Here is a 72,089-nt window from a genome sequence, read left to right as displayed (position 1 = left end):
AGTGCAAAGAAATAGAGGAAAAGAATAGAATGGGAAAGACTAGAGAGCTCTTCAAGAAAATTAGAGATACCAAGGGAAATTTTCATGCAAAGATGGGTACAATAAAGGACCGAAATGGTATGGACCTAAAGAAGCAGAAGATATTAAGAAGAGGTGGCAAGAGTACACAGAAGAATTGTACAAAAAAGATCTTCATGATCCAGATATTCATGATGGTGTCATCACTCAACTAGAATCAGACATCCTGAAATGTGAAGTCAAGTGGGCCTTAGGAAGCATCACTATGAACAAAGCTAGTGGAGGTGATGGAATTCCAGTTGAGCTATTTCAAATCCTGAAAGATGATGCTGTGAAAGTGCTGCACTCAATATGCCAGCAAGTTTGGAAAACTCAGCAGTGGCCACAGGACTGGAAAAGGTCAGTTTTCATTCCAATCCCAAAGAAAGGCAATGCCAAAGAATGCTCAAACTACCGCACAATTGCACTCATCTCACAGGCTAGTAAAGTAATGCTCAAAATTCTCCAAGCCAGGCTTCAGCAATACATGAACCGTGAACTTCCTGATGTTCAAACTGGGTTTAGAAAAGGCAGAGGAACTAGAGATCAAATTGCCAACATCTGTTGGATCATCGAAAAAGGAAGAGAGTTCCAGAAAAACATCTACTTCTGCTTTATTGATTATGCCAAAGGTTTTGACTGTGTGAATCACAACAAACTGTGGAAAATTCTTCAAGAGATGGGAAGACCAGAGCACCTGACCTGCCTCCTGAGAAATCTGTATGCAGGTCAGGAAGCAACAGTTAGAAGTGGACATGGAACAACAGGCTGGTACCAAACTGGGAGAGGAGTACATCAAGGCTGTATATTGTCACTCTGTTTATTGAACTTATATGCAGAGTACATCATGAGAAATGCTGGGCTGGAAGAAGCACAAGCTGGAATCAAGATTGCCAGAAGAAATATCAATAATTTCAGATATTCAAATGACACCACCCTTATGGCAGAAAGTGGAGAAGAACTAAAGAGCCTCTTGATGAAAATGAAACAGGAGAGTGAAAATGTTGGCTTAAAAGTCAATATTCAGAAAACTAAGATTGTGGCATCTGGTCCTATCACTTCATGGCAAATAGATGGGGAAACAGTGTCAGACTTTATTTTTGGGGGCTCCAAAATCACTGCAGATGGTAACTGCAGCCATGAAATTAAAAGACGTTTGCTCCTTGGAAGAAAAGTTATGACCAACCTAGACTGCTTTTTAAAAAGCAGAAACATTACTTTGCCAACAAAGGTTCATCTAGTCAAAGCTATGGCTTTTCCAGTAGTCATGATGGATGTGAGAGTTGGGCTATAAATAAAGCTGAACACCAAAGAATTGATGCTTTAGAACTGTGGTTTTGGAGAAGACTCTTGAGAGTCCCTTGGACTGCAAGGAGATCCAAACTGTCCATCCTAAAGAAGATTAGTCCTGAATATCTTTTGGAAGGTCTGATGTTGAAGCTGAAACTCCAATATTTTGGCCACCTGATGCAAAGAGCTGACTCATTTGAAAAGACCCTGATGATGGGAAAGATTGAAAGTAGAAGGAGAAGGGGACAACAGAGGATGAGATGGTTGAATGGCACACTGACTCAATGCGCATGAGTTTGAGTAAACTCCGGGAGTTGGTGATGGACAGAGAGGCCTGGCGTGCTTCAGTCCATTGGGTCACAAAGAGTAGAACACATCGGAGTGACTACACTGAACTGAAACTATGTGTGAGACCAAGGCTTTGAAGCGAGGGAATAAATAGAAAAATGTGATTTTAAATACTGAATAAGAACTTGATAGGATCTTATCCTTTTTAGTATTAACAGACTGAATAAAAAAGAACTTGATAGGATCTTATCCTTTTTAGTATTAACAGACTGAATAAAAAATAAAGTTTTTATTTTTCCTCCTTTACCGCATAAGAAGGGAATACGTGTGCTAGCAAGGATGTTGTCTTCTTTATCCCATGATTTCCTCATGCCTGTGGGTTCTCAGGCAACTAAAATTAGCTCAACTGTGAAAGGAAAGTGAAAAGCTTTATGACTAGCATTGTAGATTACATGTATATGTTTCACTACCTGCCAATAGTGTGATTGTTTTTGTGGTGCCGTGTTGTGCTGTGCTGTGTTGCTTCAGTCGTGTCAACTCTGTGACCCTATGGACTGCATCCCGCCAGGGTCCTCTGTCCATAGGATTCTCCAGGCAAGAAGACTGGAGTGGGTTGCCGTTTCCTCCTCTAGGGGATCTTCCCAACCCTGGGATCGAACCCACATCTCTATGTCTCCGACAATGGCAGGCCAGTTCTTCACCACTAGCAGCACCTGGGAAGCCTATTAATGTGATAAAACAGTCACTTTATCAGGTCATGTTATTAGACTGAGCCAGTGGTTTTCCAAGCATGATTGATTCCAGGGGTCCTGAGACTCTAGTGAATTTATTCTAAGGCTTTGTATTAAGTATAATGAAAACTTCCCTTTTGTCTACTTTATATATTGTATTTCTGAGAAAATTCCATTGGGAAAAGTTTGAAAGCCTCTGGAATATAGAACATTCATGGTACCTTCCAGAACTAAGCACCATGGTGTACAGAATATTCTTCTACCATAACTTTAAAGGTATAATTGTCTTTTTTCCAGCACCCAAATGTTGACCTTACCTCTTCGACCTTTTCTTGAGCTTGTACTAGTTAAAGTCCCAGAGTTCACTTAAATACCTGCCAGACAATTCTCTTTTTCCAATATATTATTATATACTTGGTCTCATGTAACCTCTTTACTATTTGATCTATATCAGCGATATCTACTTTTGTCCACAAATGACTACACAGAAGTTTTCAGAAGGCACTGATTAGATATGAAATGCTATAGACGGGAAGGGTGGGTTTCATGGAATCTATCATACTCAGTGCCTGGATTACTCATAATTTTATCTTAATCCTTTGTACCTCTCGCTTAAGCACCATACTCTTAAAATTCCAATTAGAATATCTCCTGATTCAGTCTGATAGAAAATAAGTTCAGCTTCATAAAATGCCCTCCTGAGAATTCTTAGAAGTGACTCCTAATGGGAAAGTCTCCTCCCCAAACTTTCTGAAACCATAGAAATATCATGTACATATATTCTTTAACTTAAGATTACATTCTAATGAGCTTATATGTTGAAAATTTAAGTAAAAAATGCATTTAGTACACCTAACCTACCAAAAATCATACCTTAGCCTAGTATATTTCAAACATGCTCAGAAAACTTATAGTAGCCTACAGTTGGGCAAAATCATCTAATATAAAACTTACTTTTAAATAGTGTTGAATAGGTCAAGTAATTTACAGAATACTGTATTGCAGGTGAGAAACAAGAATGGTTGTTTGTGTGCAGAATGGTCGTAGGTGTATCAGCTGTTTATCTTCATGATCCTATGGTTGACTGTGAGCTTAGGCTCATGGCTGCTGTCTAGCATCATGAGAGAATATCCTACCACACATAGTGAATCCAGGGAAAGATCAAAATTCAAAATTAGAAATAACGTTTGTACTGAATGCATATGGCTTTTGCATCACCAGAAAGTAAAAAAAAAAGTCCAACAGTTGTAAGTTGGGGACTATCTGTATATAATTGTTTTCAATAGTCTCTTCACTCATTTGTGCCTCACATTCCTGTCTTTGGTTCAGTAGTATGAAGATCATTATTTATAGAGCCCTTACTGTTTGTCAGATAATATGCAAAATGCTATACAAAACGACCTCATTTATTCCTCACAACAATCTTGTGACAGTTGTATTATTATCTCAATTGTATTAATGAATTTCCAGGGCTTGATAAAAAATAAATTTCTTGCTCAAGATCACATAGCTAGAATATAATAGGACTAGGTTATGAAGCTGAGGCTTTTTCCTCTTAATGAGAAAATCTTTACCAAATACTTAGGGATCTTTCCTGTTGAGAATAGGTAAGGCACTAAATAGGATTGCTTATCTTTATCTATGCAAACACAAGAAGATAAAGAACCTAGATAAGGACATTTTTTTTTTCAACCCTTATGAAGGAAATGGTAACCCAAGTGGTCAGTGGTGTGTTTACCTCACTCTGGCCCTATAGTGAGATATGAAGGGGCACACCAATTAGGATCCAACACAGCAACAGAAAAGCAAGGAGGGCCACCCAGCAATAAGAAGTGTTACATCTTTCTCTGTGTCTTTTTCCAAAATAAAAGGAGGGCAGGCGCTATAAATGAAGGCACTGGAAACTTTGATTATATCTAATCTGAGGAAACTTGCAAAGAGGAGAGAAGACCAAGGATATAAAAAAATGAGCAAGAGCTGGAGACAAAGCTGTCTCCAAGCAAACATCGACCCCATGCCACCTCTGTCGCCTGTGGTCTCCATCCCCTTCATGAGGAAATTCCCTGGACCATGAAAGAGATGGATGCTACTTTCCCAGTGTTTATTCCTCACCTGATCTGGACTACAACCTTTATTCTAGAAGCTCACAGCCTTTTTCTCAGCTACACTATTGTTTGCATTGAGCCTGGCGAATTCACCTTCTGCTGAATTTCAGAAACATCCCAAAGGCTCTGTTAATGGGGAGGGGATATCCTACAAAAAATATCCAAGAGTACCTTGGTGGTTTCCAACTTCACCCAAGGGCCTAGAGAAATGATACTAATGGGACTGCACTTTTCCTGCTTCACTAATACATATTTTTGGTAATATTTTAAGACAAAATGAAAAATTGAAGACAAAATACTGACAGAGCAGGGACCTATGGTCCTACCCCCCATGTCCTCTGTCTGCCTTTTGCCTGTATAAAAACTATAATAGAAGAATAAATTTAATCAGAGAAGTGAGGAATGCAGAAGCAAAGGAAAATAAACAAGACCAAATAATAGTTTAGTCATTAAGCAGAGTCAGAGATGTTTAATTTCCCTTCAAGGGCTATAGATAATATTCTGATCCATATCTTATAAGCTGTTTTTTAGATACTGAAAAAAGATGAAAATAAAATTTATTCTAGTTCTGTAAAAGTATACAATCCAGGAAAACAGAGACATATACATATGCATCTCTCTTTATATATATGTAACTTCAGTACCAAATTAACAGGTGCTACAGGTGGTGGTCATAGAAGTTCTCTTGACTGTTTTCAATTTCTCCTCATATTTCTCAAGTAGAAAGCTCTGGGAAGGGTGGTACCAAAGCCAGTCTCTGTTTATGGTGGAAAGTGAAAGTGAAAGTCGCTCAGTCATGTCCGACCCTTTGTGACTCTGTATAGTCCATGGAATTCTCCAGGCCAGAATGCTGGAGTGGGTAGTCATTCCCTCCTCCAGGGGATCTTCCCAGCCCAGGGATAGAACCCAGGTCTCCCGCATTGCAGGTGGATTCTCTACCAGCTGAGCCAGCAGGGAAACCCGGCGTAAGGTCCTTTTCTCCCTGTGTTGGTGATACTCCTCATGTCTTCTTTTCCTATATCAATAGACTGTCCCCTGGCCATTGGCACAAAATCAGTTAATGTAGAAGACAATTAAAGGGCTTCAAAAGGATCATATGAACCAGGATAGAAGGACTTAGAAAGTAGAACTCAAATAATAACTGGAAGAGTATCAGATTTGGTCTAATAAGGTCCCTAATTTAAATCCAAGAGTTGCACATCACTGGTATCTCTGGCCTTCTTATAAATGATGATAATAAACCCAAATGTGTGCATAGTCATTTGTGGTTTGCAAAGTTACTCTACACAAATCATCTTTTATTCTCAAAATAGACCTATGAGGTTGGAAAAGTATAAGGTAGATATTCTTGGCTCTTAAACCAGGTGCCAAAGAAGGATGTTCACAAATAACTTGGGATTGTAAATAGATTACTCTGAGACATATTCTAAATTCAGTGAACACTATATCAGATAAACAAACTTTACCAAATGTAATGTATTCTGGTCCAGCCAGACTTGATTGTAATCTGAAATAATGTGTTTATCCAGAATATAATTTATTAGTGTCAACTTATACAGGTTCCTGGAACAACAATACCATAGGCTGGGTGGCTTAAACACTATCTCTCCACAATCTGGAGGCTGAAAAGTCCGGGATCAAGGCATCAGCAGATTTGGTGTCTGGTGAGAGCCTGCTTCCTGGTCCATAAATGGCCATTTTTGACTGTGTCCCCTATGGTGGAAAAAACAAAGGAACTCTCTAGAATCTCTTTCATAATGACACTAAAAATAGGATTTCCCTGGTGGCTCAGACAGTAAAGAATCTGCCTGCAATGCAGGAGACCTGGGTTCAATTCCTGGGTCAGGAATCGACCTCCATGGGCAGAGGAGCCTGGAGGGCTACAATCCATGGGGTCACAAACAGTCAGACATGACTGAGCAACTGACGCACAACAGCTTTTCCCTTATGACCTAATCATCTACCTAAGGCCCCACTAACTGATACCATCACTTTAGGAGTTAGGATTTCAGCACATGAATTTTAGAAGGATACGAATGTTCAACCATGGCAGTGGGACTGTGTTCAGGATAGGTAGGAATTGTTCAGATCCAGAACCACAAAAAAAGATACATTATTAAGATAAATATTTACAGCTAAAATAAACCCAAGAGATAGACTCCAAGTATTATGGTTTCAAAGTCAAGTCTACACTCATGTAGAAAGGAATTAAAGGAAGCTGTAGCCAATTGATTCTAAGTATTACCAGCCCATTGGAAACTTACTTATACTGAGTGATGAATGCAACAGCTATTTAAAATAGTTAATCTGGTGATTTATTACTTGTGGCCTATGGAATAGTATGAAACTGTGATAAAATTTTCACCAGTCAATGGCAAAACTAAAATTTTAATGTTGGCATTGCCTTTCCTTGGGAATAATGTTTTTTTTTTTTTTTTTTTCTGTGAAACTATATGTCTTCCCCCTCCTCTTTTTAAAAAGTAGTTTTTAGTGTTAATTACAGTTTTAATTAATATCTTGCCAAAATAAGAAGTAGGTAACTCCAAATGTAGTTTTAATTGAATTATTTTCTTTTTTAAATTACTGAATAATAAAATTCAAAGACTGAGAAAAACAGATTCTGTTCAATTTGATTCAATTCACCTATTTTACTTGTCATTTGACTTCTTAATAAGATCTCACTGGAGAGAAATTGCAGGGTGCAGATTTTGCTAGTTTGTGTGGCATTTATGATTCCAATTTTAAATTAAATTGAACTTTTGGTATTCAGACTTCCCATGGGTAACAATATTGCTCTTTACAATTATAAGTATCTTAGGTTCATGGAAAATTAATAAATTAGGATTCTGGCTTTATGCCTGTTTTATGTGCCTGGTTGATGTGAAATTGGTCCCCTGAGAGAACAATTTCCTTTCTGCATGTGGAGAAAATTAAGTTTCCAAAGGTACAAAACTGAAGGTCAGATGTCTAGACTGTGACAAATTTGCTAGTGTTATGAATCTCAGTCTATGGAGTCCTTTGGAACAACTGCTAAGCTTTTCCTGGTGATGGATGGATCAACACATATTGCTAATTTCTGCACTCTCCCTTATTGTACTGATAAAAAATAACTTGAAAATATCTAAGACACATACCTAAGGAAATAGAATAATTTGGGTAGAATTGGTTTTTAAACCCAAGTCTTCTGATTCTTAGTACTATTCCCATGCCTTTAGCCAGTGTTTTTAATATTCCACTGAAGTGACTCGAAAGGCTATGCAGAGAAAATTGTGTAGGATGGAATGAAGTTGAGAGGGAACAGGGGATAATGAGGAGAGAATAGATATCTGGATCTTCATCCATCTTAGAAATGGTCTAAGCTCTCTCTCTCTCTCTCTTTTAATTTAAAGGTTATTTGAAAATTTGCTTCATAAATACTTTATTTTCTATTCCATAATAGATTCATTTTTAATTTTTATAGGACTTTTTTCATCCTCAAAATTTCAAGTTTAAAAGTCTGAGGACTTTATAAAAGTAACTCTTATTTATTCTATTGCATCATGAATCTCAGGTCCAATTTTGATGGATCCTTGTCCAGACAACAAAGCTTAAAAAATGGGGCTCCACATTGTGTTGTTTTCTCCTCATTTGGTCATTAAAAGATATAATCTTTTTTGTTGTTGTTGTTGTTGTTATGGCAACGCATGCAGATTGTCATGGCAACACATTACAGGTTTTCACACACCAGTAAAACAGAAATGCTTGTGTGATTCAAAACGAGTGTGAGAGTCAGGCTCGTGCTCTCAGACTCTCTGCTCTCCTTCCCCTACTACGCCTCTGGCAACAACTCAGCTATCAATTTTTAAAGCAAAAATAGATTAATTTTAAAGACTTGTCTAATATTTTTGAGCTGCTAAATAAATTTGCTAACTTTCAGATCCCACAATTTGTGAATGAGCAGCTAAGGTGACATTTTCAGTGATCCACTCTGGGTGGATGTCGAGTTACATAGATTTAATTCTGTATTCCAGAAACCCTGCTTGGGTGGATTTATTGAACACTTCCAATAATCTTTGTTCAGCATTCCTATCCAGTAAAAATTGATTAATGGTGGAATTTGATAACTCAGCAGTGAAAAAATATGTCAATTGGTGTTGTAGACAGACTAATGCTCCCCAGAGATGCCCACATTCAAATCTTCAAAACCTATGAAAGTGTTAGGTTACTGACAAAAAGGAATTAAGAATGCAGATGAATTAAGGTTGCTAATCAGCTGACTTTGAAGTGAAATTATCCTAGATGATCTGGGTAAGCACAATATAATTACAAAGATTTTTCTAAGTGGAAGAGAAAGGCAGAAGAGAATCAGAGAAATGACAGCTGAGAAGGAACTCAGTCCTGCCAACTCTTTGATTTTAGTGGGGTTGAGTTGTTTTATTGCTAAGTCATGTCTGATTCTTTTGTGATCCCCATAGACTGTAGCCCACCGGGCTTCTGTGTCCATGGGATTTCCCAAGCAAGAATTCTGGAGTGGGTTGCCATTTCCTTCTTCAGGGGATGTTCCTGACATCCCCAACAGGGGGATGAACCTGGATCTCCTGCTTGGCAGGCAGATTTTTTACCAGTGAACCACCAGGGAAGCAGTGACACTCACTGTGGATTTCTGATCTCTAGAACTGTAGATGATAAATTGCATTGTTTTAAGCCACTACATGTGTGGTAATTTGACACAGCAGGAATAGGAATCTCATACACCTGGTGTGTCTCTGACCTTCACTGCTGATACAGAAGATGTCCTGGGTTCTCCCCTGCTCAGCTAGGGCAGAGATGACTCTGAGGGATGGGTGGTATGACAAACTCCTGAGAACCTGTTAGCCTCACTGAGAAGACAGGAATGCCAAACTAGAAGCACACAGGATGACAAAGACCCTAGATGCTCACTGGGACAGGTCCGAGGAAGACTTTGGGGTAAGCACTCAGTTCTCAACTGCCCTAGAAGTGCAACTGTGTATTTGTCTTAAGCAGAAGTCCCTTGGTACCACAGAACAAGCATACTTACAGAGCCAGACGTCCAGTCTCAGTAATTATGAAGAAAAAAAATTCAACAAATAATGATTACATCCCTGGGTTGCCAATATCCCCTGGAGTAGGAAATGGCAACCTGCTCCAGTATTCTTGAAAAATCCCATGGAAAGTGAAGCCTCTTGTGGGCTGTAGAGTCAGACACGACTGAGCGACTAAGCACATACACACACATATGGCTTTTGCACAAGCTAACCTAAACTAGTTTGTAATTCCCTGAAGTAATGTAACAAAATAGCCTAGATTTCCCAGTTCAGTCCTGACTGAAAAGATCCTGTTGCCATGTAAGCCATATTTTGTACACAACACCAGACCATGGAGCCTGAATTTTGGTGCATTCCTCATTCATGCCCTGTCTTTGTTGACCCTGGGTCTTGATCTTGGTCCCTCAGCCTGGCATATGAGTTTTATTTATATGTCCAAATAAATCATACTCATATTTCAAGACAATATCCAAGCACAGCCTCACCCCAGCCTCTCCAAAGACTTTGATGTTACATTTCTCTACTCTGAACCCTTTTGTTTGGATGTGTAGACTTAAAACAAAAGCCACACATCTGGAGAGCTGTGAAAATGAATTTTATTTGGGGATTTTGGGGGGGGACCATAGCCTGGATTACAGTCTTTTTAAAAAAAATTAATTTATTTATTATAATTGGAGGCTAATTACTTTACAATATTGTGGTAGTTTTTGCCACACATTGACATGAATCTGCCACGGTGTACGTGTCCCCCCCCAATCCCAACCCCCCCTCCCACATCCCTCTTCACTCCATCCCTCTGGGTTGTCCCAGTGCACTGGCTTTGAGTGTGCTGTTTCATGCACTGAACTTTGGTCATCTATTTCACACATGGTAATATACATGTTTCAATACTATTCTCTCAAGTCATCCCACCCTCACCTTCTCCCACAGAGTCCAAAAGTCTGTTCTTCATATGCATGTCTCATTTACTGTCTTGCATATAGGATCGTCATAATCATCTTTCTAAATTCCGTATATTTGCATTAATGTACTGTATTGCTGCTTTTCTTTCTGACTTACATTGCTGTGTATAATAGTCTCTGGTTTCATCCACCTCATTAGAACTGACTCAAATGCATTCTTTTTAAAAGCTGAGTAATACTCCATTGTGTATATGTACCACAGCTTTCTTATCCATTCTTCTGCTGATGGACTTCTAGGTTGCTTCTGTGTACTGGCTATTGTAAACGGTGCTGCGATGAACATTGTGATACATATGTCTCTTTCAGTTCTGATTTCCTCAGTGTGTATGCCCAGCAGTGGGATTGCTGGCTCATATGGCAGTTCTATTTCCAGTGTTTTAAGGAATCTCCACATTATTCTCCATAGTGGCTGTACTAGTTTGCATTCCCACCAACAGTGTAAGAGGCTTCCCTTTTCACCACACCCTTTCCAGCATTTATTACAGTCTTTTATGGAGCTCTGAACAACTACTCTGAAGAGGTAAGGGGAGAAGCCAGTATATATGTGATAGTGGTGAAAGAGTAAGAGCAATCCAGCAGCCATCTCAGTAGAAGGTTACTGCTAATCACAGAGAATGGATATCTCAGGGAAGATACAAGAATCTGGGTTCATTTCTCCTGAAATATATCCAACTATCTGAGGGCCTGTTTTCCCAATGCACAGAGTGCTTTATCTTGTTCTTTGTCCTTGATTAGCTTTCAGCCTTTACTCTAGGTAGGTTACCAGGATGGCTAATGATTCAATCCTACAGAATCCAATGGAGAGAAACATCCCTTTCCCTTACAGAGGTTCAGCTAACATTCTTAACAACTACTACCAAGCTGAGGAAAAAGTATGAGTGGAGGGAAATAAGATGACAAAAGCTTTTTATACTAAGCAAATACCTGATACATTGGCATCAAGCCCTACTGGGATCAATAAATTTATATGAAACAATAAGACCCAAATGGAATTTATAGCAGAATAACTAAGTTTCAGCAGGGAGTGTTTGCAGTACACTCAAAGACTTTGATAAGCAGTTATACCTAGGATACCATGAAAACTAAAGGCATTTATTAATAACTGACCCATAGTGGTTATGACAGTTGTGAAACCAATAGCCACCACTGGAATGTTTGTACTCAATACGGTCAAACTGAATGCCTCAGTTTAGAGAAAGACAGTCTCTCATTCATGTCTGACTCTTTGCAATCCCATGGACTGTAGCCTGTCAGGCTCCTCTGTCCATGAGATTCTCCAGGCAAGGATACTGGAGTGGATAGCTGTTTCCTTCTCCAAGAGGATCTTCCTGACCTAGGGATTGAACTCAAGTCTTCTGCATTGCAGGTGGATTCTTTAGCAATGAGCCACCAGGGAAGCCATAGACTTTGATAAGGAGTTGTATTTAGAATACCTTGAAAGCTAAAGGCTTTTATTAATAACTGACCCACAGTGGTTATGACAATTGTGGAGCCAACAACCGCCACTGGAATGTTTGTATTCAATACAGCTAAACTGAATGCTTCACTTTAGAGAATGAAGTGAAGTGAAGTTAAGTGAAGGTTGCTTAGTCATGTTCGACCCTTTGCGACCCCATGGACTATACAGTCCTTGGAATTCTCCAGGCCAGAATACAGGAGTGGATAGCTGGTCCCTTCTCTATGGGATCTTCCCAACCCAGGGATCGAACCCAGGTCTCCCACATTGCAGGCAGATTCTTTAGCAGCTGACCCACAGGGAAGCTCTTAGAGAATGATAATCCTTTATAAAATTTCCTCAATTTATGATTGTGTACTTAGGTAAAAACAGAAGTAACAAATATACAGGATATATTAATAGTACATTTTACATTTGTAATGGATCTGAGACACATTTATACTAATTTGCATGCCCTGGTCATAACAATGTTTTCATATTTTCTGCTTCTTAGCAACCCAAAGAGCTGGAGAACTTGGAGCTTCCCTTTGAACAGCTGTCAGTAACAGAATCCAATCTCTCCCTATTTTGAGTCTTGAGTTACTGTACTGTGAGCAAAGTGCAGGCTTCTTTAGTCTGTGTGACTCCAAGCTGTATTTAAATAGCCTGCTTTATCAATGGAATGCAAAATGCAAAGACAAGCAGGCGACACAGGAGACTCTGATTCAGTCCCTGGGGCTGGAAGATTCCCTGGAGGAGGAAATGGTAACCCATTCCAGTATTCTTGCCTGAAAAATTCTGTGGACAGAGGAGCCTGGTGGGCTGCATTCCGTGGAGTCACAAAGAGTCATCCGACTGGGAGACTGAACACACACACCACACCAGTTCAGTTCAGTTTAGTTGCTCAGTCGTGTCCGACTCTTTGCAACCCCATGAATCACAGCACGCCAGGCCTCCCTGTCCATCACCAACTCCTGAAGTTCACTCAGACTCACGTCCATCGAGTCAGTGATGCCATCCAGCCATCTCATCCTCTGTCGTCCCTTTCTCCTCCTGCTCCCAATCCCTCCCAGCATCAGAGTCTTTTCCAATGAGTCAACTCTTTGCATGAGGTGGCCAAAGTACTGGAGTTTCAGCTTTAGCATCATTCCTTCCAAAGAAATCCCAGGGCTGATCTCCCTCAGAATGGACTGGTTGGATCTCCTTGCAGTCCAAGGGACTCTCAAGAGTTTTCTCCAACACCACAGTTCAAAAGCATCAATTCTTCAGCTCTCAGCTTTGTTTATAGTCCAACTCTCACATCCATACAGGACCACTGGAAAAACCATAGCCTTGACTAGACGGACCTTTGTTGGCAAAGTAGTGTCTCTGCTTTTCAATATGCTATCTAGATTGGTCATAACTTTCCTTCCAAGGAGTAAGAGTCTTTTAATTTCATGGCTGCAGTCACCATCTGCAGTGATTTTGGAGCCCCCCAAAATAAAGTCTGACACTGTTTCCACTGTTTCCCCATCTATTTCCCATGAAGTGATGGGACCAGATGCCATGATCTTCGTTTTCTGAATGTTGAGCTTTAAGCCAACTTTTTCGCTCTCCACTTTCACTTTCATCAAGAGGCTTTTGAGTTCCTCTTCACTTTCTGCCATAAGGGTGGTATCATCTGCATATCTGAGGTGATTGATATTTCTCCCGGCAATCTTGATTCCAGCTTGTGCTTCATCCAGCCCAGCATTTCTCATGATGTACTCTGCATATAAGTTAAATAAGTAGGGTGACAATATACAGCCTTGACGTACTCCTTTTCCTATTTGGAACCAGTCTGTTGTTCCATGTCCAGTTCTAACTGTTGCTTCCTGACCTGCATACAGATTTCTCAAGAGGCAGGTCAGGTGGTCTGGTAATCCCATCTCTTTCAGAATTTTCCACAGTTTATTATGATCCACACAGTCAAAGGCTTTGGCATAGTCAATAAAGCAGAAATAGATGTTTTTCCGGAACTCTCTTGCTTTTTCGATGATCCAGCAGATCTTGGCAATTTGATCTCTGGTTCCTCTGCCTTTCCTAAAACCAGCTTGAACATCTGGAAGTTTACATTCACGTATTGCTGAAGCCTGGCTTGTAGAATTTTGAGCATTACTTTACTAGCATGTGAGATGCGTGCAGTTGTGTGGTAGTTTGAGCATTCTTTGGCATTGCCTTTCTTTGGGATTGGAATGAAAACTGACACACCACTGTAATGCAAATTGCAAAAAGATGGTGTGCAAAGTCACAAGGATCCCACTTGTGACCTATTTTACCAAACTGAGGGTAAATCAGTGGGGGTGGCATCTACTGCAAACCCAGAAGGATGAAAGAATTAGGAACTCACTTTGTCCTCTTTGACTTTGGCGCTTGTGATTGAAAATAATAAGGCTTGTAGGCTCTCTTTGAGCTCTTTAAATTATCCCTGATATTCTGATGTGTTTCCCATTATTTGTCCTTGCACAAGATAGTTGCCTTATCTTTTCCAATATATATTAGGTTTACAGATGAACAGGAATCCTTGCAGTATTTGGATCTATGATACAGTCTAAGTCAGTTAAATCTAGACATCAATTGATCCAAGGTGGACAAGGCCAGCTGTTTGTATTCTGCAAACTGTGCTCTGTCGGCCTCTGGTGGATGAAGTGCATCTCTAAACCTAGCACAGAATTAAGGGTTCTCCCTGGCTTTAGAAATCAACAATATGTTTGTGTTTGGAGGGACTCGGATAGAGGAGAAAATTTGTTTTATACGTGAGCCGATAATTTTGAAGAGATAAAAATTCTGAATAAATGTTATGTACAAAGATACTGTCTATAAAATATTTATAATATTTGAAAACACAGGAAACAACTGAAATATTAAAAAATGGTGTTAAGAAATGGAATATTTGCTGCCATATCAGTAAACAAAGGATGTCACTGTTATTGGAGAGTGCAGGCACCACCAAAGGTGAGCTGGTGAGCCCTGAGGCAACTCAGGAAGAATACCTGCCATCTCGCAGCCATCAGACTGTAGCCCCTACCTACGATGAGCCCTGAGGAAACTCAGGATATGAGAATGCAGGATCTTGGCCTCAGACAGTTGAGGTGTGTGTGAAAGGAATGATATCAGTGAGCCCAAACTCTTACATTTTCCCATACATAAAAACATGCTAAATTCCTTATCTTGAGATATCTGTTTTTTCTTTAATTTGCAATTATCTTTGGACATTCAGACTACTTTCTCTTAATCACAAAACTTCTATATAACATGGCTCCCCACCCTCTCCTCTTTGGAACAGTTCTCTGAGGATTACATAAGATGCTGTCTCCCAGACTTGACGTCCTGAAAATTCCTGCTGAATAAAAATGTAACTCTCAACTTTTAGGTTGCACCTATTTTTTCAGTAGAAGTGGTAAAAATAATTAAATCCAATTGAATTGTAGACATTTCTTCTGATATGACTTTTTAAAATTACAATGAATACTTGTGATTATTACTTGTGGTAAAATGTTTTCTTTAAATAATGACTGCTTGATAAAATAGGTATTTTTTGAAAATCAGTTTTACTGTCTATGTTGTCAAAAATCCAGAAATAGCAAAATTAAACTCACCAATCAAAGAACTGTACTTCTGAGAGTTTATTGTGTATATGAGAACAGTTTACAAAGTAGGAACTTTCAAATGCAAAGACTGATATGATCATGAATGTATAGGATTGTTGGCAAAGTGGAAATGAGGAAGCTGTGTAATCTCCACAATGATCAGTTATTACCATGCGGTTTCCAAATGGCAGTGTTAGTGCTACATGTATGTCAGTCATGTGAGACTCTTTGTGACCCCATGGACTGTAGCCCACCAGGCTTTTCTGTTCATGGGATTTCCCAGGCAAGAATACTGGAGTGGGTTGCCATTTCCTCCTACAGGTGATCTTCCTGACCCAGGGATTGAATTTGAGTCTTACACTGGCAGGTGGGTTCTTTACTGCTGGGGCACCTGGGAAGCCAAATGTCAGGGGACTAGTCACAAGGGACCATCTCAAGTTTTTGAGCAGGATCCTGTGGGGCGTTCCTGGAACAGCCCTTCCCCCAGACCCTCTGCCTTAGCTCCTTTCTGAAGTACCTAGGTAGCAGTATTTGATGCAGATTTCCTGAGTCGTTTTGCAGATGTGAACACCTACTCCATCCCAAACGGAAGATATTAACTACTTAATAACCAAGAGCGCACAGCCCCAGGCTTCCTGGAGCCTAAAGACTGATTTAAATTAAACTTTGTGACACCACGCTGTTTCCTGACCTTCAGCCAGAGAACTGTGCAGGAGCTGATCACATACCCTGTGCCCTGTTTCCCCCTTCTGCCTTTTAAAAGTGATTTGCTGAACTCTTTTGGGGAGCTAGGGGTTTTTAAGGTCATGAATCACCCATCTCCTTGCATGACCTTGCAATAAGCACTTCTGTGCTCCAAACTCCTGTGTTTCAGTTTACTTGGCCTAATTATGCACACAAACTTGCGTTAACACTCATACCATTTTTAGGAAGATGACTTAAGCTGCTTTCATGATTGTGTGTGTCCCTCAGTTATGTCTGACTCTTTGCTACCCCATGGACTCTTTGCTACCCCATAGTCCACCAGGCTCCTCTGCACATAGAATTTTCCAGGCAAGAAATTAGAGTGGGTTGCCATTTCCTACTCCAGGGGATCTTCCCAACCCAGGGATCCAACCTGAGTCTTTTGCATCTCTTGTACTGGCAGGCGGATTCTTTACTACCATGCCACCTAGAAGCCTTCTTTCATGATTATCAGAAGCATTTACAAGAAATAGCCTAAATTAAGTCTCACTTAAGTTCATGAAATAAGCTAGAATTAGTTTTACTTACTTATTTGGGTTAAATAGTTTTGGCTATTCAGAAAATTCTCAAGTCCAGTCTCCATTTTGTATTTAACAATGTAGAAGTCCATCTGATGACATTACTTTTGTGCTTTAAATTTTTTTGTGTCTATCCATGTACTTTAGAATAAAACTGTTAGGTTGTTAGAATAGGTAAAAGGAGTCCATGATGGCGGTGGCTAAAAGACAGAGAAAAGAAAAGGCCCGTGAAAATAGAACAAAGGAAGGTCCAAGGACTAGAGTTAGAATCTCAGATACAAATAAACAAACAAAAACAGCCTTCCTGGCTAGCCCAATTTACATAGGGCAGAGTCAGGGAGAGGAGAAAAAAACAGATGAAAAGAGAAACCAAATTTGAGCCCGGGTCTCTCTTCTCTTTGTGTCTTTTGGGTCGGCCTGCCCTCCTGCTTCAAGGATGTATTTTCGTTTGCTTGCCAAATAAAACTGAGCTGTAACACTCGTCCATCCGTCGTTTCAAATTTTTGCTGTGGCGAGGCAGAACCGAGGAAATTACAAACTTCCTCGACATCTATGGTGCCATGACTTGGATTTAACCTGGCTCGGATTTAACTTGGAAACAACCTTGGCTCGGCCCCCATGAGGCAGAGGCCAAGTACAGCAGAAGCCCAACTGAGCAAAAGCTCCCGTGGTAGAAGCTGAACGTGAAGAAAACCCAGCACATAGGAGGTGACAAGAAGCCCAGTGTGCTGGAAACCAGGACAGCAAAAACAAACTCCACAGAAAGCTCAGGCAGCTCAGGCTCAGATTCCAGAAGACCTCTGGTTGGGGTAGGAAGTCCTCACTCCTATGACTGGAAGGACATATGGCTAACAAAATCTTAAATCTTAATTCCTTTACAATCTCTTGTTTCTTGTTTCCTCAAACCCCCTGTGAACAGGCAAGCAGCCGTGGGTGTCCCAGGGTGTTCTGAAGGCTCTACTATCTGCTGTGCCTTAGTAAGTGTTGCCCAAGCAGGTGGGGGTTCTTCAGTCCTTAATATCCTTTGTGTCAAGGACCAGGCCAATGAAAACTGTGAGCACAGGTCAGGTATTTAGCAGATTTTTCAGCAGGTTATGATGGAGATTCCTTGGCACGTTTTTCCTCCTGTCTTTTAACTCCTTTCTCCATCTATGCCACTGCTTACAAAGTATTGGGCAGGTCATCATCTTTCCATTTTTGAAAGTTGTTCTTGAAACTGTTTACCCAAGATTAAGACTCAAACCCACACGGCAGGCACTCTGTGCTATGCTTAGTCTCTCAGTCATGTCTGACTGGGACTTGAGCCCAGCCAAAACCCATAATGCCTGGTTTTAGGACCTAATGAAGGTCAGGCTTTTGATGTCTCATTGCAAAAAAAATCATTGAGAGACACAGCGATAGATAAGTTTGTTTGGATTTGTTTGGATTTAGAGATAAGCACACTCCAAGAGTGTGGGCCATCACAGAGGGCCATTACAGAGGGGAGTGTGGCATCCATGGAATGCAGTGTGGTTAGTTTTTCCTTGCTGGCTGATTTCATATGCTAATGAGCAGGAGGATCATTCCAACAATTTGGGAACCCACTCCTCTGTCTTTTGACAGTGACTTAAAACTGTCCTCTTGCCTGGAAAATTCCATGGACTGAGAGGCTCCTCAGAGCCTGGTAGGCTACAGTCCATGGGGTCGCAAAGAGTCGGACATGACTGAGCGACTTCACTAAAACTGTCCTGGTACCTCTGGGTTGTGTCATTTAGCTTGTAGACTGAGGATCAAAGTTTAGTTGGATTTGACTTGTCATCTTGGACCCATTTGATTTTTTTCAATTTATGTTATTCCCTTGGGCTATGTCATTCTTTCAAAAGTTGGGCCTTCCCCCTTCCCTCCTGTTTCATGTTCTTTTCCTGAGCCCCGTCTGGGCCCACAATGTTGCCTCTACATTGTTCTGGAGTGACAACCAGAAATTAGCTGGCCCTTGGGAGGGAAATACTATATAATATCCAATACCTCTAGATATTAAGTCCTTCATCTTCTATGTTTCCTACTATATGTGTAACAACAGCCTATCTCAGTGAACACACTAGGGTGGGTGACAGACACACAGTGCCTGCTAGAAGTCCATCTGTTGGCCTCCCTTCAAGGGGAGTTGGGCTTCCAGGGATAATGTTTGACACTTTGGGAGTTAGCCTTGCAGTCGCTTGGGCCCAAACCCATACCACTCTTCTCTTAAATTTACAAGCATACCTCTGGATCAAATTTCCACTCCACTATTGTGGAACATCTGGTTTGTTGCCTCTTGTCAATTTGTTCTTAAGCCACTTACTAACTCCTACAACCAGGACCCTGGCCCCTTATAGGCAACACTGCTCTACCCCACTTATTATTAAAATACTCTTAATGTTCCTAACAGGACCAGATAACCCACCCTTTTGTCATTACTTCTGCTATTACCTAAAGTGGGTCTATGACAATGAAATATTTACCACTGGAAACACCCTAAACTGCTCTTATGGAGGACTAGAGGAGGAAATCAGTGACTTACATTCTCTCAGAGCAATAAGAGGATAAGGCTTATGGCTCTTTCACCAGGTTCCCAGTCTCAGGGCATAAGCTAGGATTGCTTTGCATCATGATATCTATGATGTAAACTTCCCTTGTGGCTGGAGAATTCCATGGACTGTATAGTCCATGGGGTCGCAAAGAGTCAGACAAGACTGAGTGACTTTCAGTTCACTTCACATCTATTCCCATCTGTGGTAGACAAACCAACAATGAGTTAAGATTACAACCCCTTCATCCTACCCAGCATTTATCACGCTGGAGACCTTGGGGACGCCCATCTTCAGTCTGGGAGTCCCAGGAGGTCAATCTGCCTTGACCTGCCTATGGATCTGGTCCTTGGAAGCTTGTTACGCCTCAACCTGCTAGGGGATCTGCCAGTCCAGGGATCCCAGGAGGCCAACCTGCCTCAACCTGCCTGGGGATTCAATCTTCAGAAGGCTGTCATGCCTCAGCTTGCCTGGGAATCTGCACCATGACCCTGGGACACTTGGCTCTCAGATTGCAACAGTACTGGGTAGGATAAGCTTCAAAAAGACTCACCCCTAAGGAAGTCCACCCATGGAAATAGAAGGAGGCCTATTAGTTTTTTTCTTTTTATTCCCTTCCTGTCATGACTGTCTTTCAGATGGGAGATAATCAATCCACTTCCCAAGAGATGCCCTTGAGATGCATCCTTGATAACCAGAAGCTGTTCAATCCTCTAACTCTAAGGAGAAGTTACTTAAAATCCTTTTGTGTACTACATGGCCATGGTATCCTCTGGGGGACAAGGAATGCTAGCCTGAGGATGGGAGTTTAAATTGCAGTACCATCCTGCAGCTAGACTTATTCTGCAAAAGACAAGGGAAATGGACAGAGCTCACCTATGTCCAAATCTTCTTCTGACCAAGAGATATGAAGGAACTCTGTTTTAAGTATGGGATTGTCATATGCCCTAAAAGTGAGCCTACTAGGCAAATGGTGTTAGGCACAGACAACATAGAGAAGGAAGCCCCCTGTGAAGGCTCACCTCCCATGGCTCCTGAGTTGCCTGGTACTCCTTCCTTGTATCCTAACGTGCCCCCATATCCAGGAGCACCTCTTCCACAAAAGCCAACTCAAGTATGTCCCTTAGTTGAAACTGGAGGAGAATTTGGACCAACTGGGTTCATAAGCCCTTCTCCCTTTCAGAACTAAGACAGATCAAACAAGACCTAGGAAGCTATACAGATGACCCAGGCAAATATATAGGTACATTCCAACACATTACCTTGGCCTTTGACTTGACATGGAAGGACATCATGGTCATATTTAGTCGAACTTTATCTGACCCTGAGCATGCTAGGGTCTTAAAGGAAACCCAAAGGGATGCTACTGGATTTCACATGTCAAGCAATAAATATGCAGTGGGGGAAACTGTGGTCCCCTCCTCTGATCCTAACTGAAATTATAATGACCCTGAGCACATCTGGGAAAGGGATCATTTTCTGATCTGTGTAAAGGCAAGACTAAAAGCAGCCCAGCAAAAAGTAATCAGCTACACCTGAGTCTCAGCAGTAATTCAGAGCCCAATAAGAGCCCCATTGCCTTTCTGGAAAGGCTAAAAGAGACCCTCCAAAAGTTTACCAATCTGGACTTAGACTCTTATGAGGGACAGATGATTTTAAAGGACAAATTCCTGTCCCAGTGTGCATCAGACATCAGGATAAAGTTACAACAGTTACAGCACCAGGATCCTGCTGCCTCTTTAGATGAGATGGCCCAGACAACAGCTCAGTTATACCTTTTATAACAGAGAACAGGAGAGGGAGGCCAAGGCCCAGGAAAGGGAGAAAAGAAAAGACAAGTCATGCCTAGATGCTGGCTGCCCTCCTGGGAATCCCTATGGCAAACCCTGAGTCCTTAAAGGACAAGGCATGAGGCAAATGACTAATCTGTAGAAAGGTGGGACATTGGGCCAAAGAGTGTCCAAACCAAGCCAATTCTCCTAAAATGGCTTGCTACAAATGCCGTCAACTGGGACATTGGGAGGCACTCTGCCCTGGGGACCCAAGAGCCTCAAGGTCAAGCGCCAAGCCTTCCCTCAGGATGGTTCAACAGGACTGAAGCAGCCTGCTCCAGCCAGCCAACCTGTCACAGATAACCATCACTGGGCTGGAGCCATGGGTACAACTGGATATGGCAGGTAGGTCTGAGAATTTCTTGGTTAACCGAGGGGCTATGTACTCTGTCCTGACCTCCTACTCCAGAGCTTTCTCCTCCCAAACCTTTACCATTTTGGGTGTTACAGGAAAAACAGTTACAAAAAGATTCACCTGAGCACTTTGCTACTGGGATGGGCAAATATTTGCCCACCAGTTTCTGATGGTCCCTGAGGGTCCTACTCCGTTATCGGGAAAAGATCTTTCCCTGCCTTCGAAATCTTGCAGCTATTGCGGTCCTGATAGAAGATGCTTTAAAACTCTCTTTTTGGGGCAAGCTAACTATTTTTACCAGCCACCAAGTGAAACAACTCCTGAATGGGAAAGGTTATTTATGAGTGTCTGATCAAAGAATCCTCAGATATCAAGTAGTGCTGATGAAAAGTCCAGGCCTCATTATATCCCCTTGTGAGGTTCTTAACCCAGCTATGCTCTTGCCTAGCCCTGAGGACTCTCTCCCCTTTCACTCTTGTTTAAAAACCTTGGACCACTGGACAAAACCCTGAGAGAGATTGTTGGAAGATCCTCTGACCAGTCCTGAGGAAATCTGGTACACTGATGGCTTTGTCATGGATGGAAAAAGAAGAGCTGGATATGTAGTAGTCTCATATTTTGAGACCATAGAGGCTAAACCTTTGCCACCAGGTACTTCAGCTCAATTAACTGAGCCCATAGCCCTGACTCAAGCTTTAGAACTGGGAAAAGGAAAAAGAGTAGCCATTTACATTAACTCCAAGTATGCCTTTCTGGTGCTACATGCACATGCTGCTATTTGGAAAGAAAGGGGCCACTTGACCACCCGAGGGTCCCCAATCAAATATGGTGATCAAATCCTTAGGCTCTTGGATGCAGTCCATCTGCCCACTGAGGTTTCAGTCTCCCACTGTAAAGGACACCAGAAAGGGAGCACGGAAGTGGCATGAGGGAACCAAGCAGCCAATCAGGCAGCTAAGAGAGCAGCATTACAGAACAATGACCTAATAGGGGTTGCCACCTTAGTTCCACAGACTAATTTGCCGAAACTCCTTCATATACTGAAAGTGAGACTCTTAAAGCTAAGAGTAAGGGCTTGCAAGAAGATCATATGGGGTGGTGCCAAAAGGAGGGACTCCTTTTTCTGCCTGGGAACCTCCGATGGAAGTTGGTGAACTCCTTACATGTCACCACTCATTTAAGGGAGAAGGCCCTCCAAAGATTACTAAAAAGGTCCCTCAGAGGAACAGGCCTCCAAACAACTATAAGGCAAGTGATCTCCTCTTGTCCCACTTGCCAATTAAACAACCCCCAAGAAGCTCAAAGACCCTAGCTGCCTCAGCCCATCCAATGACATGGGACCTACCCAGGAGAGGACTGGCAGATGGACTTCACCCAGATGCCAGTTTCTCAAGGGTATAAATACCTATTAGTCATAACAGATACATTCACAGGATGGATTGAAGGTTTTCCCACCCAGACTGAAAAGGAAGGAGTTGGTAAAAAAAACTGCTCCATGAAATCATTTGGAGATTTGGTCTGCCCAAGTCATTACAAAGTGACAATGGGACATCATTACTTCTAAGGTCACTCAAGGGGTCTTTAAAGCATTGGGCACTACTTATTATCTCCACTGCACCCGGAGGCCTCAGTCTTCAGGAAAAGTAGAAAAAGCCAACCACTTCTTAAAATCAGAGATAAAAAAGATAATCCAGGAGACCTCCATGTGATGGAAGAAAGCTTTAGTAATAGCTGTCCTCCATACCCATATTGCCCCTAAGGAACAGGTTGGTCTTAGTCCTTTGTTTATGTCAATGACCTCTTCCTAGATCCAGAGGCCCAGACCCTCTGGTGTTATACCATGCCCATTGGGCAATTCAAACAGCATATACACTGTGGGTATCAACCAGGACCCAGAAGATTCTAAAGAGCCACCATTATATGCTCCAGGGACTCAATTCCTAATTAAAGTCTGGAAAGATGGGTCCCTAAAGGCTCAACTCCAGCCCACATGGAAGGGCTGTATACTTTCTACCTCCACAGCACTCAAGGTACCAGGACATGACTCCTGGATTCACTACTCATGGGTCAAGTTGTAGAAGAAAACAGAAGAGGACTCTCAATACACCTGTGAGCCCTGGGAGATCTCAGATACATATTCAGGACTACAAATGAGTGGCATTCTAATGAACACCCCCAAAATTAAGTTTCTGAGGATACAATTTCTCAGGATAGCTCTAAAAAGCAAACACAGCTGGCTAGGGGTTGTACTCCAAAATAGACAGGAGATAGATCTCCTGATCCCTGAACAACGAGGGACTTGAGCCATCTTGAATGAGACTTGTTGTTTCTGGGTAAATACCTCCAGCCAAGTTAAAGAAAGTCTCACAGTCCTCGAGAAAAACATTCAGATTCTACTTGGTCTCAAAGAACAAGCTGGAGAGTTTTCAGGGTGGCTACAATCTCTTTTTGGGGGATCCTTTTCCTGGTGAGGAGGATTTGGGGTTGGCTGTTGTCCCTACTAATCCCTGTTATCACCATATTGATGCTGCTTATGATTGCTCTATGTATTGCAGTCCATGGGGTCGTGAAGAGTCAGACACGACTGAGGGACTTCACTTTCACTTTTCATTTCATGCATTGGAGAAGGAAATGGCAACCCACTCCAGTGTTCTTGCCTGGAGAATCCCAGGGATTGTGGAGCCTGGTGGGCTGCCGTCCATGGGGTCGCACAGAGTCAGACATGACTGAAGTGACTTAGCAGCAGCAGCAGCAGTAGCCAGAAGGGCTGTTTGTCTAACCCATTTTGTCTCTGCCCAGGTCAACAAGCTACAACATGCAGTGCCAGTTCAACAAGGATATATAAAACTACACCCAACCAAGGAAAATATCACTCACCCTTAGATGGACACCACTATAAGGACTCTGAGGCTTGAGATTAGCAAGAGGAGGAGGCCCAATGCCCCTCGCCATCCCAGTTCAGCAGGAAGTAGCCAGAGAGACCTCAACACCCCTATTCCCAAAGAATTGGGCCTCCCATCTCTTGAGGGGAGAATGTTAGGTAGTTAGAATAGGAAAAAAGAGTCCATAATGGTGGTGGCTAAAAGACAAAGAAAGGAAAAAGTCCACGAAAACAGAACAAAGGTAGGTCTGAAGACTGGAGTTAGAACCTCAGGTAAAACAAACAGCCCTTCTGGCTGCTGCTGCTGCTAAGTTGCTTCAGTTGTGTCTGACTCTGTGCGACCCCATAGATGGCAACCCACCAGGCTCATCCGTCCATAGGATTTTCCAGGCAAGAGTACTGGAGTTGGGTGCCATTGCCTTTAGGGCAGGCTCAGGAGGAGGAGAAAAAAACATATAAAAAGAGAAGACAAATTTGAGCCTGGGGCCTCTCTTCTCTTCGTATCTTTTGGGTCGGCCTGCCCTCATGCCTCTAGGATGTATTTTCCTTTCCTTGCCAAATAAAACTGAGCTGTAACACTGGTCCATCCGTCAGTTCAAATTTTTGCTGTGGTGAGACATAACCAAGGAAATTACAAACTTCTCTGACAAAACAAACTTTTTAATATATGTATAATAATTTGCATTGCCTGGCTGCTTCTAAATATCCAGCCTCTATTTTCCTCTTCAGTCCAAAATTACCAAGCTATTTGCCACTTCTCCAAAAGAAAATGCTATCAAAATTTAATGTCTTTGGAGATGTTGTTCCAAGTCTTTGAAATGCAATTCATTTCTATTTCATCTGCTAACGTTCCTCTGCAAAAAGTCTGACCTGATTCCCACAAGATGACTTGTTTCCTTTGTTCTCTAACTTTAGATTATATATACCCTAATGTTACACATGTTACATTACATTGTGTCCTCTAAGCTCCTTGGACACTGTGGCTATATTTCTGATTTCTGTGTATAATTAATATGTGCTGGGTTCACAGAAGGAATTCAACAATTGAGGGAAGAAGAATTGCACCCACATGATCAAATTCTATAGATGTTGACATGAAACAGTGTATTTCAAAATTTTCACATGGTTATATTAAAATTAAGTTCAGTTCAGTCACTCAGTTGGGTTCCACTATTGTGATGCCATGGATTGCAGCATGCCAGGCTTTCCTGTCCATCACCAACTCCCAGAGTTTACTCAAACTCATGTCCATTGAGCCAGTGATGCCATCCAACAATCTCATCCTCTGTCATCCCCTTCTCCTTTTGCCTTCAATCTTTCCCAGAATTAGGGTCTTTTCAAATGAGTCAGCTCTTCACATCCGGTGGCCAAAGTATTGGAGTTTCAGCTTCAACATCAGTCCTTCCAATGAACACTCAGGACTGATTTCCCTCAGGGTAGACTGGTTGGACCTCCTTGCAGTCAAAGGGACTCTCAAGAGTCTTCTCCAACACTACCATTCAAAACCATCAATTCTTCAGCTCTCAGCTTTGTTTATAGTCCAACTCTCACATCCATACATGACCACAGGAAAAACCATAGCCTTGACTAGACGGACCTTTGTTGGCAAAGTAATGTCTCTGCTTTTGAATATGCTATCTAGGTTGGTCATAACTTTCCTTCCAAGGAGTAAGCATCTTTTAATTTCATGGCTGCAGTCACCATCTGTAGTGATTTTGGAACCCAGAAAAATAAAGTCTGACACTGTTTCCACTGTTTCCCCATCTATTTCCCATGAAGTGGTGGGACCAGATGTCATGATCTTCGTTTTCTGAATGTTGAGCTTTAAGCGAACTTTTTCACTCTCCACTTTCAATTTCATCAAGAGGCGTTTTAGTTCCTCTACACTTTCTGCCATAAGGGTGGTGTCATCTGCATATCTGAGGTTATTGATATTTCTCCCGGCAATCTTGATTCCAGCTTGTGTTTCTTCCAGTCCAGCATTTCTCATGATGTACTCTGCATATAAGTTAAATAAACAGGGTGACAATATACAGCCTTGATGAACTCCTTTTCCTATTTGGAACCAGTCTGTTGTTCCATGTCCAGTTCTAACTGTTGCTTCCTGACCTGCATACAAATTTCTCAAGAGGCAGATCAGGTGGTCTGGTATTCCCATCTCTTTGAGAATTTTCCACAGTTTATTATGATCCACACAGTCAAAGGCTTTGGCATAGTCAATAAAGCAGAAATAGATGTTTTTCTGGAACTCTCTTGCTTTTTCGATGATCCAGCGGATGTTGGCAATTTGATCTCTGGTTCCTCTGCCTTTTCTAAAACCAGCTTGAACATCACGAAGTTCATGGTTCACATATTGCTGAAGCCTATTGTTCAGTTCAGTTCAGTTCAGTTCAGTCGCTTAGTCGTGTCCGACTCTTTGCGACCCCATGAATCGCAGCACACCAGGCCTCCCTGTCCATCACCAACTCCCGGAGTTTACATGTCCATCGAGTCAGTGATTTCATCCAGCCATCTCATCCTCTGTTGTCCCCTTCTCCTCCTGCCCCCAATCCCTCCCAGCATCAGAGTCTTTTCTAATGAGTCAACTCTTCGCATGAGGTGGCCAAAGTACTGGAGTTTCAGCTTTAGCATCATTCCTTCCAAAGAAATCCCAGGGCTGATCTCCTTCAGAATGGACTGGTTGGATCTCCTTGCAGTCCAAGGGACTCTCAAGAGTCTTCTCCAACACCACAGTTCAGAACCATCAATTCTTCGGCGCTCAGCTTTCTTCACAGTCCAACTCTCACATCCATACATGACCACTGGATAAACCATAGCCTTGACTAGACGGACCTTTGTTGGCAAAGTAATGTCTCTGCTTTTGAATATACTATCTAGGTTGGTCATAACTTTCCTTCCAAGGAGTAAGCGTCTTTTAATTTCATGGCTGCAGTCACCATCTGCAGTGATTTTGGAGCCCCCAAAAATAACGTCTGACACTGATTTCACTGTTTCCCCATCTATTGTAGACATATTTAAAAACATGCAGTTTGTATCTCTGAGTTTTTGTCCTAACACTTACTATGGTGTGTTGCATGTCTGCTGAATGAATAAATTATTGACTATTTTAAAATAAATGTAATATATCAAATACAATTATTTTATGAATGAACTGAACTACGACTTACTATCCTGATAAGCATTGGAAAATTAATATTTCTGTGTCTCAGCTTCTTAATTTTTTAAGTATTACATTTTTATTAGGTTTTATTATATCAAATTTCTACCTGATTCAACCTAATATTCAGGGTTTCCCTGGTGGCTCAAATGGTAAAGAATCTGTCTACACTGCAGGAGACCTGGGTTCAATCCCTGGGTCAGAAAGATCCCCTGGAGAAGGGAATGGCTATCCACTCCAGAATTCTTGCTTGGAGATTCCATGGACAGAGTCTGTCAGGCTATAGTCCATGGGGTCTCAAAGAATTGAAAATGACTGAACAACTAACACTTCACTTTTCAACCTAATATTATCTTCCACACTGAGCTATAATGAGAATTGAATGAGTTAGCAAATGTAACAAGATTAATATTAAATGTAATGCACAGTAAGTGCTTAGTAAATTCTGGCTATAAATAGTGGACTTCAGTTCAGTTCAGATCAGTCTCTTAGTCATTTACAAGTCTTTGCAACCCCATGGACTGCAGCATGTCAGGCTTCCCTGTCCACCACCAACTCCTGGCGTGTACTCAAACTCATGTCCATTGAGTCGGTGATGCCATCCAACCATCTCACCTATGTCGTCCCCTTCTCCTCCTGCCTTCAATCTTTCCCAGCGTCAGGGTCTAAGTATTGGAGTTTCAGCTTCAATATCAGTCCTTCTAATGAATATTCAGGACTGATTTCCTTTAGGATGGACTGGTTGGATCTCCTTGCAGTCCAAGGGACTCTCAAGAATCTTCTCCAACACCACAGTTCAAAAGTATCAATTCTTCGGCACTCAGCTTTCTTTATAGTTCAAATTTCACATTCCTTCATGACTACGGGAAAAACCATAGCCTTGACTAGATGGACCTCTGTTGGCAAAGTAATGTCTCTGCTTTTTAATATGCTGTCTAGGTTGGTCATAAATTTCCTTCCAAGGAGTAAGCGTCTTTTAATTTCATGGCTACAGTCACCATCTGCAGTGATTTTGGAGCCCACCCCAAATAAACTCTGTCACTGTTTCCACTGTTTCCCCATTTATTTGCCATGAAGTGATGGGATCAGATGCCATGATCTTAGTTTTCTGAATGTTGAGCTTTAAGTCAACTTTTTCACTCTCCTCTTTCACTTTCATCAAGACGTTCTTTAGTTCTTCTTCACTTTCTGCCATAAGAGTGGTGTCATCTGCGTATCTGAGGTTATTGTTATTTCTCTCACCAATCTTGATTCTAGCTTGTGCTTCATCCAGCTCAGAGTTTCTCATGATGTACTCTGCATATTAGTTAAATAAGCACAATGACAATAAAAATAACAGCTTTGATGTACTCCTTTCCCAATTTGGAACCAGTCTGTTGTTCCGTGTCCAGTTCTAACTGTTACTTCCTGCCCTGCATACAGATTTCTCAAGAGGCAGGTCATGTGATCTGGTATTCCCATCTTTTTCAGAATTTTCCACAGTTGATTGTGATCCACACAGTCAAAGGCTTTTGACATAGTCAATAAAGCAGAAATAGATATGTTTCTGGAACTCTCTCGCTTTTACAATCATCCAATGGATGTTGGCAATTTGATTTCTGGTTCCTCTGCTTTTTCTAAAACTAGTTTGTACATCTGGAAGTTCATGGTTCATGTACTGTTGAAGCCTGGCTTAGAGAATTTTGAGCATTACTTTACAAGCATGTGAGATGAGTGAAATTGTGCAGTAGTTTGAGCATTCTTTGTCATTGCCTTTCTTTGGGATTGAAATGAAAACTGACCTTTTCCAGTCCTGTGGCCACTCTTAAGTTTTCCAAATTTGCTGGCATATTGAGTGTAGCATTTTCACAGCATCATCTTTTAGGATTTGAAATAGCTCAACTGAAATTCCATCACCTCCACTAGCTTTGTTCGTAGTGATGCTTCCTAAGGCCCACTTGACTTCATATTCCAGGATATCTGGTTCTAGGTGAATGATCACACCATCATGATTATCTGGGTCATGAAGTTCTTTTTTGTATAGTTCTTCTGTGTATTCTTGCCACCTCTTCTTGATATTTCCTGCTTCTGTTAGGTCTATACCATTTCTGTCCTTTATCGAGCCCATCTTTGCATGAAATATTCCCTTGGTAACTCTAATTTTCTTGAAGAGATCTCTAGTGTTTCCCATTCTATTGTTTTCCTCTATTTCTTTGCACTGTTTACTAAGAAGGCTTTCTTATCTGTCCTTGCTCTTCTTTGGAACTCTGCATTCAAATGGGTATATCTTTCCTTTTCTCCTTTACTTCACTTCTCTTCTTTTCACAGCTATTTGTAAGGACTTCTCAAACAGCCATTTTGCTTCTTTGCATAGAGGACTTATGTATATAAAAATAAAGTGTTTGAAAACTACATAGAGCACCTACAACTAATGGCTGACATATTACCTACTACTGTGCTAATGAGGCATTTACTACTAATAATAGATACAATTACGTATTTCCTCAAACCTCATGTAAACAGAAAAATATTGAATTCATGGCTTCAAATATTTCAGAAATTATATTCATATAGGAAGTTGTTTTCAAAGACTCTCTAAAGCAATGTCTGCAGTCTTTACTTTCTAGCCGTTAAACTAATGACTGTTTACTGTCTCAACACAGAATATTATACACAAGGGAGCTAATGATATTATCAACAACGAATGAAAAAAGCAGATTTTAATTGCTCCTATACTTCAATAGCTCATCCCTGAAGAAAGAAAATCTTGAGGGAGTTTCCAATAGCTTCCAACATGTTTTTGATATTATTAATACCTCTTATATATTGAAACCTTACATAAAAGGATGTCACTTTGTCAAGTGTCTCTGGTAGAATTATGAGGAAGCTACAATAAGGAGTCATGACTCTTGATTCATAGTATCCCTACAAACAACTCAGGAATCAAGATTTGAATTTGAACACCGAGTAAAAGAGAGCATAGGAACTTCTATCTTGAACAGCTCCTACCTTCATCATTGAGATTTCCCTTAGAGAGTACTTTTTCTAAAGCAGACATACATCCCAGGCTAAGGTTTCCAAGAAAAGGGTGAGTATCTGAACTCCATCTGTTCCAGAATTTTTTAATCTGAGAATATTAAAGGAGTCTAACCTCTTCACATCATTACAGAGATTTCCTGAAAATGGTTAATATCTAAAAACGGTTGCTCATTTCTTAATGCCTCTGAAGGCAGACAACTGTCTTTTTTATAATTCAACCTATATGATATTCAGACTCACTTAATCGTTAGACAGCCTTGTTATTGAAACAGGTATCTTATGGGCTGCAGCTCTGTCCTTTGAGGTAACATACAATAAATCTAATTCCAATTCATGTTATTAGTTGTATAGTTACTTGGAGTAGATTATTTTGATCCAAATATTGTTGTCTTGGATAATTACAATTTGAAATTCACCATCGTAAAGTATAGCCCCCAGAAATAAGCACAATTCATCAGACATATTTCTTTTTTCTTGTGTGATTATCACTCCCTAAAATTGGGATGTTATGTTCTTTTTAATGAATTCATTGGCAGTTTGAAGCATTTTCTCTTGATACAGATATTTTGAACACAGAGTCGTTAGGCCAGTGCTTCCCAATTTTGAATGTTTTTGAAGACTTGGCTTATTCCTACTTATATCCTTCCAGATTCAGTTTTTTGTTTTTGTTTGGAAGCTTTCATTGACCCCTACCCTGGGTTAGCACTATAGTCACCATGTTCTAGAGGATCTGTTCAATTATTTATCACATTGTCTGGTCTGCCCTCTCCACTCTCTCTAGATGTAAAACTCTGAAGAGTAGGGATTCTATTATTTATCTCTATATCCTAAACGTCCACAGCAAATTGTATTTACAGACTATTAAATTCTTTCTAATATCAAAGGCTATCAGATCCACAGGCTAATAGTATCTTCTAGAATCGTTATCATCATAAAAGTGTCTGTTATTCTTCTCTATGTTAACATCATCTATAAATTTCATAATGATTTCTTTTACGGTATTATCAGAGTTATTAGTAGAATATTTTTTCAGTATAGGACTAGGTATACAGTACCATGGAATAATTCTCAAAATAATATCTCGAAGTGCAAGTTCCACTTTTTTAAAATATAAATTTGTATTTAAAAAGGTAAACAGTTTTACCTGCTGTTATCACTAAATTCTAGAAAAATAGCTTTAAAAAAATCACAATTTGCAGTGTCCTGCTAGCTAAAGACTAAGAGGACCTTACTCTGAAATAACAATCTTCATAATCAGGACTGAAATTTATGCCTATGAATTAAAAATGTGAATAACAAGAGGGTGGCAGAAAATAAATGGTAATATCATGATTATAGTTTTTTTTCAGCTCTTATGCTTTTTGATTCTAGCATATGTTTTATGCATGCTTTGATTTTGAGATAGTATTTCCAGAAGATATCAGTATGGGGTCAAACTCTTAATTACCACTTTTATTTCTTATGGCTATGTCAATGTTTTTAATCTGTACTATTAGGAGATCATTATATTGAAAATTTACATATTGAAAAACCACAATCAAGGCTAACAAATCAATTGTCTCTGAATTTGTTAATAGCTTCTTCATCTAAATAGATGGGAATAATACACTCATAAGGTTGCTGGGACACCATTTATAAAAGGCCTTGGACAGCACATGGTATGCCCTGAATAAATAGTCATCATTTTTGGTACACCAATAATCTCTGATGATATCTCTTGGGTCTCTTTCTTTTGAAGTCACTGCACTCTGCTGAGCATGGGATCATCAGCTTTCTTCCAAACCCATATCCCAGAGATGGAAACATACAAATATTCTTTCTGCTTTGGTCTCTTGTCCCTATGGGGGAGTGCTTTGGTTTGAAGGTGAGTTTGAAGGGGAGTACAAAGTCATCAAAACCACACCAATACTGTTGTTATAGCCTAAGGATCATGCAAGATTGACAGCCTACAGCCCTGATTTTCCAGAACCTAAGCCCAGGATTATAACAGGCCATACAAAGTACTTGGCATATGGTGAATATTCCATAAGAGATTTTAGGGTGAATGAATTTAGGCTTTAATATTTCACAGTTCTGAATTCTCCTCATTAAGAAACTCATCTTTCCTGGATGTGGAGTTCATGTTGAATGATAGACTTATTGTTAGCCATCCAGCTGCTTTCTAGAGCTACTCTATCTGTATTTTTGAAAAGGTGACCATAATGAAGGTATTCACTGCAAAGGATCAGTTATTGATACACTACTGTCAGTACTTTATATTAATTTTTCCACTTACATTAATTACTGTGAATGGTTGCTCTGATATGACAAAGAGATAGAGATACAAGGGCAGATATGAGTAGCTAAAAGAAGAGATGGAAAGTGAGACAGAAAGGCCTTATTTTGTATCCTTGATCACGTACTTTTTATATGCCTAACTGTGGGAACATATCCAACCACTATATTAGTTATCCAGCATGTAAAATAGGTATACTAGTATTTGCTCTGTAGAAAAGTTGAGAGGAATGAAAACAAATCATGGAAAGTTCTTATAATAAAGTTAACAGAAAATTTCTTTGGCTGTCTAGGGACTGGGCAATACTGAGGCCCACTGGGAGAGTGCTTTGGTTTGATAGCATAGAACAAACAAAGGAACATTCCATCTTATATTTGTTAATATTTACATGTCCTATGTTACTGTAGATTAGGAACAGACAGAGAACTGGAACATACTAAATGTAGATTAGGAACAGACAGAGAACTGGAGCTATCTGCTTGAGAAGTCTTGGTTTTTATATTACACATCACTGTGTTATAAGACAATAAATACCCACTACAATTTTTCATTTCTTCCATAAATTCCCAGAGGAAAATGGCAGCAGGAAATCACTCCGCAGTGACTGAGTTCATTCTTGCTGGGCTAACAGAGCATCCAGGACTCCAGCTGCCCCTTTTCCTCCTTTTCCTAGGAATCTATGTGGTCACAGTGGTGGGAAACCTGGTCATGATCACACTGATTGGGCTCAGTTCTCACCTGCACACCCCCATGTACTATTTCCTCAGCAGCTTGTCCTTCATTGACCTCTGTCAGTCCACTGTCATTACCCCCAAAATGCTGGTGAGCTTTGTGACAGAGAAGAATACTATCTCCTACCCAGCGTGTATGACTCAACTCTTCTTCTTCCTCGTTTTTGTTATATCAGAAAGTCATATGTTGGCTGTAATGGCATATGATCGCTATGTTGCCATCTGTAACCCCTTGCTTTACAATGTCACCATGTCTTATCAGCTCTGTTCTTGCATGGTAGTTGGGGTTTATATCATGGGCTTGACTGGTGCCACAGCTCACACAGGCTGCATGCTAAGAGTGCTTTTCTGCAAGGCTGATGTGATCAACCATTACCTCTGTGATCTTTTTCCTCTACTGGAGCTCTCCTGTTCCAGTATTTACATCAATGAGGTGGTAGTTTTGTGTTTCAGTGCATTTAATATCCTCACTCCACTCCTGACCATCCTCAGCTCTTACATCTTCATCATCTTCAACATCCTCCAAATCCACTCCAAGGAGGGCAGGTCCAAAGCCTTTAGCACATGCAGCTCCCACATCTCAGCTGTTGCTATTTTCTATGGATCTGCAGCGTTCATGTACCTGCAGCCATCATCAGTCAGCTCCATGGATCACGGGAAAGTGTCCTCTGTGTTTTACACCATTATTGTGCCCATGCTGAATCCCCTGATCTACAGCCTGAGGAATAAAGATGTCAAAATTGCCTTCAATAAAATCCTTGAAAAAAGAAGTTTCTTGTGAAAATGAGTGTTTTGCCTTGGCAAAAATTTATAATTTCCTGAGAAGGTTTGGTAAGAAAACAGTCCAGACACAGGAATGTGTGTCCACAAGTAATTAGATGGTTTCTACTATTAATTCTTGATTTTGGGGGATGAAAGTGGCAAGGAGAGGACTGGAGTCATAGTGTTATGATATGGAGAGCAGCGCTGTTTGAGGATGTGTCAGAGTCCACATGTCCATAAAACTCTGTATTACCTCTAAACATTAATACAGTATTCAAAGGCCTTCATGTGCATTACTACAAGCATGGAATATGGAACTTTTTTAGCCAAGACTTATTCATCTTTAATTTTTTTTTTAAATTTAAAATTTTTATTTTTTTGGCCACCCTGTGTGACTTGCAATATCTTAGTTCCCCCAACCAAGAAGTAAACTTGGGTCCACACGTTGAAAATGCTGAGTCCTAACTGCAGGACTGCCAGGGAAATTCAAAATTTATTTTTCTTAATTCGAGGAATAAATCCATCTAATCAGTATCTTTTGTTTTTCTCAATATGTTGTGTACCTGTTGCTGTTTACTAGTAAGACAAATGTCTCTGGAAGTGTGATCTCTATAATAAACAATGTTTAGTCATTTTGAATCTATAAAATTCAATCTTTAATTCTTAATTTGTGCACAGAAATGTATTAGGAGTTACAAGGGCATATGATGGGTGATAAGACATAATTCCTATGTCATAGGACACACATATGATCCACACTATAGTGGAGAGATTGACAATAATAAACAGTACTGAAAAATCATGTTCATTTTGACTTCTATCTTTATGCAGCATTCCTTACTCCACAGTTCTAAGATAATTCTACTCCCATTTCCCTGACAATCCTGTACTCATTTTCTCTTCTCTCTAAAAAACATATCCTTTTGTGCCATTCATATTATAGAATCTTAAGATTTAGAAGTGACATTCTTTTATTATTACAACATATGGACCATTCACTCACATAGAAGTTTACAATTTAAAAAATTTTTCTGATTAATGGTAAGTACCTGTCTCATCCCCAAAGTATCTATCATGGAAAAGAAACTGAATTATTTTGAGGAAGAAAAGGAGATATTTAAGCAATAAATTCCAGCTTTACCCTTTGACTCAGTATGAGCTGTTATACCTGGTAAAAATCCCTAGTGTCTTAGATGGTAAAGAGTCTGCCTGCCAATGAGAGATGCAGGTTCAATCCCTGGGTCTGGAAGATCTCCTGGAGGAGGAAATGGCAACCCACTTCAGTATTCTTGCCTGGAAAAGTCCATGGACAGAGGAGCAAAGTGGGGTACAGTCCATCGGGTGACAAAGAGTCAGACATGACTGAATGACTAACACTTTTTTTCTTTTCAAACTGTATTTTAAACATCATCTGTCTCATCTAAAAATGCTAAAGCAGTGTTTTCTTTGAAGTCATCTTGCCTTCAAACATGCAATAGTAACACTTCTGTGAGATATCACCCTTTATCTTATCTTATAAAACCTAAATTCATAATGTGTGAGGCAAGGTTATGCCTCTTTTTGAGAATTAGAGGAAAATTTCTTTTTGACTTATTATGTAAGCAATGGCACCACACTCCAGTACTCTTGCCTGGAAAATTCCATGGACAGAGGAGCCCGGTGGGCTGCAGTCCAAGGGGTCGCTAAGAATCGGACACGACTGAGCGGCTTCACTTTCACTTTTCACTTTCATGCATTGGAGAAGGAAATGGCAACCCACTCCAGTGTTCTTGCCTGGAGGATCCCAGGGACGGGGGAGCCTGGTGGGCTGCCATCTATGGGGTCTCACAGAGTCTGACACGACTGAAGCGACTTAACAGCAGCAGCAGCAGCAGCAGCAGTACTAATCATTCTGAAAGTTCCTACTCCACTTTTTAATCCATGAAAACTCTCTGTATACATGTATATCTATCCATATGTGTACATATGTGTATGTATATATGTCTATGTTTATGTGTAAATGATATGAATATTATAATTCTAAACCAATCTGCATTTTTATTGCTAGGATATGCTTTATAAGGCTTATGTGTGTAATCATTATTTTATTACTCTATGGATTAAACAAACAATATTGAATAAATTTTTTCATATGGATGGCTGAAAGATAGGAATGAATATTTCTGAGAATTTTTGTTTGTTTCTGAGCATTGTGTATTTCTGCTGCTCAGTGCTCAGTCGTGTCTGACTCTCTGTGACCCCATGGACTGTAGCCTATCTGGCTCGTCTGTCCACAGGATTCTGCAGGCAAGAATACTGGAGTGGGTTGCCATTTCCTCCTCCAGGGGATCTTTCTGACTCAGGAATCGAAACTGCATCTCGTATATCTCCTGCCTTGGCAGGCAGATTCCCTAGCATTACCACCACCTGGGAAGCTCCACTTGTGTATTAAAACTATCAAAAAGATTAAAGAAAGATAAAACATGTCTGTATTTACTCTAGTGATATGAGAACTGATAGTAGATATGGATTAAAATATTGGAATAGATAGCAGACAGAGTCCAAAGTGGAGATGAAACTTTACCACAAAAATGAGAGGTAAAGGACTTTGAAAAAGAACTACTACAAATGAGACAAAAATTAACAAATAAATAGGATTTTTTAGATACCAGTACAGAGGGCACACTGTTTTAATAATGGAAAATAACACGATACAATAAATATATTCTAACACTAGGCAGTATGATAACCTTGGATAAAGCTCTCATACACAGTGTGTCTTTCATTAGTTCTCATACAAGCACATATTAATTTCTAAAAATTATACAGTTCCTTATGTACAATTAGCATTTCAAGGAGGTCACAGGAGTGGATTTCGGAAAATTACTTTATATCTTCTGCTTTAGTCACAGTTAGTTGTTTCTGTGCATTACACACACAGAAGTACATACATACCATGGTACATAATCCTGAAAGTGACACAGGACAGGTTCAGTGGCTCACTGGGGACATAAGCTGCTTACCAACTGCTGCTCTGCTACAACATCTAGCTTCCATCCACCGTTTGTTCTCAGAGAGTAGTTCCAGATTCATCCTTCATTTCTACCTCTCAGCCATCAGAACTAAAGAAAGGGAAGGAGAGAATGTCCCCTAACTTGAAGACAACCACCTGGAAGTGACAGACCTCACCTCCTCTTATTTCCCTTCAGTGTGACCCAGTCATATGGTCCAAGGTGGCTGTAAGAGGGGCTAAGAAATACCATATCTATGTAGCCACCTGCCTAACTAAGAACTGGGGCATTTATTATTGAGGAAGAGAGGGTAAATTAGGAATAACTTAATCTCTTCCACTCTTTTGAGTATTTGTATTTAGTCCTAGACAGCTGTGTGTTGTTCTCTCTAGAGTTAACATTTGAATTTGGCTTTGGATCTAAAAGAATAATAATATGAACTGTGATTAAAATTATATGTATATATATATTATGTGTATAATATGCAAAATATATTAATATTTCATAACTATTAGGATCTGCCAGAAGGCTGTTTGTCCTGCTGGGTGGGATAATTTCTGTAATATCTCGACAATGTGGTTTATTCCTATCACTTCATTCTTGCTGCTTTCCTGTCTTGATATAGCTTCTTGACTCCATACTCCTTTTCCAGTTTTACACATATTTCAGTTATAAACACCTTTCAAGAACAAATGCAAGTTTTTAATTCTCCATGCATTTCTGACCACTCCACACTATTATCAAGAACATTTCTGGTTCCTCACACAACTGTAATAATGATGTATTTTATGATACTGCTTATCATTAGAGAATGTTTGTGAGTATTCTATCAAAGTTATCAGAATGTTGACAACAGTTGTTTTGTGTTACACTATACCATATTTATTGTTCTAAGTTCTGATAGTTATTGATGAGCAACATTTTCCTATGTGTTTATGGAATATTCTACTCTAGGTTTTACCCTTTTTCATAGCAATTTGAAAAAATACCTTGAAAATCAGATTAAAATCTTATACCCAACAATAAATTAAAACCTTTTAAAATTTGATTAGTCAATATTCAGAAACAGTTTAGTCACTCGGTTGTGTCCAACACTTTGTGGCCCCAGGACCGCAGCACGCCAAGCCTCCCTGTCCATCACCAGCTCCCAGAGTTTACTCAAACTCATGTCCATTGAGTCGGTGATGCCATCTAACCATCTCATCCTCTGTCATCTCCCACCTTCATCTCCTCCCACCTTCAATCTTTCCCAGCATCAGGGTCTTATCAAATGAGTCAGTTCTTCACATCAGTTGGCCAAAATATTGGAGTTTCAGCTTCAACATCAGTCCTTCCAATGAACACCCAGGACTGATCTTTAGGATGGACTGGTTGGATCTCCTTGCAGTTCAAGGGACTCTCAAGAGTCTTCTCCAACACCACAGTACAAAAGCATCAGATATTCTTTGGCACTCAGCTTTGTTTATAGTCCAACTCTCACATCCAAACATGACTGCTGCAAAAACCATAGCCTTGACTAGATGGACCTCTGTTGGCAAAGTAATGTCTCTGCTTTTTAATATGCTGTCTAGCAGGCTCATAACTTTCCTTCCAAGGAGTAAGCGTCTTTTAACTTCATGGCTGCAGTCAGCTCTGCAGTGATTTTGGAGCTCCCCCCAAATAAAGTCTGTCCTGTTTCCACTGTTTCTCCATCTCTATTTGCCATGAAACGATGGGACCAGATGCCATGATCTTAGTTTTCTGAATGTTGAGCTTTAAGCCAACTTTTTCACTCTCCTCTTTCACTTTCATCAAGAGGCTTTTTAGTTCTTCTTCGCTTTCTGCCATAAGAGTGATGTCATCTGCATATCTGAGATGATTGGTATTTCTCCCAGCAATCTTGATTCCAGCTTGTGCTTCTTCTAGCCCAGCATTTCTCGTGATTTACTCTGCATGTAAGTTATATAAACAGGGTGACAATATAGCTTTGACATACTCCTTTCCCTGTTAGGGACCAGTCTGTTTTTCCATGTCCAGTTCTAACTGTTGCTTCCTGACCTGCATATAGATTTCTCAAAAGGCAGTTCAGGTGGTCTGGTATTCCCATCTCTTTAAGATTTTTCATAATTTATTGTGATCCACACAGTCAAAGGGTTTGGCATAGTCAATAAAGCAGAAATAGATGTTTTCCTGGAACTCTCTTGCTTTTTTGATGATCCGATGAATGTTGGCAATTTGATCTCTGGTTCCTCTGATTTTTCTAAAACCAGCCTGAACATCTGGAAATTCACAGTTCATGTACTGTTGAAGCCTGGCTTGGAGAATTTTAAGCATTACTTTGCAAGTATGTGAGAAGAGTGCATTTATGCAGTAGTGTGAACATTCTTTGGCATTGCCTATTTTTGGGACTGGAATGAAAAGTGACCTTTTCCAGTCCTGTGGCCACGGTTGAGTTTTCCAAATTTGCTGGCATATTGAGAACAGCACTTAGACCAGAAACTATAAAACTCCTAGAGGAGAACATAGGCAAAACACTCTCCGACATACATCACAGTAGGATCCTCTATGACCCACCTCCCAGAATATTGGAAATAAAAGCAAAAATAAACAAATGGGACCTAATTAAACTTAAAAGCTCTGCACAGCAAAGGAAACTATAAGCAAGGTGAAAAGACAGCCTTCAGAATGGGAGAAAATAATAGCAAATGAAGCAACTGACAAACAACTAATCTCAAAAATATACAAGCAACTCCTACAGCTCAATTCCAGAAAACTAAATGACCCAATCAAAAAATGGGCCAAAGAACTAAATAGACATTTCTCCAAAGAAGACATACAGATGGCTAACAAACACATGAGAACAGCACTTTCATAGTATCATCTTTTCGGATTTGAAATAGCTCAACTGGAATTCCATCATCTCCACTAGCTTTGCTTTTGTCATGCTTCCTAACACCCACTTGACTTCCCATTCCAGGATGTCTGGCTCTAGGTGAGTGATAGCATCATGATTATCTGGGTCATGAAGATTTTTTTTGTACAGTTCTTCTGTGTATTCTTGCCACCTCTTCTTAAAATCTTCTGGTTCTGTTAGATCCATACCATTTCTGTCCTTTATTGAGCCCATCTTTGCATGAAACATTCCCTAGGTCTCTAATTTTCTTGAAGAGATCTCTAATCTTTCCTATTCTATTGTTTTCCTCTATTTCTTTGCATTGATCACTGGAGGACTTTCTTATATCTCCTTGCTATTCTTTGGAGCTCTGCATTCAAATGGGTATATCTTTTATTTTCTCCTTTACTTTTCACTTCTCTTCTTTTCACAACTATTTGTAAGGCCTCCTCAGACAGCCATTTTGCTTTTGTGCATTTCTTTTTCTTGGGGAAGGTCTTGCTCCCTGTCTCCAGTACCATGTCATGAACCTCTGTCCATAGTTCATCAAGCACTCTGTTTATCAGATCTAATCCTTTAAATCTATTTCTCACTTTCACTGTATAATTGTAAGGGATTTGATTTAAGTCATACCTGAATGGTCTAGTGTTTTTCCTTACTTTCTTCAACTGAAGTCTGAATTTGGCAATAAGGAATTCATGATCTGAGGCATAGTCAGCTCCCAGTCTTGTTTTTGCTGACTGTATAGAGCTTCTCCATCTTTGGCTGCAAAGAATATAATCAATCTGATTTCGGTGTTGACCATCTGGTGATGTCCATGTGTAGAGTCTTCTCTTGTTTTGTTAGAACACCCTCTTTCAGCTGTCCCTGGATGAATAAAATTATGACCAACACTTACTTATTTACTCACTTTGATGAAGGTAGTGTGAGAATTTTGTTCACTTATATGGAGTCTGTATTAATGTAGCACTAACTTACCTCTTGAGAAACTTATATGCAGGTCAGGAAGCAACAGTTAGAACTGGACATGGAACAACAGACTGGTTCCAAATAGGAAAAGGAGTACGTCAAGGCTGTATATTTTCACCATGCTTATTTAACTTATACGCAGAGTACATCATGAGAAACACTGGGCTGGAAGAAGCACAAGCTGGAATCAAGATTGCCGGGAGAAATATCAATCACCTCAGATATGCAGATGACACCACCCTTATGGCAGAAAGTGAAGAGGAACTCAAAAGCCTCTTGATGAAAGTGAAAGAGGAGAGCGAAAAAGTTGGCTTAAAGCTCAACATTCAGAAAACAAAGATCATGGCATCTGGTCCCATCACTTCATGGCAAATAGATGGGGAAACAGTGGAAACAGCGACAGACTTTATTTTGGGGGGCTCCAAAATCACTGCAGATGGTGACTGCAGCCATGAACTTAAAAGATGCTTACTCCTTGGAAGGAAAGTTATAACCAACCTAGATAGCATATTCAAAAGCAGAGACATTACTTTGCAAACAAAAGTCCATCTAGTCAAGGCTATGCTTTTTCCAGTAGTCATGTATGGATGTGAGAGTTGGACTGTGAAGAAAGCTGAACACCGAAGAATTGATGCTTTTGAACTGTGGTGTTGGAGAAGACTCTTGAGAGTCCCTTGGACTGAAAGAAGATGCAACCAGTCCATTCTAAAGGAGATCAGCCCTGGGATTTCTTTGGAAGGAATGATGCTAAAGCTGAAACTGCAATACTTTGGCCACCTTATGTGAAGAGTTGACTCATTGGAAAAGACTCTGATGCTGAGAGGGATTGGGGACAGAAGGAGAAGGGGACGACAGAGGATGAAATGGCTGGATGGCATCACCGACTCAATGGACATGAGTTTGGGTGAACTCTGGGGGTTGGTGATGGACAGGGAGGCCTGGCGTGCTGCAATTCATGGGGTCGCAAAGTCGGACACAACTGCGTGACTGAACTGAAGCATCTTTCAAGTGATTTTATTAAAAACTCTTGTTTATTGGTACTTGCTGTATGTAATGTACCATGCCAAACACTGTATTGAGTGAACACTCTAGTGCAGAAGTAAAATCAGTACATAACCCATAATAATTGATACAAATTTATTTATGTACTAACTATAACATAATAAATATATTCATGGGCACATAGAAAATCTTATTAACTGGGGCTTCCACTGTTAAAGTCCTTAACTAAAGGGTCTTTAAAGTCAATTACATTTTATAAGATAAAGGGAGTAGAGTGAGAAGAGCTAAAGGACTTTGTTGATTCAAAACTGTGAGCCTATTATGCTGTTTTGTGAAATAATTAAATCATGTGAAACCTGTTGGGACATTATAAAGAAAACTTTTCTTGTCAGATGTTATGAATCTTGGAATGACAAAGAATTTGGCTTGACTTTATTTGGAGACCATGGAAAATATTCATAATTTAAAAATTTAATATTCAGCAAAATATTTCAAATCTCTGTATTACCATATGTGTTAATGTAGAAAGGAGCAACAAGAAGATATGCTAAGGAAAAGAAAACTTAAAACTCTTGCCATGATTAAAGAATAAAAATGTTGGCCAAATAAAGCATATTATAGAGAGAAGCTGAATAGATTAACAGTAAAATAACATTGACATTTTCTTACCAAAAGCTAGGGACTGGGCTAAGCTCTTCATAAGAATCATTTTACTTAATTGTCACATGAAACAGATTTTTTTCTTTTTCAGTGTTGGAGAGCAGACCTGATCATCTGAAGGTCATGTGGCAAGTATGGGATTCAGGGAGGTTTCAATGCACTAATTCTAACAGCATCAGGGCTTACGTGTGTGTGTTCAGTCGCTAAGTCATGTCCAACTCTTTGTGACCTCATAGACTATAGCCCACCGGACTCTTCTGTCCACGGGATTCTCCAGGCAAGAATACTGGAGTGTTTTGCCATTTCCTACTTCAGGGGATCTTCCCAACACAGGGATCAAACCCGAGTCTCCTGTGTCTCCTGCATTGCAAGCAGATTCTTATAAAAATTCTAAAATCATGAAACAGTGAAACTGAGATGTTAAAGATTATTTAATACAAGCATCAAGTGTTTATTGTTATTAAAAATGCCTGCTAAGTAACTAGTTATTCAGTATGAAATCAACATTTTTATTGTAAGATCTGGGTATTTTGATGGTTGGAGTGTTTGTTTTGCTGTGAAACCAAATATTTCTCCAACAGTTTCAAGCAGTAATTTTTCTTCACTCTTCTGATGATACATAAAATAAACCCAATAACTCTTAAATAAAGCAATATGTTGAACTATAAGATAACTATCAGATGTCACATAAGTATTTTGCTGGAAAAGCATCCTCAGTTATTTCAGCATTCTAATATGGAAAATATTTGATCATTTTTCTGAAAATTTCCAATTTTTTTCTGTCACATAAAGCATTTCACCTTGAACTGAACACATTAATCCAACCATTGCTTGAGTTTTAAGTAAGATTATGAATTTTCATTTTATAGAATCTGCTCATTATCTGTACAAGTGTAAACTAAGAGTGAATTGATTTTTAAACAAAAAACACCTCCCACAGTTAACAAATGCTGAATTTAAATTAAAATTTCTAATTGTATTTTTGTGTACTCTACTAATCCACATCTCTATCATCTTTGAATTTCATAGTGAACATCTGCAAAATATATGATTGTATTGATAAAAAAAGACCAGAATAAATGAGACCGAATATTTGTCTTCAAAAAGGCATCTTATATTTTGGGGGAATATAAATAGTTTCTCACCCTTTCCATTAACCATGAAGTGCAAATTGCATGGAATAAATTTTATACATTGATTCCCCTGGTCACAGTGGTGGAGTACATGACCTATATTGAGGTCATTATGTTCTGAACCACAAGATTGTCAAAATTAGAATAAAGGAGGAAAGTTCCTGAGTTTGGAAATGCCACTGAGGTGTAAGTATGAAGTCTGCCATGAAGTTAAGTTTCTGCCTTCTGGAATCAAAGTCCTGGGAGAAGGAAGTTGGGACATTAAAGCCATAGATCTCAGGTGAAATGATATAGTTTCCCATTCCTTTAGATATTCTGTGTTATGATTCTAATAAGGAAAATAGTTGAGAATAATACAATTACTTTTCATAGATTTATGAATCATCTGTTAATTTATTAGAGAAAGCACACACTACTCATATATTCCCAGTGAAATAAACCAATACAATATTGTAAAGTTAAAAGATAAAATTAAAAAAAAATCCTAAAAGATGAAAAAAAATACAATGCCATTTTACATGAATATTATTAAGACATACATAAAGAACATGGGAAGAAAGAAAAAGTCCTCAGAGGTCTCAATAGTACTGTTAACTCTGATTTTAAAAATCTATGGGTTGGTGTTTTCTCTTAAAATGTTACGAAGTATCTTAATTATAAATTTCATGAAGTTTGTATATTTTTCCTCTGATTAAACTAGGATCATTGTTTGTCTCAGAGGAGCGGGAGAGACTCAGGAGATCCCTGCATCATGAGTCTCTTTTTATGAGGGATCAAACAATGACCCTCTGAGAATTGCTCTCCCCAGTACCCACTCACAGGAGCACACGTGCCCACAGACACTCACACACATGCACACATGGGCATAAAATCTACTCATTTTCTCTTTCAACATAGGACTGATTGAGAAGATAATGGGCCCTGGAAATCACTCCTCAGTGACTGAGTTTATCCTCGCTGGGCTCACAGAACAGCCACAACTCCAGCTGCCCCTTTTCCTCCTCTTCCTAGGAATCTATGTGGTCACGGTGGTGGGAAACCTGGGCATGATCACACTGACTGGGCTCAGTTCTCACCTGCACACCCCCAGGTACTATTTCCTCACCAACTTGTCCTTTATTGATCTCTGTCAGTCCACTGTCATTACGCCCAAAATGCTGGTGAGCTTTGTGACAGAGAGGAATATTATCTCCTATCCTGAATGCATGACTCAATTTTATTTCTTCATCATTTTTGCTATTGCAGAAAGTCACATGTTGGCTGCAATGGCATATGACCGCTATGCTGCCATCTGCAACCCCTTGCTTTACAACATCACCATGTCTTATTAAATCTGCTTCTGCCTCACAGTGGGAGTTTATATTTTGGGCATCACTGGATCCACAATCCATACAGGATTTATGTTGGGACTCCTTTTCTGCAAGAACAATGTGGTTAACCATTATTTCTATGATCTCTTCCCACCTTTGGCGCTATCCTGTTCCAGCATCTATGTTAATGAATTATTGGTTATATTCTTAAGTGCATTTAAAATTTTGATTCCTGCCTTAGTTATTTTGCTTCCTACATCTTCATCATCTCCAGCATCCTCCAAATCCACTCCAAGGAGGGCAGGTCCAAAGCCTTCAGCACCTGCAGCTATCACATCTCAGCTGTTGCTATTTTCTATGGATCTACTGCATTCATGTACCTGAAGCCATCATCAGTCAGCTCTACAGACCAAGGGAAAGTGTCCTCTGTGTTTTATATCATTATTTTGCCCATGCTAAACCCCATGATCCACCCCCTATGAAATACGGATGTCAAATTTGCACTGAAAAAAATTCTAGACTGTGCAAAACATATATGAAAAAAGCCAATATCATAATGGCATATCAGTCATTTGGACTGCCAAGAAATCCCAATCATAACTATCTAGAATATATTTAATAGAAAAAACTCTATCCTTAATTGATCCCTTTGTAATAGGTGTTAGTAAATTGTTTTCCAACAAATATATATTATTAGGACTCTAAGAGGTGAATTATTTGGTGATTAGGTCAGAACTAATAAGTAATAGACAAGATAATTTGAAGTTAATAAAAATTCCAAGATGTTGCAGCTAATGTTCCCTAGTTCTCAATCCATTAGGAGACCCATTCAAATTTGTATGTCTCTCTATTGTTGTTCAGTTACTCAGTCGTGTCCAAGGACTCTTTATGATCCCGAGGACTGCAGCATGCCAGGCTTCTCTGTCGTTCTCCATCTCCTGGAGTTTGCTCAAACTCATGTCCATTGAATTGGCAATGCCATCCAACCATTGACCATCTTGTCCTCTGTCAACCCCTTCTCCTTACTTCAATCTCTCCCAGCATCAGGGTCTTTTCCGATGAGTTGACTCTTTGCCTCAGGTGGCCAAAGTATGTTTCTCTGAGTTTTCTCCAGTTTTATTTTCATATTATGTTTCATTATGTTAAGTATTAGACCTCCTTAGTATGAAGTTTCAAATTTCATGAGGTCTATAACTGTGATTTTGTAATTCTTTTATTCCAGTTTAAATAGCATTGAGTGGTAAAATTCTTTCTAAACTCAACATCTAAAAAACTAAGATCTTGGCTACTGGTGCCATCACTTCATGGCAAATAGATGGGGAACAAGTGGAAACAGTGACAAATTTTATTTTCTTGGGCTCCAAAATCCATGCGAATGGTGACTGTGGCCACAAAATTAATAGATACTTGTGCCTTGAAAGAAAAGCTATGAGTAACCTAGACAGCATATTAAGAAGTATATATAAAACATATATCTCTATATTTTCCCTCACCATTTCCCTTTTAGTAGTAGAGGAAAATTAAGTCATCAGTTTTCTGGTGAGTCTTTTTAAAAACTTTTCATGGGGTGTCAATATCCCGCTGATGCAGACCACACATTGTAAAGTAAAAAAAAAAAAAAATTTTTTTTTGAATATTGCTCTTAATATGTGTCTAGTCTTATGAATAGTCTAAATAGAATTAGCAGAGATAAATGAGAATAAAAAGTTTCAAATCTGACACATAAAGGTTTTCCCTTCTGATTTTCTACTTATTCCTCGTGGGCAATTACTTTAGAAAATTCCTTTAGTGTATGTCTTTAAAATTTCCTAAAGTTTTGAACTGTAAATTAGCTTGACAGAGAAGTCCCTGGAGCTCAAACAAAACCTATCACATCCTTGTTTACAATACATAATCTGATAAAAGCGAGGCATCATATCTATTAAACAGTAGTGAGTCAATGGGGAAAAGAGAAATTCTGATTATTTCTGAAGAGTTGATACTTGTGAGACAAGATTCTAGTGGGAGATCATTATCATTATTTGTTCCCCATCAGACTTTTAATATCAGTACCAGAGAGTATAAAATCATCATTCATATCAACCAACTTTTACAGAAGGCTGCTGACATGTTCAGAGGTCAGGATCAATGATTCACAATAGAGACTATTAGATCCTGACCCTCAACAACAAGGAGTCATGCAAGGTGAGGACTCAGAACTATCCAGCAGAATCATGAGAATAATTTTTTCTCTTAGAAAAATAGGGAAGAAAAATACAAGGTATTGACATCTTGGAAAGCATCTGTGCTGTGTCTGAATCCCAACTCTTAACTATTAAAATTTAGAGTCCTTTAATTTGGCTCCCTCTCACAGCATTTAGAGACGCTCATAGTTATTTATCTATCTCTACCTGTCATCACTCTAATATTCACACTCCCTCATGAACAGAGATTTCCTGATTCATCTACTTGTTCCTTCTAATAAAATGATGGCAAAGACTTCCTTGTTTACTCACTTCAACTCAGGCAGTGTAAGCATTTCATTGACTTGTGTTTAGTCTCTAACCTATCTCTAAATTTCTTTCAATATTTTTATTAAAAGCACGTGTTTATTGGTATTTGTTGTAAGTCAGGAACTGTGCCAAATACTGTATTGAGTTTACAGTCTAATAGAAAAGAAAAATGAATTAAAAAATAAACTCATAATAAGTATATATACTATTAAGTGTGTACTTAACCACTTCAGTATTCTTGCCTTGAGAACCCCATGAACAGTATGAAAAGGCAAAAAGATAGAACACTGAATGATGAACTCCCCAGGTCAGTAGGTGCCCAATATGCTACTGGAGATCAGTGGAGAAATAACTCCAGAAAGAATGAAGGGATGGAGCCAAAGCAAAAACAATACCCAGCTGTGGATGTGACTGGTAATGAAAGTAAAGTCTGAGCATGGCCCTGCCCATCAGAACAAGAACATTACTTCTGTGATCTCTTTCCACTCTTGGAGCTATCTTGTCCCAGAATCTATATCAATGAATTATTGGTTCTAGTCTTGAGTGAATTTAACATCCTGACTCCTGCCTTAACCATCCTTACATCCTACATCTTCATCCTCTCCAGCATCGTCCAAATCCAGCCCACTGAGGGCAGGTCCAAAACTTCAGCACCTGCAGCTCTCACATCTCAGCTGTTGCTGTTTTCTTTGGATCTGCAGCATTCATGTACCTGTAGCCATCATTTGTGAGCTCCATGGATCAAGGAAAAGTGTCCTCTGTGCTTTATACCTGCCTTGTTCCCCTGCCAAGTCCTCTGATTTACAGTCTGCAGAATAAGGATGTCAAATTTGTTCTGAAGAAAGTTCTGGAAAGAGGAAAATGTATATAAATAGAATCAATAGCATGATGTTATAGAAGTCCTTTGGTTTGCTTAGATAAGCAGTGTGTTATATTTACTTTTCAAGTTTTTGGAAATTTATTGATACGTCTCTATATAATTCACCTCCAAAATTCTCCTTCTGGCTACTTCTTTGAACATACATTACAATGATTATTTAAGGAGAAATACAATAATAAAATTTAAAAAGTTATTGAATATTAATGGAGCTTAGTTTTATTTTTAATGATAGTATATCTAGGAAGAACAACAATGCTTATGATGATTATGGTGAAAATCACCATATTATTGTATGGTGCATAAAGCACTATGCCCAGTATTTTAAATTTATAGCTGTATTTACTACATTCCTTCAGGACAGAGAAGAAATGGAAGGTTATTTCATTTGTTCATATGCCACAGTCCCCAACATAATAAATGATAGAGCAGACATAATAAGTGGTACTTTTGCACAAGAAGATTGTGAGTAAGTCCAATGCCTCCCTGAGAATTCCCTTCTATATATCAAGCATCATCACTTTCCTAAAAGACAGTGTTTCTTTCCTCTAGATGTCTTCTATGCTACTTTCAGTTTTATTTCCTTTGAGATAATGAAAATAATAAAAATCTTTCAAACTGTACTGGCCAAAGCAAAAAATGCAAATATGGAGATTTATTGCAGCATTTCACAGTAGAGAGTCATTAAAGAGATTCAAATTATAACTGATATGAACATATTTATAAAAGCAGCCAAACATTGTCTTACCTTTATATTAATAACACTATAGCTATTTATAAAGCAACTGTTCATGAAAGCCAAATATCCTGCTGAGTTATATCACTTTCATGTTGTTAATGCTCTTTTGTCCCATAACTTATAGAGTTGCCATTTCATGTTCACTTCAGTCACTCAATCGTGTCCAACTCTTTGCAATCCCATGGACTGCAGCACATTAGGCTTCTCTGTCTATCACCATCTTCTGGAAGCCTCTCAAACTCATGTCCATTGAGTTGGTGATGCCATCAAACCATCTCATCCTCTGTCATCCCCTTTTCCTCCTTCCTTCAATATTTCCCACCATCAGGGTCTTTTCCAAGGAGTCAGTTGTTTGCATCAGGTGGCCAAAGTATTGGAGTTTCAGCTTCAGTATCAGTCCTTCCAATTAATATTCAGGACTGATTCCCTTTAGAATTGACTGGTTTGATCTCTTTGCAGTCCAAGGGACTGTCAAGAGTCTTCTCCAACACCACAGTTCAAAAGCATCAATTCTTCAGTGCTCACCTTTCTTTATAGTCCAGCTTTCACATCCATACATGACTACTGGAAAAACCAAAGCTTTGACTGGATGGACCTTTGCTGACAAAGTAATGTCTCTGCTTTTTAATATGCTGTCTAAGTTGGTCATAACTTTTCTTCCAAGGAGCAAGTGTCTTTTAATTTCATGGCTGTAGTCACTATCTGCAGTGACTCTGGATCCCAAGAAAATAGTTTCCTACTGTTTCCACTGTTTCCCCATCTATTTGCCATGAAAGGAGAGATGGGACCAGATGCCATGATCTTAAGTTTTTTGAACTTTGAGATTTAAGCCAGCTTTTTCACTCTCCTCATCAAGAGACTCTTTAGTTCTTTGCTTTCTGCCATAAGGGTGGTGTTATCTGCATACATGAAGTGATTGGTATTTCTCCCAGTAATCTTGATTCCAGCTTGTGCTTCATCCAGCCCAGCATTTCACATGATGTACTCCACATGTAAGTTAAATAAGCAGGGTGACAATATATAGTCTTGATGTATGTTAATGCTCTTTTGTCCCATAATTCATAGAGTTGCCATTTCATGCTGTGTTCTCTTTAAAACATTTCTTCTCACCTTGCTAATAGTTTCCTTTGATGTGCAGAAGCTTTTAAGTTTAATTAGGTCCCATTTGTTTATTTTTGCTTTTATTTCCAATATTCTGGGAGGTGGGTCATAGAGGATCCTGCTGTGTATCAGAGAAATGCAAATCAAAACCACTATGAGGTACCATTTCACACCAGTCAGAATGGCTGCAATCCAAAAGTCTACAAATAATAAATGCTGGAGAGGGTGTGGAGAAAAGGGAACCCTCTTACACTGTTGGTGGGAATGCAAACTAGTACAGCCACTATGGAGAACAGTGTGGAGATTCCTTAAAAAACTGGAAATAGAACTGCCATACGACCCAGCAATCCCACTGCTGGGAATACACACTGAGGAAACCAGAAGGGAAAGAGACACGTGTACCCCAATGTTCATCGCAGCACTGTTTATAATAGCCAGGACATGGAAGCAACCTAGATGTCCATCAGCAGATGAATGGATAAGAAAGCAGTGATACATATACACAATGGAGTATTACTCAGCCATTAAAAAGAATACATTTGAATCAGTACTAATGAGGTGGATGAAACTGGAGCCTATTATACAGAGTGAAGTAAGCCAGAAGGAAAAACACCAATACAGTATACTAACGCATATATATGGAATTTAGAAAGATGGTAACGATAACCCTGTATACGAGACAGCAAAAGAGACACTGACGTATAGAACAGTCTTATGGACTTTGTGGGAGAGGGAGAGGGTGGGAAGATTTGGGAGAATGGCATTGAAACATGTAAAATATCATGTATGAAACGAGATGCCAGTCCAGGTTCAATGCACGATACTGGATGCTTGGGGCTAGTGTACTGGGACGACCCAGAGGGATGGTATGGGGAGGGAGGAGGGAGGAGGGTTCAGGATGGGGAACACATGTATACCTGTGGTGGATTCATTTTGATATTTGGCAAAACTAATACAATTATGTAAAGTTTAAAAATAAAATAAAATTAATTAAAAAAGAAAAAAAAAACATTTCTTCTTTTCCCTCATATTATTGCTTTTTGATTGTGGGTCTTTATAATTATAAATTCTTTTGTTATTCTAAATAGTTATCTTCTGTCTTTTCCTAGTTTAAAGCATCCTATTAATTGTTGCCATATCAATGTCCTTTAGATCGTGTGCTGCCTATTCACCTAATATAACAAGTTGCAGTGTTTACTTATAAAATCCTAATATTGGACAAAATATATAATATAACTTTGTTGGTTTTTACTCACTAAGCTTTGTTCAACTCTTTGTAATCCCATGGACTGTAGCCTGCCAGCCTTCTCTGTCCATGGGATTTCCCAGGTGGGAGTACTGGAGTGGGTTACTATTTCCTTCTCCAGAGGATCTTTCCAGAGGATCTTCCCAATGTATTGGAAGATGCATGTCTCCTGAATTGGCAGGTGGATTCTTTACTGCTGAGCCACCAGGGAAGCCCATAAATATAACTACCTCCCTGTATTTTATTAAATATTCATTCAATATCAGATAATCATTTTAAAAGAACACTCATATTTACCATTTGACTTAATTTTCATCAGTCATATGGGCTTATTTGCTTAGTCATATCTGACCTTGTGCAGCCCCATGGACTGTAGCCCACCAGGCTCCTCTGTCCATGGAATTTTCCAGGTGAGAATAGTGGGGTTAGGTGCCATTTTTACTTCTGGGGGATCTTCCCAAACCCTCATCTCTATCTCCTGCATGGGCAGGGGGATTCTTTACCCCTAGAACCACCTGGGAAGCCAGTCATATAAAAGAGGGGAGATGGCTACAGTCACAGCTCCTGTCGTAGGCATGATTCCTAGCCCAGTGCTTTTCCCAACAAGCACAAGTGGATTAACAGAGGACAAATACTAAGGGTCCTGGCGGATAGCTCCTTGAGCTACTGGGGCTTAGGCTCTTAAATAAAACATTGACTGAGTGACAGGAAATGGTCTCACTAGAGAAGAAAACCCTATGAAGATCCACAAAAAACAGGTCATATTTCACATGATATGATAATTCTACCAGGCTTGAAAAGTAAATAGCAGACCGTTCATGAATCGTATGTGGATCATTGTAAAACGTCACCCTTTTGTGTGTGTGTGTGTGTGTGTGTGTGTGTGAAGGGAGTTACTAAATGTTTTTTTAAATAGGGAAGTGACAGTTTTGAATGTCAATAAAATCACTCTTAGGTTGTGTAGAGGACGGATGGAAAGACAAGGCTGAATTCAAGGAAACAAGTCAGCAGCCACTTTTTTTTTTTTATTCTAAGAAAGATAGTGCATGACTGTGATAGTGGAGATTTTTGAAAAACTGACTATTTAGACATGACAGAGTGAAGCGTGTTGAAGGTTCAAGAAACCATGAGGATAAATGCAAGTGCCTAGCTTACAATAATAAATAAAAGAATGGATAACAGTGGAACTCTTATGATGAAGCTCACTAACTCTAGAATAGAAGCCATGGCAGAAATGGGTCACATAAGTCAGCATAAAACTCAAACTCTATGACTCTTTGTCTTTATCTTTGTGTACTTATATATTTATATATACATGATAAATAAATGAATATTATATATATATTTTTTTCTCCTGTCAATACATATACACTGAGATAATTGAAACAATAACGTCTATGAGTCTTTAAATAATTTTTATGATCATATAATAATTTATAAAGGCCAGTTTATATTCTTTCTATTTTTGTCCTTACCCAAGCCCCAGCTCTCTTTCTCTCTTCTTTTATTCAGCATAATGGAGTAATTGTCAATCACAGACTCCATTCCTATAAGATATCACCCCAGAAACCTAGAACCCTTAATATCATCCCAGAATCCTGTGGCCACTGCGATTCCAAACTTAAAAGAAACTTTCTGATGTATGTACATGGAGCCCCTGCTTGAATCTGAAAGAATTATAGTGGGAGAGATTAAAAATAAGAGATCATATACAACCTTGTTTCTCAGAGTGTTCCATGTACTGGCAAGGTAAAAACTGCAAGCTAGTAAAAACTGCATAATCTCAAGTGATATATGAGAGTGGCTAAATCAGAATCTACATTTAAACAAGATCACTAGGCTATTCCTGTGCACACTAAATTTTAATTGTTTTTAAAAATATATCTATTCCCAGACAAAGCTTAAGGTTTTGCATCTAAGGTTTTGAATTAATTGATATGGGGTACAACTTGGCTCAGTTCAGTTAAGTTCAGTCGCTCAGTCGTGTCTGACTCTTTGCAACCCCATGGACTGCAGCACGCTAGGCCTCCCTGTCTATCACCAACTCCTGGAGTTTACTCAAACTCATGTCCATTGAGTCAGTGATGCCATCCAACCATCTCATCCTCTATCGTCCCCTTGTTATTGAGGTTTAAAAATATCCCTTGATGATTTAAAATATACAGCCATGTTTGAAAAACACTATAAAAGTCAACTGTAAAGTCCTTCGAAAAAGACCAAGCAAATACATTTAACCACATTTCATAAGAACTTCCTGATGTGTGTTTCCAGTTTAACTTTCTTGACTCATGTTGCAATCTAAGATTATTTCCAATTATTCCAGTTTTAGGGAAAAAAATAAAAGTATACAAGAAAAAAGAAGGGACTTGAAACATAGGTCCCTAAAAAGAAAATATTTCATTAAATATACAGTTTAACAAGTAGAATTATTTTAAATGACTACCTGAAAAAAAAATCACATATTTAATTAATATTCTGAACTCTTACCCCACTACCCCAAATTCCAGTTTTATATAGATTTGACTTTTGCATCAATTATTTACATTACTTATGTGTGCCTGCTAAGTTGCTTCTGACTTTGCAACCCCATAGACTGTAGCCCACCAAGCTCCTCTGTCCATGGGATCCTCCAGGCAAGAATATCTAAGTGGGTTGCAATGCTCTCCTTCACGGGATCTTACCAACCCAGGGATTTAACCCATGTCTGTTACATCTCCTGCATTGGCAGACAATTTCTTTATCATTAGTGCCACCTGGGAAGCCCCATGTTACCTCTACATAAGACAAATTAAATATATATATTTTTTTGCAATGAAGAAATATTTAATTTTTTAACATTTTTAGCCTTCTTAACAATAAGATGACTTGTCAGGGTATGTCCTGATCCTCTAAAACCTGCTATTCACACTGCTGACACTGAAGGGAAAGCATTGACTAGGAGCTTATAAGAAATAGAATCTCAAATCCCCTTCAGACTTGCTGGATCAGGATCTGCACTTAAAAAAAAAAAAAGTCCTCAGGAGACCCTGTGAACTAATCTTTATCATGAATTGTTCAGAATTAACAAAGATTCCCTCTTGAAAGAAAAATTTTAACAGTTTGGGAAATGCCAACTGCAATTGCTTCTTTTCTCAAGAGCTTGTTCCCTGAGAAATGGAAATCCCTGGAGGGTATTTGACTCTATTTTATTTATTGCCTTGAGCATCTAAAACCAGGACAAACCTCCACAGCACAACAGTCATAACTTCTCAGGGGGCTGTCCTGAGGATGTTTGCTTCACTGAAGCTGTAGAAACACACACTGAAGACTTAGAATTGGAGATGCTGACCTGCAATGGAGACCAGCTTCAAAAATGGCTCTGACACCAGGGCTGTGCCTGCTCTCCCAGCACTAAGGACAAAAGAATTCTGGGTTCATATTACTCCCAACAAATCATTAATGCTATTTTCCTCTGAAAGCAGAATGCCAAAGTAAAGAAAAACTGATGTTTAGTTTTCCAGGAGTAAAAAAGGTAAGTGTTTTGATTTCATACTTGTGTTATAAGACTATTAAGTCTGGGAGCAATCACCTTGGGAATTCAGGGCAATGTCTCATGATATCTTCATTCATCCATATTATATTCATTTCTTCATAAAATATTTTTTAACTTGCTATGATGTGCCAGATGTGTGCTGTTTACTTGGATGCAGAGGACAGTTTAGTTTGATTGGGCCCATCCACTGGCTTACAGGTAGCACTTGTGGTAAAGAATCCACCTGCCAATGAAGGAGACAAAAGAGGTATGGATTCTATCCCTGAGTTGGGAAGATCCCCTGGAGGAAAGCATGACAACCCACTAGTGCCGCAAAGAGTTGGACACAATTGAGGCGACAGCATGCATGCACTGGCTTACAGTGCAGCTCAAATCTTAAAACTGTGGCTCAGAAATGAGTTTTCTGAGCATGCAGTAAGAAGATCCAATCATTTAAAAGGAATTGGTGGTTCCTATTATGACAGCAAATATAAATGAAATTGAAAAAGAAAAAAATATTTACCAGAAAACAGAGATAAATGAGGTTGCTGCTACTGCTGCTGCTAAGTCGCTTCAGTCGTGTCTGACTCTGTGTGACCCCATAGATGGCAGACCACCAGGCTCCCCCGTCCCTGGGATTCTCCAGGTAAGAACACTGGAGTGGGTCGCCATTTCCTTCTCCAAAGCATTAAAGTGAAAAGTGAAAAGTGAAAGTGAAGTCGCTCAGTTGTGTCCGACTCTTAGCGACCCCATGGACTGCAGCCCACCAGGCTCCTCGGTCCATGGGATTTTCCAGGCAAGAGTGCTGCAGTGGGGTGCCATTGCCTTCTCTGAAATGAGGTTGGTAAGGCTATTATTTCATGTGAAAACAAGAGCAAATAAAATACAGATAGTTTGAGAGAATGTAACCCATCTCAGAAAATTAAAATTTAAGTGGGAAGTAAGGGTTTCTAAACATAAACAGAACAAAATGTGAGCTGAGTCTGGCAAGAAGTAGGGTACATATTCACACTATCTTAAATGCGGTGGAGGAAATCTTTTCTCCACTGTCTCTGGAAGTGGATCAAATTCTGAAGTATGGTTGAGTGTATTCAGTCATTAAGAATAAGTGCCTCACTAATTTCTAAGAATTCAAATTGTTATATTTTCCTTTTATTTCACAAAGGGTATATTTTTAGATCTTTCTAATATTGTACATAAGTTCTATTTTCTTCTCTTTAGATTCTTTTGCGATATATGATGATACCTGCTAATTATGCCGTTACCTTAAAATATTTTCCAAGTTCAATACATTTTATTTGCTTTCCATTTTGTCAATGCTCCTCCTTAAAAAGAATACCCCCTGATAGTGGCTCAGTCATGTCTGACTCTTTTGTGACCCCATGGATTGTAGCCCACCAGGCACCTCTGTCCATGGGATTTCCAGGCAAGAATGCTGGAGTGGGTTGCCATTTCCTTCTCCAGGGGATCTTTCCACCCAGGGATAGAACCCAGGTCTCCTGCCTTGCAAGCAATTTGTTTACTGTCTGAGCACCATCAGATCAGATCAGATGGCCATCCAGCCATCTCATCCTCTGTCGTCCCCTTCTCCTCCTGCCTCCCAGCATCAGAGTCTTTTCCACCATGGAAGCCCTCAAATATTTTCCAAATTCAATAGTTCTTATTTGCCTTCCATTTAGTCAATGTTCCTCCTTAAAAAAGAATATCTATAACAAAACCCAGAACTATAGCTGTACTTTAAGTGTAGCACAGTGTTTCCTAATCTTATGGCACTCTCAGAATATGGTCATATTTGTATGAGGTAGCAGATTAAGTGGACAAGAAAAAGTGGCCAGTGGTGACCACCTAGGAGTTTATGGATGTCACAGACTCAGCCTGACTCCCTCAATGATGAAGACCAAGACCTCAGCACTGTTATAAGCTATTCATGACATTTTAGTTCAATGGAAGATAAAAAATAAAAATAAAAATGACCTGACAATTTTCAAAATGGTAAATGGCTTGCAATTTCAGTTAAGTAGAACAAAAAGGAAAGAAGAAAATCTGAAAAACTGATAATTGTTCAACAATTTCAATCTGTTATTAAAAACTTGACCATAAAGGACACCAGGGGCTTCCCTGATAGCTCAGTTGGTAAAGAATCCACTTGCAATGCAGGAGACCCTGGTTTGATTCCTGGGTCGGGAAGATCCACTAGAGAAGGGATAGGCTATCCACTCCAGTATTCTTGCACTTCCCTTGTGACTCAGCTGGTATAGAATCTGTCCACAATTCAGGAGACCTGGGTTTGATCCCTGGGTTGGGAAGATCCCCTGGAGAAGGGAAAAGGCTACCCACAGCAGTGTTCTGGCCTAGAGAATGACATGGACTGTATAGTCCATGGGGTTGCAAAGAGTCGGACACAACTGAGAGACTTTCATTTACTTTTCAAAGGACACCGTAGGTCTAGATGGTGTCAGTGGGAACACATCCAAACATTTAAGGTACTTTTTATATTCCAAGAATAGAAAGAGAACAATCATTTTCTAAATCTCTTATGAGGTCAAGAGGTTTTAAAAACAGTTCCAGCAAGAACATTACAAACAAGAAAGATCGATCTTTCTTACGATTATGGAAATTTAATGTTAGCAATTTGAATCTAGCCATACACACACATCCACATACATACACATCATATGGCACACAGAGAAAGTGAATTTATTTTAGACATACACCAATATTTAAATTCAGTGCAAATCAAAACCACAGTGAGGTACCATTTCACACCAGTCAGAATGGCTGCTATCCAAAAGTCTACAAGCAATAAATGCTGGAGAGAGTGTGGAGGAAAGGGAACCCTCTTACACTGTTTGTGGGAATGCAAACTAGTACAGCCACTATGGAGAACAGTGTGGAGATTCCTTAAAAAACTGGAAATAGAACTGCCATACGACCCAGCAATCCCACTGCTGGGAATACACACTGAGGAAACCAGAAGGGAAAGAGACACGTGTACCCCAATGTTCATCGCAGCACTATTTATAATAGCCAGGACATGGAAGCAACCTAGATGTCCATCAGCAGATGAATGGATAAGAAAGCAGTGGTACATATACACAATGGAGTATTACTCAGCCATTAAAAAGAATACATTTGAATCAGTTCTAATGAGGTGGATGAGACTGGAGCCTGTTATACAGAGTGAAGTAAGCCAGAAAGAAAAACACCAATACAGTATACTAACACATATATATGGAATTTAGAAAGATGGTAATGATAACCCTCTATGAGAGACAGCAAAAGAGACACAGATGTATAGAACAGTATTTTGGACTCTGTGGGAGGTGGGGGATGATTAGGGAGGATGGCATTAAAACATGTATAATATCATATAAGAAATGAATCACCAGTCTAGGTTTGATGCAGGATACAGGAAGATTGGGGCTGGTGCACTGGGATGACCCAGAGGGGTGGTATGGGGAGGGAGGTGGGAGGGGGGCTCAGGATGGGGAACACGTGTACACCATGGTGGATGCATGTTGATGTATGGCAAAACCAATACAATATTGTAAAGTAAAAAATAATAATAAAAAAAAAATTTTAAATTCTAAAATTAAATATTTTCTTTATTATTATTATTTTTTTTATTTCTTATAAAAATCTACCTTCAAACATTCAACTTAATGTCTAGAATTTGTATTTAATTTATTAATTTCTAAGACTTATCTCTATCACTTTTTTCTACCTACTCAGTCATATCACTTATACATAAGAGATTTATTTCTTCCTTTCCAATCCTTACTTTATTCTAATTGCCTTATTGAATTTGTTAGTATGTTCAGTAAAATAATGAATAGGAATGGAGACAGTAATTATCTTTGTCACTCTCACAGTACCAGAGGACATATGTCATGTTCCACTATTAAGTTTGTTGCTTGCTATGCCTGTTCTTTAAACAGATTTTAGAACTCATTATCTATTCTGCATTTTCTACAAGGTTATTATTACTATTGGATATTGTTTCCTTTTCTATATTTTAGAAGGAAATCTGTAAAATTACTGTCGTTCCTTTCTTAAATTGAAGACCAGTGAAAACATTTGAAATGGTATTCTAGCTTGAATAATAAACCTGCATACAAATAATTTTGTGAAGTGCATACAAATAATTTTTAAAAAGTTCTATGTCCCCGTAAGAAGAATATATGTCATTTAATTGCTACATGCAATGGAATTATGCATAAATTACACATTTATACACATTTACAAATCTTGTTGAGATCCTCCTTAATCCTTTCCAATTTTTGTTAGATTTTCTATTTAAATTAATATTATTAATTTATTTTAAAATGTATTTTGGTATATTAATATTTTTTTCACACTCATAGCAAGGTACAACTTTATCAAGATTACTTAAAGAATTATGTACCCATTCTAAGAATAAATTTCACCTACAGGAGTTTTGATAGTTGCATACACTGTGCATTGAAAGCAACATCTCAGTAGTGACATGAAATGTTTTTAATCACCCTAAAATCTTTTATCATGGCCTTTGCCAGTTATTCTCCCATGCCCCATGCTGTCAGTTATTGGTCTATTTTTATCTCTTTATAGATTAGTCTCCTTTTCTAGAACTTTATATAAATGGAGATATGCATCTTCTCTTCTATGCATATTGGCTCTTTTTACTCAAGATAGTATTTTTAAGATTAATCTGCATGTATCTGTGATTTGTTGCATTTTATTGGTGAGTAGTATTCTACTCTGTGTACATATGTATCACAATTCATTTTAGTTTGTTGAATACTTGCCTTATTTCATGCTTTTGGTTGTTAATAACAAATACTCTATGCCCATTTTTGTACAAGTCATTATGTAAGGATATGTCTATTTTTATCTTGAGTAAAACACCAAAGATTAGTTATTAAATTATGTGTTATCTTTCTTTTTTAAAAAAATATAAATTTATTTATTTTAATTGGAGGTTAATTACTTTACAATACATATTTTTTAAACATAGGAAAATGTGTTTTAATGCATATAATTAATAAAGGATTAGAAAGTGAAGTCTCAGTCGTGTCTGACTCTTTGCGACCCCATGAACTGTAGCCTATCAGGCTCCTCTGTCCATGGGATTCTCCAGGCAAGAATACTGTAGTGGGTTGCCATTTCCTTCTCCAGGGAATCTTCCCGACCCAAGGATTGAACGTGGGTCTCTTGCTCTGAGCCACCAGGGAAGCCCCAAAGGATTAGAGTATAGAATATTTATGTATTGGTTTTGCCATACATCAACATGAATCCACCACAGGTATACATGTGCTCCCCATCCTGAACTCCCCTCCTACCTCCCTCCCTGTACCATCCCTCTGGGTCATCTCAGTGGACTAGCCCCAAGCAACCAGTATCATGCATCGAACTTGGACTGGTGATTCATTTCATATATGACATTATACATGTTTCAATGCCATTCTCCCAAATCATCCCACCCTCTCCCTCTCCCACAGAGTCCAAAACACTGTTCTATACATCTGTGTCTCTTTTGCTGTCTCGCATACAGGGTTATCATTACCATCTTTCTAAATTCCATATATATGCATTAGTATACTGTATTGGTGTTTTTCTTTCTGGCTTGTTATCTTGACTTTATAAAAATTGTCAGTTTTCCAAATTCGTTGGACAATTTTATACCTTTTTTAGCTATCTGTATTCGAGACCTCTGGTTGCCTCACATTGTTTTAAAACTTTGGGTTGTAAGTTTTCACTTTTGTTTCCTTTCTTCTCTCTTTTCTTTGTAGATGTGTAGTGTTTTTTCTGGAGAAGGCAATGGCACCCCACTCCAGTACTCTTGCCTGGAAAATCCCATGGACGGAGGAGCCTGGTAGGCTGCAGTCCATGGGGTTGCTAAGAGTCCGACACAACTGAGCGACTTCACTTTCACTTTTCACTTTCATGCATTGGAGAAGGAAATGATGACCCACTCCAGTGTTCTTGCCTGGAGAATCTCAGGGACGGGGGAGCCTTGTGGGCTGCTGTCTATGGGGTCTCATAGAGTCGGACAAGACTGAAGCGACTTAGCAGCAGCAGCAGTGTTTTATCATTCATGTTTTAGTTTAGTTTTCATTTCCCTGATGAATAGTAATTTTAGTATCTTTCCATATGCTTATTAATTATTCTTTTATCTTCTGTGATAATATCTGTTCAAATAGTTTTCTTATTTTTTAATTTGCTTGTCTTCATATTATTGTCTTTTCAATACTAATTTATATTTTCAGTAACAGTCTGTAGTCAGTGGCTTGCTTTTAATATTCTAATAATACACTTGAAGAACAATTTTTAATTTGGATATAACAGAATTGATCAATATTGTACAGTTAGCATGTGTTCTAATACATACTAACTATACAATATTATAGTTTAGTGTTTAAACTATAGTTTAAATGATACTTTAGTGTTTTTTTCCAGAAGTTTAATAGTTTAGTTTTTTGCTTAGAATTAAGATTCATTTCAACTATATTTTTATTTAGCTGTGAGGTAGAACATTTTAGAGTTTGTTTCTTCTTTTTAATTTTTATTCAAGTAGAAATTATTTTAATATACTTTGATCCATAAACAGATAAAATAATCTGTTTATTATTTAATAGAATAGGGAACTGCATCTATTATTCTATATCCTCTAATTTTATGACTGTTTTTATACCCTCTTAGTTAATGAAAGATAAAAATGGCTTAAACATTATAACTGATTTTTTATGTATTTTGAAGTGTATGATTATCTCTTATTTTCAATTGATAGCATATTATAACAACAATTATTACCATTTTCAGAGTGTTAAACCTTGATAATTAAATAATGAAGTTATTTTACTTTTCCAGGTTTATCACTGTAAATGATGGGTCAGTAGAAGAGCACATACACTTGGACTTTAAAGTGCTTATTTAATTTAAGCACTTAAATATAGTGCTTAAGCACTATATTTCTTCTCTCATTAAAGACAGAGTCATTTGGACCACAAGCAGGCTAAAGGTGAGATAATTGATGTATCACATCTGCACAATAAATGTTGTCTGTGTTACTTTAATTCAAGAACAATATTAAAAATCTGATGATTTTTATGTAGAAACCCAAATTTTTGATTTTCAGAAAAATAATTCCGAAATCTAATAATAATGTGTCTCTTTTCACCCCTGGCAGAAATCAGTTGTTGATGAATAAAAGATTTTGCATTTATATGGGATTTGCTCTTTCTAAGTTGATGCCCAATCAGCTTCTGTCATTTTTAATAGGTCTTCTAAGTTTTCAAGTCTGCAAACCACACTTTATAAAAAAACATTTAAAGATAAATGAAATGTTCAAACTAGGGAGTAATCACTCAAAAACCTAAACTGATAACCAGCCAGAGGCCTGAAATACTTTTAAATTAGATAATTTAATACCTTTAATATAAAGGTGCAAAAACATGTGATTAAGAAAGTATTACTTAGGTAAACTTATCCAGAGTTAAAATTATTCACAGAAAGCAAGAGAAAATTCAAATGATTAATTTTCTATGTAATTTGCCATTAATAGGGGGCATAGCAAAGTCATGAGTCCAAAAACTGTCCCTTACTCTCTCCCCTTCAGAAGCTACCCAGAGAGAAATGGCTGCAGGAAATCACTCCTCAGTGACTGAGTTCATCCTTGCTGGGCTCACAGAACAGCCACAACTCCAGCTGCCTCTTTTCTTCCTCTTCCTAGGAATCTATGTGGTCACGGTGGTGGGGAACCTGGGCATGATCACACTGATAGGACTCAGTTCTCACCTGCAAACCCCAATGTACTATTTCCTTACCAATTTATCCTATATTGATCTCTGTCATTCCACTGTTGTCACCCCCAAAATGCTTGTGAACTTTGTGACAAAGCAGAACATCATCTCCTATCCTGAATGCATGACTCAGTTGTATTTCTTCATTGTTTTTATTATTGCAGAGTGTCACATGCTGGCTGCAATGGCATATGACCGCTATGTTGCCATCTGCAACCCCTTGCTTTACAATGTCACCATGTCTTATCACATCTGCTTCCGCCTCACAGTGGGAGTTTATATTTTGGCCATCACTGGATCCACAGTCCATACAGGATTTATGTTGAGACTCTTTTTCTGCAAGAACAATGTGGTTAACCATTATTTCTGTGATCTTTTCCCACTCTTTGAGCTATCCTGTTGCAGCATCTATATCAATGAATTATTGGTCATATTCTTGAGTGCATTTAACCTCCTGACTCCTGCCTTAACTATCCTTGCCTCCTATATTTTTATCCTCTCCAACATCCTCCAAATCCACTCCAACAAGGGCAGGTCTAAAGCCTTCAGCACCTGCAGTTCCCACCTCTTAGGTGTTGCTGTTTTCTATGGATCTGCAGCATTCATGTACCTGCAGCCATCATCTGTGAGCTCCATGGACCAAGGGAAAGTGTCCTCTGTGTTTTATACCATCCTTGTGCCCATGCTGAATCCCTTGATCTATAGTCTGCGGAATAAAGATGTCAAGTTTGCTCTGAGGAAAATTCTGGACAGTAGAAAACATTCAGGAATTGAATCTGTATCATGATGTCATAGTAATAATTTGCCGTGAGTTAGGTTTGTTATTTAAATATTTATAGCTTCAGTGACACTTCCCCATATAACTCATCTCTAACATTCTCTTCCTGGACACTTCTTCAAAGGTATATTACAAAGATTATGAATGGAGAAATGGAAGAATAAAATAAAATGTTCTTGAGGATTAACAGAGCCTTTGTTTTATTTTTAATGAACTACAATAAAGCAAACCTACAGCAATGATGATGATGAAGAAAATTATAGTAATATACTTTATTATGCTATTATTTGTAGAGATGTGGAAGGACCTAGAATCTGTCCTATAGAGTGAAGTAAAGCAGAAACAGAAAAACAAATATCATTTGTTATAAAGGAAAAACTAACATTGTAAAGAAATTATATTTCAATAAAAATAACAAATAATGAATGATTTATGAAATATAAACACTATGCCCTATCTTTGAATGGGTAACTGTTTACCATATTCTCTCATGGCAGGCTCTAGTATAATTGAAGCTTATTTCATTTGAGTAAGTGATTGAGTTTTTTGACAGTTTCAATGTGGAAAAATGATTGAGAAGCACTGTGTCACCCAATTGTAAATCTTTTAAAAATAATTGAACCTAATATATTTAATCATATTTTATAAGTGCTCCCTAATGTGAGTTTCCAATTTATCTTACATCATGCTAAAATCTAAGACTGCTTCCAGTTATTCCAGCTTTGGAAAAAAAGCAAAAGTATATAAAAAAAAAGATTTTATGAAATATAATTGCCTAATAAGAAACTATTTCATTAAATATACAATTTAACAAGTAAAATTATTAGTGATATTAATTATTATTATTAGTGAAATTATTATAATAATAAAAATTATTACTTTTTATTAAAAAACCCCAAATACTACATCAGTATTCTGAATTCTTGCCCCATAATTATAAAATTCAATTATATATAGATTTCATTGTTAAATCAATTATCTATATCACCTATTTCTATAAAAATTAAATATAGTTACTACATGAAAAATGATATTAACTCATTATTAAAGCTTTCTGGCTTTGTTAACAGTAAGATAAATTGTCAGAATATGTCCTGATACTCTAAATCTGCTATTCGCAGTCTGGACCATGAATCCACAGCACTGGTAGAAGCTTGTAAGAAATGCAGAATTTCAGATCCAACTTAGACCGGCTGGATCAGGATCTGCATTTTAACAAAATCCTCAGGAGATCCCGTGAACAAATCTTTATCACTAATTGGTAAGTTCAGGATTGACAAATAATATCTTTTGAAAGAAAATGTTGGATAACTGGGGACCCATCACCTGCAATTGCCTCTTTTCTCAAGAACCAGTCTCTTGAGAAATGAAAATCCTTGGGGAGTATTTGACTCCATGTTATTTATTGTTTGGTATATCTAAATCCAGTACAAACCTCATAGTATGGTGATCACAAGAGCTCAGGGGAGAACTGAGAAAGGTCAGGATGTTTGCTACCCTGAAGAAACAACATTGAAGACTTAGAATTGGAGATGCTGATGTGTGATGCAGAACAGCTTCAAAATTGACTCTTAAGACCAAGGCTGTCAGACCTGCTGTCCCAGCAGTAAAGACAGCAGAATGCTGGGTACCTATCACTCCCTACACTAACACTAGTGCTATTCTTCCCTGAGAACACACTGTGAAATAGATTTGGCATTGATTTCTAGGAACAAAGAAAGGTGAGTGTGTTAATTTTGTACTTGATATTTGAGACTTCAATTATGAAAGTAATAATCATTGGCATTCAGGCAAATATTCCACAACTTCTTCATTCATATAATTATCAATTTATTCACAAACCATGTTTTTAAACTTGCTGTGATGTGCCAGATGTGGGCTATTTTCTTGGATATAGAGGAGACTAAGTCAGATTTGTTCATCATTTGACTTATAGTGCAGCTGGAGTCTGAAAATGTGCTGTTTGGAAATGAAAAATTCTTGAGCATATAGTAAGAAAATCTAATCGATTAGAAGGAGTCTAAGGATTTCTGCTTTTCTTGTGGCTCAGGTGGTAAAGAATCTGCTGTACAATGCAGAAGACCTGGGATTAATACTCGGGTTGGGAAGATGCCCTGGAGAAGAAAATGGCAACCCACTCCAGTATTCTTGCCTGGAGAACCCCATGGACAGAAAAGGCTGGTGGGCTAGAGTCTATGGGGTCGCAAAGAGTCAGACATGACTGAGCAGCTATCACTACTACTACTATGATGACGTTAGTTGTAAATGAGATTAGTAAAGAAAAACTGTTTAGCAGATAATAGAGATGAATGAGGTGGTGAGACTTATTTCACGTGAAAACATGAGCAAGTAAAAATCTAGACAAGTTGAGAGAATTTGACTTACTCCAGAAAATGAACATTTTCTGAATTTGAATGTAATTTCTGAAACTGGAAGGAATCAGATGTGAACTGAGTCTGTTTGAGGGTATTTAGTGATTAAGAAGACATTTTGCACTGGGATGACCCAGAGGGATGGTATGGGGAGGGAGGTGAGAGGGGGGTTCAGGATGGGGAACATGTGTACACCCATGGTAGATTCATGTTGATGTATGGCAAAACCAATACAATGTTGTAAAGTAATTAGCCTCCAGTTAAAATAAATAAATTTATATTAAAAAAAGAACTCAAAGGTTTAGAATATTTTCCTTGTATTCTTAGATCTTTCAAATGCCATATATAAAATGACATTTGTCTCTTTAGAGTCCCTTGAGAATATGATGAAATCTGTTAATTATCCCAACACCCTCAAATATATTTCAAGTTTTACACAGTCTTTATTTGCTTTTTATCTTGTCAATATCTCTCCTTAAAAAGAATATCCACAACTAAACCCCAAACTCCAGAAATAATTAAAGTGTAGCACAGTGCTTCTTAACCTAATTGCACACATAGAAAATGGTAATATTTGTGTGAATTGACAGATTAAGTGAATCAGGCTGCATGTGACTATGGTGATCAGTTTAACATATGATGAAGTATTGGTTCATTCACACTTCCTCATATTTGTGGCTTTGTAGTTCCATGGAACTAGTATTAGAAAATAATGTTATTGGATTTTTTATTGATCATACTCTAGACATTGTGTTTCTTCAAGTGCAATCTGAAACTAATATCATTATTAACCAGTCACTTACTTTGTGAGTTTTATTGAGTTAAAAAAGAATCGATCCCTTATTCTTTTCAAGTGAATGGCACCCAAAGCTATGTCCAGTATACAAAGAATTAGGTTTTTTAAAATCTAAATTTTAAACATAAATACTCTTTGCTTTGCTAAATTTTAATTTGTTTGTTTCAACTGTTTTCAGTGTTTCTACTCATTTTTCCAGTTGCCGTCACCATCAGGGTCTAGGTTGTACAAACTTGGAAGGTTTTGCTGATCACAGAGTGTGCACTAATCAGGGAGCATTGGCAAAATTAAAGCTCAAGCTTCACTGAGAAAAGAAAAATTTGAGAGAAAGAGAGTGAGTCCCAACTGCTCTTTTCTAATTGTACTCCTTCCTATCCCCATTAAAAGTCAAATAAGCTAAAGGCCAGTAAGAAGTATCTTTGTCATTTTTAATGTTCAGTGATTTCATCTTATATTCTGATAAATGACTTAAATCCAACATATATGTCATTGTTATATACATCTAGATAGCATATTCAAAAGCAGAGACATTACTTTGCCAACAAAGGTCCATCTAGTCAAGGCTATGGTTTTTCCAGTGGTCATGTATGGATGTGAGAGTTGGACTGTGAAGAAAGCTGAGCACCAAAGAATTGATGCTTTTGAACTGTGGTGTTGGAGAAGACTCTTGTGAGTCCCTTGGACTGCAAGGAGATCCAACCAATCCATTCTAAATGAGATCAGTCCTGGGGTGTTCTTTGGAAGGAATGATGCTAAAGCTGAAATTCCAGTATTTTGGCCACCTCATGTGAAGAGTTGACTCATTGGAATAAACCCTGATGCTGGGAGGGATTGGGGTCAGGAGGAGAAGGGAATGACAGAGGATGAGATATACACCTAATTCTTACATTAGGTTTATAAATGGAACTTGGATCAGGACTAATAAATAACAGAAGACATTTTGAAACAAAAGTTACAAAACATTTAGCTACCTTGCTCTGAATCCATTAGGAGACCTGCTCAAATTTGCATGCCCCTCTGAGTCTTCACTCCAATTTTATTTTCATATTATGCTTCTTTATAAAGAATATTCAGTTCAGTTCAGTTCAGTCGCTCAATCGTGTCCGATTCTTTACAACCCCATGAATTGCAGCACGCCAGGCCTCCCTGTCCATCACCAACTCCCGGAGTTCATCCAAACTCAGGTCCATCAAGTCGGTGATGCCATCCAGCCATCTCATCCTCTGTCATTCCCTTCTCCTCCTGTTCCCAATCCCTCCTAGCATCAGAGTCTTTTCCAATGAGTCAACTCTTCGCATGAGGTGGCCAAAGTATTGGAGTTTCAGCTTTAGCATCATTCCTTCCAAAGAAATCCCAGGGCTGATCTCCTTCAGAATGGACTGGTTGGACCTCCTTGCAGTCCAAGGGACTCTCAAGAGTCTTCTCCAACACCACAGTTCAAAAGCATCAATTCTTCAGCGCTCAGCTTTCTTCACAGTCCAATTCTCACATCCATATATGACCACTGGAAACACAGTAACGTTGACTAGATGGACCTTTGTTGGCAAAGTAATGTTTCTGCTTTTGAATATGCTATCTAGGTTGGTCATAACTTTCCTTCCAAGGAGTAAGCGTCTTTTAATTTCATGGCTGCAATCACCATCTGCAGTGATCTTGGAGCCCCCCAAAATAAAGTCTTATACTGTTTCCACTGTTTCCTCATCTATTTCCCATGAAGTGATGGGACCAGATGCCATGATCTTAGTTTTCTGAATGTTGAGCTTTAAGCCAACTTTTTCACTCTTCTTTTTCACACAGGTTCGTAACTGTGTTTTTTCAATTTTTATACTCTTGACTAAACTTCATTTTGTAGTAAAGTGCTGTTTCAGCACTTTTTGCTAAATTATTGAAGAAAGAATGAAGGAAGGAGGTAGAGAAATAAGGATGAAAACAAGGAAAGGGAAGAAAGGAGTAAAACAAATAAAAACATTAAAGGAAAAGAAAGGAGAAAAAATTTTCTCAAGTTCTCCACCTAAAACATGCTGTTACATGAACTTTGTGTCACTCACTAGTACCCCAAGCTGGCTAATCATCAGAATTACATTGGAGGCTTTGTTGGTTTATGTTTTATATTATTTTGATTATCAGATATTAATATCTTTAAAATATTCCAAGATTCTAAAAACTTTTAAGAACATTTTTAAAGATAAAGATCAACTAAGAAAAACATTTTTAAAAAATATAAGCATCAAATATTAGACTAAAAAGGAGGCAGTGTTAATGATTTAACTAAAGTTCAGTTCAGTTCAGTTCAGGTGCTCAGTCATGTCCAACTCTTTGCGACCCCATGAACTGCAGCATGCCAGGCCTCCCTGTCCATCACCAACTCCTGGAGTTTACTCACACTCATGTCCATTGAGTCAGTAATGCCATCCAGCCATTTCATCCTCTGTTGTCCCCTTGTCTTCCTGCCTTCAATATTTCCCAGCATCAGGGTCTTTTCCAATGAGACAGTTCTTTGCATCAGGTAGCCAAAGTATTGGAGTTTCAGCTTCAGCATCAGTCTTTCCAATGAATATTCAGGACTGATTTCCTTTAGGATGGACTGGTTGGATCTTCTTGCAGTCCAAGGGACTCTCAAGAGTCTTCTCCAACACCACAGTTCAAAAGCATTCTTCAGCACTCAGCTTTCTTTATAGTCCAAGTCTCACATTCATACATGACTACTGGAAAAACCATAGCTTTGAATGGATGGACCTTTGTTAGCAAAGACATGTCTCTGCTTTTTAATATGCTGTCTAGGTTGGCCATAACTTTTCTTCCAAGGAGCAAGTGTCTTTTAATTTCATGGCTGCAGTCACTATCTGCAGTGATCTTGGAGCCCCTCCTGAAATAAAGTCTGTCACTGTTTCCCCATGTATTTGCCATGACATGATGGACCAGATATCCTGATCTTGGTTTTCTGAATGTTGAGTTTTAAGTCACTTTTTCACTTTCATCAAGAAACTCTTTAGTTCTTCTTCGCTTTCTGCCATAAGGGTGGTGACATCTGCATATCTGAAAGTGAAAGTGAAGTAGCTCAGTTGTGTCCAACTCTTTGCGAATGCATGGACTGTAGCCTACCAGGCTCCTCAGTCCATGGGATTTTCCAGGCAAGAATACTGGAGTGGGCTGCCATTTCCTTCTCCAAGGGATCTTCCCTACCCAGGGATCGAACCAGTGTCCCCTGCATTGCAGGCAGATGCTTTGCCATCTGAGCTACCAGGGAATCGGAGGTTATTAATATTTCTCTGGAAATCTTGATTCCAGCTTGTGCTTCATCCAGCCCAATTTTTCTCATGATGTACTCTGCATATAAGTTAAATAAGCAGGGTGATAATATACAGCCTTGACATACTCCTTTCCCAATTTAGAACCATTCTGTTGTTCCATGTCCAGTTCTAACTGTTGTTTCCTGACCTGCATACAATTTTTTCAAGAGGCAGGTCAGGTGGTCTGCTATTCCCATCTCTTTCAGAATTTTCCACAGTTTATTGTGATCCACACAGTCAAAGGCATTGACATAGTCAATAAAGCAGAAGTAGATGTTTTTCCCGAACTCTCTTGCTTTTTCAACAATCCAATGGATGTTGGCAGTTTGATCTCTGGTTCCTTTGCCTTTTCTAAATCCAGCTTGAACATCTGGAAGTTCACGATTCATGTACTGTTGAAGCCTGGCCTAGAGAATTTTGAGCATTACTTTGGTAGCATCTGAGATGAGTTCAATTGTGTTGTAGTTTGAGCAGTCTTTGATATTGCCTTTCTTTGGGATTGGAACAAAAACTGACATTGATGTCACCAGATGGTCAATAACAAAATCAGACTGATGGAGCCAAAGATGGAGAGGCTGTATACAGTCAGCAAAAACAAGACTGGGAGCTGACTCCAGTGGCTCAAATCATGAACTCCTTATTGACAAATTCAGACTTAAATTGAAGAAAGTAGGGAAAAGCCTAGACCATTCAAGTATGATCTAAATCAAATCCTTTATGATTATACAGTGGAAGTGACAAATAGATTCAAAGGATTAAATTTTTTAGTGTGCCTGAGAACTATGGATGGAGGTTCATGACATTGTACAGGAGGCAGTGATCAAGACCATCTCCCAGAAAAAGAAATGCAAAAAGGCAAAATGGCTGTCTGAGAAGGCCTTAAAAATAGCTGTGAATAGATGAGAAGTGAAAGGCAAAGGAGAAAAGGAAAGATATAGCCATTTGAATGTAGAGTTCCAAAGAATAGCAAGGAGAGATAAGAAAGCCTTCCTCAGCGATCAATGCAAAGATATAGAGGAAAACAATAGAATGAGAAAGACTAGAGATCTCTTTAAGAAAATTAGAGATACCAAGGGAACATTTCATGCAAAGATGGGCACAATAAAGGACAGAAATTGTATGGACCTAACAGAAGCAGAAGATATTAACAAGAGGTGGCAACAATACACAGAAGAACTATGCAAAAAAGATCTTCATGACCCAGATAATCACAATGGTATGATCACTCACCTAGAGCCAGACATCCTGGAATGCGAAGTCAAGTGGGCCTTAGGAAGCATCACTACAAACACAGCTAGTGGAAGTGATGGAGTTCCAGTTGAGCTATTTCAAATCCTGAAAGATGATGCTGTGAAATTGCTGCACTCAATATGCCAGCAAGTTAACTAAAGTAACAACATAGATAATAAAATAGAAATTTGATAAAATGCTCATGGTTGATAATTCTGGAATTGCTGCACTCAATATGCCAGCAAGTTAACTAAAGTAACAACATAGATAATAAAATAGAAATTTGATAAAATGCTCATGGTTGATAATTCTGGAAGTACCAAGATTTATGAATTATTTAAAGCTGTAGAGGCAATCTTCTGAAGAACAGCTGCTACTGCTAAGTCGCTTCAGTCGTGTACAACTCTGTACGACCCCATAGACGGCAGCCCACCAGGCTCCGCCATCCCTAGAATTCTCCAGGCAAGAACACTGGAGTGGGTTGCCATTTCCTCCTCCAATGCATGAAAGTGAAAGAATAGACAGAAACAAAAATCATTTCAGAGCTGTTCTACAGAGATTAATATATCCCTGAAGTAAAGAATGTTAAGGATGATGATT

At 38.8% G+C, this 72,089-nt stretch overlaps 2 protein-coding genes and 1 pseudogene across 2 annotated transcripts; all 3 read left to right on the top strand.

Moving 5' to 3' along the window:
* Nucleotides 1-33,399: 33,399 nt before the first annotated feature.
* Nucleotides 33,400-36,640, top strand: LOC147342361 (olfactory receptor 8G1-like). The gene has a single exon (XM_086385100.1). It carries the CDS (start codon nucleotides 33,424-33,426, stop codon nucleotides 34,357-34,359), a length of 936 nt encoding a protein of 311 aa, XP_086241226.1. The 5' UTR covers nucleotides 33,400-33,423; the 3' UTR covers nucleotides 34,360-36,640.
* An 8,240-nt stretch (nucleotides 36,641-44,880) lies between these two features.
* On the top strand, nucleotides 44,881-48,639 carry LOC147342360 (olfactory receptor 8G3-like; annotated as a pseudogene).
* Nucleotides 48,640-62,850: 14,211 nt separating this feature from the next.
* LOC147342359 (olfactory receptor 8G2-like) lies at nucleotides 62,851-63,810 on the top strand. The gene has a single exon (XM_086384126.1). It carries the CDS (start codon nucleotides 62,857-62,859, stop codon nucleotides 63,808-63,810), a length of 954 nt encoding a protein of 317 aa, XP_086240252.1. The 5' UTR covers nucleotides 62,851-62,856.
* The last annotated feature ends 8,279 nt before the right edge of the window (nucleotides 63,811-72,089 follow it).

The sequence above is a fragment of the Bos grunniens genome, chromosome 29 (assembly GCF_055505025.1).
Source record: "Bos grunniens cultivar Pamir isolate PY7600 chromosome 29, Bosgru_T2T1.0, whole genome shotgun sequence".
Classification (NCBI taxonomy): Eukaryota; Metazoa; Chordata; class Mammalia; order Artiodactyla; family Bovidae; genus Bos; species Bos grunniens.
Note: the sequence above shows the minus strand (reverse complement) of the source record. Positions and strands in the feature narration are given on the sequence as shown.

Coding starts and splice junctions, on each gene's coding strand:
- LOC147342361 (XM_086385100.1), top strand. CDS start 33,424: ATGGCAGCAGGAAATCACTCCGCAGTGACTGAGTTCATTCTTGCTGGG.
- LOC147342359 (XM_086384126.1), top strand. CDS start 62,857: ATGGCTGCAGGAAATCACTCCTCAGTGACTGAGTTCATCCTTGCTGGG.